The sequence below is a fragment of the Sphaerodactylus townsendi genome, linkage group LG03, assembly GCF_021028975.2.
Source record: "Sphaerodactylus townsendi isolate TG3544 linkage group LG03, MPM_Stown_v2.3, whole genome shotgun sequence".
Taxonomy (NCBI): domain Eukaryota; kingdom Metazoa; phylum Chordata; class Lepidosauria; order Squamata; family Sphaerodactylidae; genus Sphaerodactylus; species Sphaerodactylus townsendi.
This window is the reverse complement of record NC_059427.1, coordinates 112,021,741-112,082,688: the sequence shown is the minus strand read 5'-3', so window position 1 is coordinate 112,082,688 and position 60,948 is coordinate 112,021,741. Positions and strand designations below refer to the sequence as shown.

General features: G+C 43.5%; 1 protein-coding gene and 1 long non-coding RNA gene across 7 annotated transcripts; one reads left to right on the top strand and one right to left on the bottom strand.

The window, feature by feature from the left end:
• Positions 1-2,330: 2,330 nt before the first annotated feature.
• NDEL1 (nudE neurodevelopment protein 1 like 1) lies at positions 2,331-41,316 on the bottom strand. Of its 5 annotated transcripts, XR_007243954.1 has the most exons (11): positions 41,180-41,316; positions 21,120-21,217; positions 18,663-18,816; positions 16,052-16,200; positions 13,982-14,118; positions 12,641-12,814; positions 11,004-11,095; positions 9,951-10,102; positions 7,725-7,854; positions 6,143-6,167; positions 2,331-3,599 (listed from the first exon to the last, which is right to left on the bottom strand). XR_007243954.1 is itself a non-coding variant. In XM_048489946.1 (10 exons), exons 2-9 carry the CDS (start codon positions 21,203-21,205, stop codon positions 7,758-7,760), a joined length of 1,041 nt encoding a protein of 346 aa, XP_048345903.1. In that variant the 5' UTR covers positions 21,206-21,217; positions 41,180-41,316; the 3' UTR covers positions 2,331-3,599; positions 7,725-7,757. The 5 variants fall into 5 exon arrangements, 4 of the variants coding, with proteins under 4 accessions (XP_048345903.1, XP_048345906.1, XP_048345904.1 ...); XM_048489946.1 differs by lacking the exon at positions 6,143-6,167; XM_048489949.1 differs by lacking the exon at positions 7,725-7,854.
• On the top strand, positions 41,251-59,778 carry LOC125429135. 2 transcript variants are annotated; one of them, XR_007243956.1, is made up of 3 exons: positions 41,251-41,360; positions 52,101-52,196; positions 58,825-59,778. It is a non-coding gene; the product is annotated as an uncharacterized LOC125429135 (long non-coding RNA). The 2 variants fall into 2 exon arrangements; XR_007243955.1 differs by lacking the exon at positions 58,825-59,778 and adding an exon at positions 52,824-52,969.
• The last annotated feature ends 1,170 nt before the right edge of the window (positions 59,779-60,948 follow it).

The window sequence follows — 60,948 nt, the reverse complement described above, 5'->3', positions numbered from 1 at the left end:
TTGTTCTTATGTTCTTATATTCTCTTGCAGTGGGGCAAAGTCATCCATTTCCCACCCTATTTCTGGTACCATTTAGCAAGTGAGATAGCTAATGTACAGAGGGAGCAGGGCTTTTGTATGACTAAAAGGGGATGCCCCCCTACAGCTCAGAAGAGTTGCAGGCGTGACCTAACCAGGCTGGATGACTTTGCCCCTCTGCAAGAGAAGATGCCTTCATGCTAAGTCCAATGCAGTGTTTGGATTTATGCCCTGCTATTATCAACTGTAAGGAGTCTCAAAGTTGCTTATAAACTCCTTCCCTTCCTCTCCCCAACACAGACACCTTGGCAGGTAAGTGGGGCTGAGAGAGTTCTCAGAGAACTGTGTCTAGCCCAAGGCCACTCAGCATGCTTCTTGTTTGGAGCAGGGAAACAAATCCAGTTCACCAGATAAGAGTCCGCTGCTTGTGTGGAGGATTGAGGAATCAAAACTGCTTCTCCAGATTAGAGACTACCCCACCTACCTCACAAGGTGTCATGCAGCCTGCATGTAAATTTGCAGAGCTGCTGTGGGGAGGGGAGTTGGGTCTCCCTATCCCCACAGGCAGCTGTATTTTGGGGGTTCTTTCTTTTAAAAACCAACATTTTTTTGAAACCTAAAAAAGCTAACACATTGGTTCTACTTTTTTGGCAGGGGAGGGGGAGGGGGAGGGGGGTTTGAAAACTTCCAAGTTTTTTAAAAGCCATACAAAAAAATCACCAAAAGAAATGCTACACACCCATAGTGCACAGCATCTAGTGGCTGGAACAGACAGCAATTTTGCTTGTGCTACTTTTGCAAGTCTGGATAGACTCACTCTCCTACTTCCTCACAAGCTACAGATCTCAGCAGTCAGGGACCTGCAAGGTCTTGCTCTCCCTTACAGAAAGCCACTCTACTACTTCAGTGTGGGCAAAATACTAGCTTCCTGTCACTCAGCTCAATTTCATTAGGGTTTCACAACCTGAAGGCAGACTTGCTCAGCTAGTGGGACTCAGATTTAGGTGAAGGACTCAAAATACCAGAGTCTTTCTTGAAGTGACCAGGAGGCCCTAGCTGGTCCTCCTGGCATACCCAAGCAACAACAGTATGCCACAATTACAGCATAGCCACATTTTTGAAGACAAGGGTGTTTTCTCAACCCCCAGGAAACAAAGGCTCCTCTATGACCTCCCTATGTCAGGGAGCTCAACAGAATACAAGAACAATAACAGAACATCTTCATCATGTCCCTCTGGTCAAAGAGACCTTCGTTCTGCAACCTGATAGTGAGGGCACAGCAACCATTGGAGATCTTCCCAATGGACTATGATATTTGTCAACGGGTCCTATGTTTTGGGATGGGCTCTGCCCCTTTGCATGGATGACACCACACAGCTAGTCAGAAAAGGTCTCCAATCAGTTTTGGCTGGCCTGTTCAATCTACCAAGCTACTTGGATGGTTTTCCACTGGCAGACTTGAGCAAAGAAAACAGTACACCTACTGCAGGTATATTAGGGGTTCACCATTACCTCCAGTTGGAATGTATCAGAATGAACTCTTCTGGGTGCCAGGTACTGACTATTCATAGGTTCCCTGTTCCCTCACAGAACACCCACATGTTAGACACAGTTGGTTACAGCCCTCCCAAAACTACCTAAGAGGTAACAGTCTGCATATCTCTGAATTTCTGTTGACTGCATTCTTACCCAACAAGGGAAAGACAGCATCATTGTTAAACTGAACCAGATACATCAGCGCGTGCATTTCCTTGGCTTAGGGCAGTCTTCTCCAATCTCAGAGATTACTGCATTTTTTTGCTAGAGTGCCCAGTACATATGCAACCCTGTTTACCAAGGTATCCATCGCATACATAGGTATGATACTGGGCTTCATGTTTGGTATTCCATACAAAGATACCTTCCTCCGCTGATGGAGAACAACACAACACTTATGTAAAGACTTCTTCTCATCGGTGGATTGGAAGATATCCTTCCCCACCCTAGTTGGTGGAGGAGGAATTGGAAAGGAACTCCCTAAGTCTCAAGGGACACAATTGTTTTTCTTCACTTTTTCAGCCATATAGTATCTCTAGTTACAGATTTTAGGGGGTGGGGGTAGTTTTCTAACAGCTTTGATCACCATCTGGTCGTGGAGTGGTTGGGGGGGAGTATGTACAACTTCCCTTCATAAATGTGACAAGTTTACAGCATTAGATAAACACATATCAAGAGCAATCCTGAAAAAAGCTCCTTCCTCATCCTCAAGTTGAAACTGTATCCATTGGTGCAAACCACATTCATTCAGAGCACAAAATAACAGCAGACACATGTTTTGTGCAAAAGCCACTGTGTCCACATTAAAAGATCTTTATTTTTGGACCATCTCTCTTGTTGAACCACAGGATGGCAGTCACCACAGAAACCTGATACACTGTCCTAGGGAAAACATGCCTCAGAGATTCTGAATAAATAAAGCTACAAAGCCCAAGTTATGTACAAACATCTTAGGCAAAGATATTATGTTTACAAACCTATATACAGTAAAACAAATGTAAACAGTCAATGCAGCAAAGGATGCACAGGAAAAGGGCAGACAAAATCCAAAACAGTGAGTGGTACATTTGCCCCCTCCCCCTTCCCCCAAGCCTGCCTTGGCTTTGACTTCCTCCTCCTTCCCTTGCTCACAAGCAACTCACACAAACCAGACCAAGCCTATGCTGGTTTCTGGAAATAAAACAGGCAACACCAGCTGAATGGGATGAAGCTGACAGAAAAAGAATGGTAAAACTGGGATAAGAATTATCCATTTGAAAAACCAGCAGCTTTAGTGGCAAAATATATAATTGCACACCTATGTTTCTCATGCTCCACATCTAGCTATTTTCCTTGGCCCACATCTCAGAGCCTTAGCACGGGTGCTGGGTCAGTTCCCAGGACCCCTCACCTACATCACTTGCATTGGGAGTGTGGAAGGGCCATTCTGTAAATACAAGTTCACACTGAAACCCGTGTGTACCAGTTGGACACAGAAGTCCAGGCCTTCTCCAACTGCTTTTTAACACGAATAGATTTATTCTGGGAAAGAGAAAGCAGCACAGAGGATCTTTGTATGCTTAAATGTGAAGTTTGGAGAAAGCAGTGTGAAAAGGTGGGGGAGAGGCGTTGCTAAGGGACAAGTCAGCATCAATGCAGACCCATGTGAGCAAACTCACAAAATTGGGGGGCGGCGGCAGACAGAACAAGGTGATTTGGGCAAGTGTGACTCCAGCATCGTGTGAGACATCAGCGGTGACCACGTCAAAGAATGTCCACGATGGAAACAGAAGAAAATAGACTGTATTGACGTAAGGAGTGCTGTATGTGTGCTGGGATCTTTTCCAGGCAGCTTCAGAGTGATGAAACATCCATTCAACTCCAGCAGGGGGCACTAATGGAAAAGTATTGCAAGCAGCTCTTTCCTTGTTCCTTCCAGAAGGAATTTCAAGTCACAATGTGGCCTTGCAATTGTTCATACACTCAGTGGGAGCATGCCCGGTGCCGATGAGGGTCTGGAACCTCCTAGACCTGGTGGCGGGCCCTGGTCAAAGCCATTGACTGCCCTGTTGAAAACAAGAAGCAAACAGACAAAGATTGCACCCTCAGTTACATTTCAGCATTGGGTACAAAAGTGAACACATCTCCTAAGGCAGTGATGGCGAACCTTTTCGAGACCAAGTGCCCAAACTGCAACCCCAAACCCACTTATTTATCGCAAAGTGCCAACATGACAATTTAACCTGAATTACTGAAGGTGCTCTTAGTATGGAAAAAACACGGTTGGCTCCAAGACATACACATTACTTGGGACTAAGCTTGGTGGTAGTTGGTGGCTTTGCTTTGAAGCAACTGTGCAACGCTTCCAACGGGTGAATCATGACCCTAGGAGGGTTTACTCAGAAGCAGGCCCCATTGCCAGCAACCAAGCTTACTCCCAGGTTTAGTTCTTCACCTGAAAATCAGTAGAGTTTAACAGCGATTAACAGGGTTACCTACACTTCTTCCCCAAAACTAGGTCTTAGGTTTAATGCTAATAACCTCCCTGAAATAATTACACTATTATCACATGATGAACTCTGTGCACGCATGCCCACAGAGTGCCATAGGTTCACCACTACTGTTCTAAGGGCTACCCACTCATGCAATACTGCAGTTCCGTCTGCCACAGTAAAAGCTAAAGACAGAGATATCACTGGGATGTTGTGTGGTTTCTGGGCTGTACAGAGATATCAATTGACACAGCCAAGATGGGAGAATCCAAAAATTATTGATATGTCTGGAATCTATATGGCAAAGAGATGTGGCAGATCTTTTCCCAATCCCATCCTCTTTGAAGAGTTCAAACCAGCAGGACAGCAGTAAGCTTAGAAAGCTTTGCCCTTGGGCTCAATGGAACAGAATTGTCTCCTGATCCAGAGTTTGCCCAAACAAAGGAGTCTGCAACAGACATGTTGCCCCATTAAGATGTCTGTAGCCTTACCATATAATGCAGCATTGTGATAACTTGTTGTTGTCCTGTGGAAGTTGCCATGTAATGATCTACCCTCTACCCTGCACTCTCACACAACCCCATGGGCACACATCAAACTTATCTCTGTTCCCATAATCTTGACTCAGATCCCCATTTAGTACAGATTCAAAAGTAACCGATGTAGTAACTGCTACAGTCCCCCACTGCCAGGCTGCACAGGAAAGGAAAACCCTCTACCCTTCCCCCACTACATCTTACAACAAAAGCCAAGACAGATCATTAGGATTAAACAGATCACGAAGAGAGATTTTTCTTACTGTGCAAAATGACCCATGGATAATACCAGTGGGGTTGAGGAGGTTTATACAATGTAGGCATTTTCAAAGTCATAAGTAAGGAAAACAGTGATTCACGGCTTCCAGATTAGGTGAATGTGCTTTTGATACTTCCAGTCTTTTTTCCAATTCCTGAGGAATGTTTTTTTTAAGGCAAGAGTGAAAAAGGACAGAACTGGGTAACAGTGGGAAAACATGTTGGGATTCATGAAGTAGAATCATGTGCCGAGAACCAGCTCGTATCCTGGCATTTTGTTTTGTACTATCCAAGAGTGCCAGGCCTATTTTTGAAAAGAGGAGTCAGATGTCAGATTGAGCACAGGAATTTGGGTTCAGGCATTTGCAGCAAGATCAATGTCATGCTCTCAGTTATTACAGGGCCTTAAATTCTGTGATTTTTCCAGGTATCTTAATGTGGGTTAAATCTGCAAGTATCACAACATTGAAAGGAGTCTTTCAACAGTGCTTTATTTTTTTTTTTCTAGTATGTGTTTAGTTTCTAGCTAAGCTTAATTCTTTCAGTCAGAAACCAAAAGTACCCTCCAGTGAAATCCAAGTTATCAACACGTTCTGCCACTCACATGCCTGGTCATATGTTGGCTACAGGCTATTCCTGTTTACACTGCTGACAGAAGATGTACCACAGTTATGAATATTAACTTACAAAGGAACTGGACAGAGTAGAATCAATATGGTGATCTGTCTTGGCCAGTAGTTATGACTCTGACTTCCAAGTCACCAACTCTAGTAGATGCTTTGGCAGCAGGGGGTTTCTGGATTAAGCTAAAAGTGAGCCAGAAACCAGACCAGCCTGAGGCAATCAAGCCTGCTCACTCCTATTAAACCCCTTTAGAAACTGCAGGGCTAGCCACACAAGGGATTACTAGGTAACAGCCAGGAGCTGAATTACACATCTTTTGGTTGCTCAGTTTCCTCTGTAATTGGCCAGGGCAGGTGAACCATTAAAGTCTCCTATCTGCAATGCATGAGGGATGACAAATCTCTCTTAGGACCCCCTGTGGCATCACAGGTCAAGCTGCTCTTTTCGCCTCACTCCAAAAGCAGAATCACCCATCTTCTTCCAGTTGTGTGCCACTCATTCTATTCATAAGGCATGCAAGGAGGACAGTCCAACAGAGAAGAAGCACTGCTCCAGGTGTGACCATGTGTCATATAAAGTCAACATGGCAAAAATTAACTTGAAGTACAGCACAAGATTAGTTTCTCAGCGCCATGCCCTCCAAAGTCAACGCATGTCAACAAGCACTGACCAAACATCATGCCAAACAGATGCAGTTACCCATGACATTTGTAGGGAATCTGACCTAGCCAAACAGAAGAATGGAAACAATTCAAGTAAATGCACCACTAACAATAGAAGCATATTCAGAAGCCACAAAACTCAGAGCCACCAGTGAATTTTGGGAGGCTATTTAAGAACCGGTTCTTAAGCCTACAGGGAAAATCTCCCAAATTCTAGTGAACATAATACATAGCACTGCAACAGCAAGGTTTGGCTTACCCAAAGTGAATCCTGTTTGCTTTCTACCATATTTTGGGAACTTATTAAAAAAGTGTTTTATTTCCTCTTTCACTAATGGCACATAGAATTGTGCCTACATATAAACATGAATGTAGATGCATTCACATTCTGATGAAGGGAGATTTGACTCTCATAAGCTTACATCCCAAAGATCTTGTGGTCTCTTGAATTACATCAAGCTTCTCGCTATCAAAGGCGAAAACAGCCGCGCCGGCGGCATTTCGACTGTCCGCGCATGGACGCAAGTCCTGGGAACAGTTTTCAGGCAGCTGGCGCCACAGAGCCGCTTGGCGCTCGCCGACTTCGGTATCCTCGGGCGCTTCAGCACGCCGCCGAGGCCTGGGGACACGCGCCCCCTGGCCCTCGCGTGCCTGCGCTCCAGCGGCGTAGGGTAGGGGGGCGAAGTCCCCAGGGCCTCGGCGACGCGCTTGCCAGAGGCCCGACAAGGTAAGTGCCGGGTGGGGGAGGCGGAGTGAAGCCGCTGCCGTTCGCTCGCAGTGCAGCAGCTTCACGGCGCTGCTTTCTCTTCCAAAGAGCTGGGAAGCGCTCTGGGGAAACGCTGGCTTCAGGCCGGGAGGGCGGCGCGGCTGCGTTGCAGCTGCGCCCCCCGTGCGAATGGCGGTCTGGAGACGGCGTTTTTACAGTCTCCAGGTCGCCATTCATTGCCCGTGCGGAAACAGCCTACTTGCTGTTCTACTGCCAACCAACAAAGCTACCCTCTGAAGCTTTATATATTACTGGAAACAAAGCTAGTGGAGTCCTTGGAATGTTTAAAGGGGACAGATATTTAGAAGTAGTTGAATACAAAATTATCAGAATTTAAGAAAGGAGGGGACCAATGATAAGCTAATACAAAGCAGACCAAACAATTTTCCATGGGCTGAATTGTGCTCTGTAGATGCTGTTGTTTCTTGTGCTTTCTGGCTTGATTTAAACTACAGTGAAAATAATTAAATCACCCACTGAGCTGGGCAAGTCGATCTAAAGAGCTCAGAGACGACTTCACACAAAGTAATTTCTTGCTTATCAATATACCAGACATGATATTTTCTACCTTGAAGAAAATCACCTTCATGATCAAAGCTCTCTTTCAGATCTCCATCTCTACTGATATTCTCCTAGCATTAACAACTACAAATGCTGACAGTCTCATGTACATGTATTCTGTATACGTAATGTTGGACAGCTTTTCAGATGTCTCTCAGAAAAACGGTACTCTTCCCACCACACTGATCTGGTGGGCCACCTGGTTCTCCCACAGCCTGGACAGCAAAATTGTGCAGACAAAGCAATAAGCACATCAGCAGCAAAGCCAGCAGTACAGCAATGAGCAAGTTACCTCAGTCAGTCCCACCACCCAACCACAGGTTTTTCATAAGGCAGCAGCAGCAGACAGGGTCGGGTCCACAAGCATACGTGGCTGATTCAGGATCCAGCGACAAGTGGGGGCAGGGAGAAGAGTACAGGGGCTAGAGAGAGAAAAAAAGAGGGGAATAGGAAAAGAAAGGGCATGCCTGAACTCACTTTCTGTGCCACAACAAACTATAGCTCAGCCCCAGCCAGCATTATTAGAACGGGAGAAATGGCAGCCAAAACACAGTAAGCCAATGGATGCCCAACTCTATGGAAATAGTGCATAGTTTGGTAGAACGGGGGAAAGGAGAGAAAAAGCAGCAGCAAAGGAAGAGGACTCTTATACAAGAGCCACAGAGTGCAAGGGTCAAGAGCAGAAACGACTGGGGAAAGTGTCCACTGATGTTACCTGCACACTTCTGGGCTGTTTGGATACCTCTAATCCTTGCTGCCCAAGGATCTGTGTGCCTGTGTTTATGGCACACGCTGTTCTCCTGATAACTCTAGTTTACCTTTAGACAATATTTTAAAAATATATCAGGTCACACTGTTAAATAACACAGAGATCACCTAACCTAACCAGTACTTAAAAAGGAAGGACTACAAATGTCCAACAATACTGTTCAATATTCATTTTACTCTGTGCGTATTGCTAGAGAGCACAATACAGAGGTCTCATCTACATTAAATGGGATAGAAGCTGGCATCCAGGGACAGCAAAATGAACACTGAGGATTAAACAGAAGGAAGTCTAATGGTTGCAGAAATACAGGCCAAGTGCACTGTACTGGTTAAGGAAATGCTTTGCAAAAGGAAAGTGCCTGGGGGAGAAATTTCAAGGAGAAGTTTGGATGGTGTAAAGAGAGGTGAAAGAAAACTGGGCCAATGTAAGATGAGCTTAGACACAATGGAGAACAGAGAGGGTAACACAACATGCACACAAGCCTTGAATGTTTCTTGGGAGTCAAGAACACCTTACACAACACAAAGCAGCCAAGGATGTAGATGGAACAAGAATCTGACTAATCAAAAATGACCCTTCCCTTGCTGCAATCTGCTTATTGTTCACAGCATGGCTCAAAATAGCAAGTGTGAGTCTTAAGAAGCTTGTCACAGGATTTGAGATCATGAACTACAAGCAGCAGTTCAGTCGATATTTCACTGCTGTAGTGCCAGACTGCACATCAAACACCCAGTACAATCGCCACATGGGACTGTAGGTCTGCAAGCCATTTCCTATCCATTTGTGAATCTTGTAGACATAGGCTTGGTCAGCAAGCTACACAGAAAACACTATTCAACCAGGCACAAAGCTAGTTAGCAGAGCTTTGACACAAAGTTACCTGGAGGACACAAGACTTATTTGCGCTACACAAGATAAATTTCTGGTTCTGGTGGGTTTTCCAGGCTGTGTGGCCATGGTCTGGTGGATCTTGTTCCTAACATTTCGCTTGCATCTGTGGCTGGCATCTTCAGAGGTGTATCACAGAGGGAAGTTTGTGATACACGGCCACACAGACCGGAAAACCCACCAGAACCAGTTGAATCCGGCCGTAAAAGCCTTTGAAGATACATTTCATTTGCCTGTGTCTGCTTTCACTAGTTTCAGCTAGTTTCACTAGCTTTCACTAGGGGCAAAGTGCAGGAAAGACAAGGAGCATGGTTCCACTCCATTTACAAAACCCTTACATATCCAGAAAAGAGCATCTGCAATCTCCCAGCCTATTCCATGGGATGTTCAAGGAGGAGAAAAATGGATACTTGGCAGGTTTGACCAATGACAGCTGAAGAACATGCCTGTCTCTCACTCAAAAGGTCACTCCCACTTTTATCCTGAGATGGGAGATGGGGAATTAAAGCATGAAACGCTGCAGTCCAGGCCTAGCAATTATGACTGCACTATGTACTGTTGGAGGCATGTGACCATATATGCTATCAATACTTTCCCTAGTTTAGGAAGACACTGGAGACCACAAAAGGACTCAGTGCTATTTGTTTTCGTTTCCTACACCAGCTCAGGTTGCCATCCTCAGAGATACAAGTTTTATATTTCCTGACTTAGCAGAACATGGCAGGAAGAAAGCCTCCATAAACAACGTGGAGTCTGCATACACAAGCAAGATGTCTTTGGTCAAAGATGGAAAGTTTCTGCCTGTTAGAGTGCAATTCTGCAATCCATCTCTTAGAAGTTCCAAGGTCAAACAAAACTTACGCTTTGTCGTAGAACGTTGTATGCCCTGAATGACAGAACTTCATGCCATTGCTGTTGATCATGCTGCTGTTTATATTCCCTGAAACATAAGATTTCCGTGATGCTTGGTCTTTTGCAAAGTTTCTGCAAGCAGCTAGTTTGGATTCCAAGGCCTGAGAAAAGAGTAAAAGACATACCTATTAATTGGCCTTCATGTAGAATAAAGAATCAGCATTAGAAGAATCAACATGATAAAAAGCTTGAGCAAAGTATCAGGCAGGCCATCAATCACATTACATTCTTAACAAGAATTGCCAGGTTTCATGGTAGGCCATAGAGTGAAAGCTACGTTTTTCAAAAGATCAGACTATGTAATACAGAACTTTCAGAAATTGAAGCCAATGCTTCTCATTATCCCTCAAAACTTTCAGAATACTAGCTGCAGCTGCGTTTTGTAACCTTTCAGCAAACTGCTTGAAAAAACTGGGAGCAGCTAGTAAAACATCAGGTAAAAGAAAAGTCCTGTTGGATCAGACCAAAACTCTATTTAGACCAGCATACGAGTTCTCAGTCACCAACCAGATGCCTCCAGGATCCCACAAGCAGAAAATGAATGCAAAAGCAACCCTCCCCCATCAGTTTGCAGTACGACTAACAAAGCAGAACAGAATGATTTTCTATTGCATCTGGTAGTGCTTGATGTTCTCTTGATTTTATGCCTAATAAAGGTTTTGGAATTGGAATTGGAACAAAGCAGAACATCCATGCTTCACCCAGCCTCCTTCATACATACGGGAGACAACTGTTCCAATAACCAAGTTTATACAGATTGATTGTAATTCCCGCAAATATTTTCTGATACAAAAAGTTGCCTATTCCCTTTCATTTCTCCTGCTATTTCATGTTACACTTATACTACTAAAACATACCACCTGTTGCTGGCTTTCATCTGATAGAACTGTAAACATTTGGCTTTCAGCTCATACTAAAGATATCCAATCGTGTGATAGCATATAGGGAGCATGTGAGACCATATTTCAACATATCCAAACCTGAACTCTGTATGGTTCTTACCCCCACTTTTCTTAGGAGATCACCCACAATGTTGAGTGCAGATATCCTGGCAGATGGAGTGAGAGGACTGGTACCGAATCCGTTGGGAATAGCTGCAAAACAAAATCAGGTTTTTAGTATTTTATGCTTCTTATTATTTAACCCATTGCAATATTCTTATATTTTTCTTTTTTCTGTTATTATGCCAGTAAAGGCTTACTGTACTGAGAAGCAGGGAGAAGTCATATTGGGCTAGAATTAGTGACCCATCCATGTGGATTCTGATAGTTGCATATCTTCCCCACTTGCCCCCACCTCCCCCTCCCTCAGCAGTCCTTTGTGATCCCAGGAAAGTTTAATACCAGAGTGGCAGCACCAATGAGAACAAATAGCCATGTGGATTGGGAGGCTGCAGTAAGGAGAGAAAAGGGGGCAAAGCCATCTATTGCTTCCCCCTCTGTTAAAGGAACTCTGCTAACAGAAGAAGCAGGAAGGGCAATTTTGATCTCTTTTCTCTGCAGCCTTCGAACCAATGAGACTATTTGGCCACACATGTGACCATGTGTATGCAAGAGTTACATTATAAAACAACTCTACCAGTTGAAACATTGCCTGTAAAAAAGATTACTTTCTCAGAATGAAAACAGCTGAGGCTGGATTAGTGGTAAATGGCTGGTATGACTGGAGTCACCTGTGGGTTAATGAGGAAAGTCAGTGAAGGCAAGGGCAGGTGGGGGAGGAGGAGGAGGCCCTGGTTCTTTTTCTCAGTGTGCTGAGAGGCTTGGTTTGTTATGAATTATTTGCTCCCTCCTGATTATCTAAGAGGACTTTCTTTCTACTGTTCCAGAATTTTAAAAAATCTGTTTGGAGGAGTCAGTAGTCTGCTTGTTATGTGATCTATAGAGTTACTGAAAGGCCAGAACGACAGCCTAGACTGATACACCATGTGAATAAACTTCCTAGGTGTCAGAAAGGACTGATGGGAGCAGTGATGAAAATCTGTGATCCTTGCACTGGATCAAATCTATAGATTTTTTTACATATGTAAATACCCCAGAGTTCATTGGGAATTCCATTCAGAAAAGTAGAATGGAGACTACTCCCACTCTGAGACTCCACATGCCCCAAGGAAATGGCTGTCATATGAAGTATATAGCGTAGTTGTCCTCCAACTGAATTTGCAAGATGGCAGCAATGCACTTCTGAGAATGGAAGCAGATCCAGCTTCTCTTCATAATAATGAGCCATCTCATCACCTCCCAGATAAAAACCATTGGGGCATCTGCAAGAACATACCTATATATGCCAAAAATAAGGCTGTGCTAAGCTGCCTTCCAACATCAGCATCAGACCATGTGCGAGTGTACATAACCCAACACCATCAGTTCCCTGAATGTTTATCTCTTAACCCAGATATTACATGGGGTAAATTTTTGAAACAAGAGTAACAGAGACAAAATGGAAGCAAGACACACAATGCACAAAACAGCAGTAATCCTTACACCTCAGAAGTTGCCTCCAAGTCTTTGGGCCAATATTTCAGAAGTACTAAAGCTGAAGTTATGCAAGAGCTTTTTAACTGCTATACACCTGGGGTCTAAACAGGGGTATATAAACTCCTTCACAACCTTTACAGCACACATGTTTGTTTAGTCTACCTTTGGGTGAAGGAAAACTGTTCTCACAGCCTTTCCCAACAGGTGTTGCTGGCAGAGATAGAGAGGCCTGGACAGCTGAATCCATCTTCTCACAGTCTAAAGTTGGAGAACTTGGGGCTGATTTCCGAGTTACTTCCTGCTGCCTTTCCCTCACTGCCAGTTCTTGCCTTAAATCTGTAGGGTTTGAAGAAAATTTTGCAGACTTATCCCTTATTGAATACAGCAATATCAACAAGATATTCTACAGAGGAATCATTGAGTCTGTCATCTGCACCTCTATAACTGTGTGGTTTGGTTCTGCAACCCAACAAGATCGACACAGACTTCAGAGAATAATCAGAACTGCAGAAAAAACAATTGCTGCTAACCTGCCTTCCATTGAGGACCTGTATACTGCACGGGTCAAAAAAAGGGCTGTGAAAATATTTACTGACCCCTCGCATCCTGGACATAAACTGTTTCAACTCTTACCCTCTAAACGTCGCTACAGAGCACTGCACACCAAGACAACTAGACATAAGAACAGTTTTTTCCCAAATGCCATCACTCTGTTAAACAAATAATTCCCTCGATAATGTTAAACTATTTATTATATACTTATTATATAATTACTGCACTACTTTTTTCATCATTCCTATTACCCATCTCCTCCCACTTATGACTGTATGACTATAGCCTGTGCTGACATTTTATTTTATTTTATTTTATGATTTTACATTTTATGTTTTCATTACTACTGATTGTTTCCTGATTGCTTACTAGACCTATATGACAATCATTAAGTGCTGTACCTTATGATTCTTGACAAATGTATTTTTCTTTTATGTACACTGAGAGCATATGCACCGGAGACAAATTCCTTGTGTGTCCAATCATACTTGGCCAATAAAGATTCTATTCTATTCTATTCTATTCTATTCTATTCTATTCTATTCTATTCTATTCTATTCTATTCTAAGCCAGAGTACCTGGATACTATCTCCAATTCTTCCCAGAACACGGGCCAAATCAAATCATAGAGTAATATGAAACTCACACAGGCAGAAGCTGTGTGCCTCAATGTCAAACCCTGAAGGGCTTCATTTGATTTAGAGGTTCAAGTCACCAATAAGTAATCATACGTGTGTCTATACAGAACAGAGACAATAGTAACAGTATTTGATGGTACACCAGTTTGTTTCAAGGGGTGCCGTCTCCTCCAGGCTTCCCTGCTTGAAGAACAGCGATGCATCTGGACATTAGCTGCAAAACTAAAGTCAAGAGTGCCAACAAAACTGGATGAGGTTAATACTAAATTCAATTTTTCTCAAACTAGATAAGCAGCTATAAATCACACAGTACCTCTTGCTTCATCCTTCAGTCTTTGTACAGAAACTAGCAAAGATTCCTTGTCATCCAGCTCACTTTCCAAAAAAGCATTTCTCTCGATAGCCTGATTCAGCCTTTGTTCAAAGTCTTCCAAGGACACGATTGTAGCCCTAGAGATAAACATCCAGAAGATATAAATCTTCAGTATGCATTTAGGAGTGGGGAAAGCAGCACAGTGAGTACTTGACAATGAAATGGTATGTTTGGGAATATACCACAGAATAAGCCAATCCAACAAGCAAATTTAAAATCTAGGGACCAAAAGAAAATGAAACAGCTGAACTCTGCACCATGATGAAGTCACACAGGGCCAAAGCTGAACATGCAGTTAAATCTCTTGGCCAAATCCACAATTATCTCTAAGTATATAGCCAGACATAGTTCTCAAGGTCTCAAATCAAACATACATATTTTTGTACATATTTGGCAAGTATGCCCTAAGTATGCCCTAGAAGCAGGACTTTCTAGTTTGAGACACTCCTGTCTAGAAAAATATGCCAAAGCAGGCTAATTAATTTAATCTCATATTACCATTTTCCTGTGGGCTCTACAAGAACAAAAACTGTCAACTATTTTCCTGCAGCACATTCTGTAGGATAGTCCCCAGCCCAGGGGAAAAATCAGCCCAACATTGGCCACAGACAGTACCACAAATTCAAAAGGAGGCAAATGTGCTTGCTGAGGAGCGCAAACTGGAACCGAGCCAAAGGGGAAATGATATTTTTATGTTATTATTTATTGCTTTTGTAAAATATTTTTATACTGCCTTTCCGCCCAATTCACGGGCCCAAAGGCAGCAAACATTTCAGTCATTAAACAGTACTTAAAGTACAAATATACATATTAAGTCCACACCCACTGGTGCAAACAACTTTAGAGACAGGCAAGTCTTCCAAGGGAAGGGGCTTTAAAGTTTCAGTGCCATGACCAAGAAGTTGCCACCGCATTAGCCTCAAATGGTGGAGCACCAGAAGCAGCTATCTTGAAGACAGTGGCAGTGATCATGCTGGCTCCAAGCCATACAGGGCTTTAACAGTCAATATCAGCACCCTGAACTGGACACAGAAGCAAGATGGGGACCAGTGTAGATAGAAAGGGACTGGAGTGATATGGTCCCTATAACCTATCACAGTCAATATTCTGGCCACAGCATTCTCTGCCAACTTGTAGCTATCAAAAAGTATTATTTATTTCTCTAAGTGGATTTCTATCCCACCCTTCAAATACATCCTAGGGTGGGTTAGACAGTCTAAAACTACATCCAATATTACAATAAAATCAACATTGCAATAAAATAAAGCATCACAATAAAAATATCATATAACAATTTAAAAACTCTTTAAAACATACCTAAAAACAATTTCTCAGTACCCAAAAACCCACTCTCTCCCTCCCCTGGTACAGGTAGAGGGCCAGTTCCAAGAAAGCCAATGGTCTAAGGGTAGATGGCATCAATCAGTCAAATGCCCATGCAAAAATGGTCTTAACCAGGCACCAAAAGGGTATAATATCAGTGCCTGTCTGATCTCTAATGGGAGGGCATTCCATAAAGTGGGAGCTATTGCAGGGAAAGTCCTCCACACAGCCCCCACCCCCACACTTCAGTGGGGGAAGGTACCACCAGTAGGGCCGTTCCCTGCCCCCTGTGACCTTAGCACCCGGGGCAGTGTATATGGCAGAAGTCACTCCCACAAACTGTCTGGTCTCAGGCTGTTTTCAAGGGCAGAACCATAAAGAGTGCACTTCAATAGTCTAATCTGGCTGTTACTCAGGCCTGAACTACAGTGGCGAGATCTTTCCTTCCAAGGAAGAACCACACTTTCTTTAACATGGATTGAGTTTGTAGAAACAGCAACAAAATTTGTTTATATTTCCTGCTGAACAGTGAGGTAGCAAAGTGAATACCAAGTTGATGTTTGTAGCATACAGAGTGACTTCAAAGCTGCCAGAAACACCAGCTGAGTAGCAAGGCAGCATCTATGGAAGCATCTGCCTCAGGCAGAAAACAGATTTTCCAGCTACCATCAACATTAAGACCATTACCTTTTGGCACGCTCAAGGTCATCATTGGCTTGCTCTAGTTCTCTCACATATTTATGCAACTGGTCTTTAATTGTCCGTGTCTGACTAAGGTCATCTTCCAACAAAGACACTTGCTTGTAGCTCTGTGAATACTGATGCTCAAGCTTCTCCTGAAAGAACAACAATGAATTAAAACAGTCCCTATGAAACCAACTCAAAAATTTAAAGATATTCCTGCCTTCCCTTAGACCATAGGTGTCAAACTCAGGCCCTCCAGATTTTCCTGGACTACAATTCCCAGCAGCCCCTGCTAGCATGGCCAATTGCGCTGCTGGAATGGGCTGATGGGAATTGTAGTCCATGAACACCTGCAGGGCCTGAGTTTGACACCTATGCCTTAGACCATTTCATCCAAATGAGCAGTCATACATGCAGATACATTTAGTGGCTAGTTAAACAAAAAGACAGGCAAAATAGAACCCAATATGACTCATTTTTTTAAGGCAGCAGACTGCTTCTCTGCTACATTTGTGAACTGCAAACTAAAACACCTTTGAGTAAATACAAAAAAACCCCCTCAATTAAGTGAAATGTATCCTAAGGTCTAGGCCAGGGGTCTGCAACCTGGCCATGCTGGCAGGGGCTGGGGGGAATTGTAGTCCATGAACATCTGGAGAGCCGCAGGTTGCAGACCCCTGGACTAGGCTTAAGTGATTACCATCCAAGTCTACCTCTCATATAACTTTCAGATTACTTGGGTACCATCATCTGGTTATCAGCTGCCAATGGTAGCTGTTGTTTTCTTAAGTAGCCCAAGAACCAAAGGCTCTCTTTTATAAATAGATATATATACACACATATATACAAAATGTAAAATCTCCAGTTATATAGCTCTCTAAGGAAAGAAAGAGTATGTTAACTGCCAGCAAAATACAGTATATTCCAGTATTAGCAAACCTTCACTAAAATATCAGTTGCCAAATAGTAACCGTACAAGTCTTATGAGAGGCCAGTTATGTTGGTGCTTTCCACGCTGCCTCCATTCCACAACATGGGATAACAGATGAAAGGGCCTGGGAATGAGCCAAAGAAGATCCACCACACTCTGTGAGCGGACTGAAAAGGAACTGCTGTCAGGAGTGCAGCTGACAGAGGATGATGTATAGAACAAGGTGGTCCTTCAGATATGCACCATGACTTGAATATGGAAGCAAGTCAGAAATCAGTATAACTACTTCAAATTGATATTTTATGCCCAAAATAGTGTAAGATAATGAGCATTCTGCACTAATTGAAGCTTCCATGTTGTCTTTAAGCATAGCCCGATATCCAGTGCCCTGCATGTCTCAGTGATAAAAGCATGGATAAAGGTAGTTAGGTCAGCTGAGTCTAAGATGAAAGACAGTCTCCAAATCAAATTAATAGAACATAAGAACATAAGAACATAAGAACTAGCCTGCTGGATCAGACCAGAGTCCATCTAGTCCAGCATTCTGCTACTCGCAGTGGCCCACCAGGTGCCTTTGGGAGCTCACATGCAGGAGGTGAAAGCAATGGCTCATAGCTGCTGCTGCTCCTCGAGCACCTGGTCTGCTTCTAAGGCATTTGCAATCTGTGAGATCAAGGAGGATCAGAGATTGGTAGCTATAGAGTGACTTCTCCTCCATAAATCTGTCCAAGCCCCTTTTAAAGCTATCCAGGTTAGTGGCCATCACCACCTCCTGTGGCAGCATATTCCATACACCAATCACACGTTGCGTGAAGAAGTGTTTCCTTTTATTAGTCCTAATTCTTCCCCCCAGAATTTTCAATGAATGCCCCCTGGTTCTAGTATTGTGAGAAAGAGAGAAAAAGTTCCCTCTGTCTACATTCTCTACAGCATTCATAATTTTATAGACTTCAATCATATCCCCCCTCAGACGTCTCCTCTCCAAACTAAAGAGTCCCAAACGCTGCAGCCTCTCCTCATAAGGAAGGTGCTCCAATCCTTCAATCATCCTCGTTGCCCTTCTCTGCACTTTTTCTATCTCTTCGATATCCTTTTTGAGATGTGGCGACCGGAACTGAACACAGTACTCCAAGTGCGGTCGCACCACTGCTTTATATAAGGGCAAGACAATCCTTGCAGTTTTATTATCAACTCCTTTCCTAATTATCCCCAGCATAGAGTTTGCCTTTTTCACAGCTGCCATGCATTGAGTTGACATTCCCATGGAACTATCCACTAAGACGCCCAAATCCCTTTCCTGGTCTGTGACTGATAGCACTGATTCCTGTAGCATGTATGTGAAGTTTGGATTTTTTGCCCCTATGTGCATCACTTTACATTTTGCTACAGAAGAAAGCACTCCTGGCAACAACTCCATTTTCACTCCAGTAAGGCTCTTAACAACTATTGGACTCTAACTGATTAGCTAATGCAGGACTTGACTAATTTTCTTTGGCTTGAAAGCCAGCCCAAAAACTTACCAAATTTTTCAGAAAAAAAGCTCATACTGATATGGGGATTCGAGATTTTTCAAGAATCACAAATGTTTTGGTACTAATGTAGCCAAATCTATTTTTTCCCAAAAAATGTTTTTGTTTTGTGCATACCCCTACTCTACATATCTTCTCTCACCAGCACCATTACCTTTAATGTTTCCACTTCCTGCTTAAGTCTTTGGTTGTCTGCTTGCAAGTCCCGGTTCCTCTGTTCCGCTTGCAATAGCTGGGCTTCCAATTCTGCTTCCAATTCTCTGCTGCCCTCCTGGAATTCAGCCAACTCTTCACGTGCCTCCTGGAAACTGTATGAGGGATGTTACTGCAGAGCAGCTGAATTCCTATCTTGTAATCCTAATACACAACCATTCTCCCACCCCACCATTCTTCTGTCTGAAAGCATTTATTGCTACATCAATGAAATGCAGATTATCATGAGAATTTAGTATTCTCCCCTGTAAAAGCATGCTGATATGATTGCTGTACATTATCTTACAGACATCTCCTGGAAAAGGCCAATATAGCATTTTTTCCAGGCATGTATGACCATACAGTCTCCTGAACCTCCTAGATGGTTTTGATACAATTTATCAGAATAACCTACTTAGTCACCAAATAGCGCTGAGAGATTAAACCACTACACTACAGTAGTTCAATTCCTATCAGACAGCCTGCCTAACATGGTGCTGGGGAGACAGCTGTTCTATTCTGCACTAAAGGTTCCTCAAGGCTCTACTTTGAGGAACATTAATGTATCCCTAACATCCCTGCCATTAATATATCCCTAATATTGCTGAGATTGGTTTTCTAGAGATTTGGGTTGAGATGTTACTTAACTTTTTTACTGGGAATCTTTGCATGAAATAGCCCACATTATCAAAAGGAACTTGTCATGTGTTGGAAGGGACCTTTGCAGTAAGAATGACCAAGTCCATATGATAAAATGAACAAACTGTTAAACTTGTACGTGACCTGGTTACTCCAATTCATGAAATTCTATCTGAATCTCCTTGATTACTGCGCCATGACCATTTTTTTAGCTACTTATTTTAAAACTTACACTTTGCCAGGATGGCTCCGGGGAGCCCCTAAGCTATTTAAGATATTATAATATAACAGTTAAATTGGTCCCACATAAAGACCTAAGTAAAATTGTAATTTCATCTGCCATTTCATCTGCCTTCCCCCCCAAATATGTTCCACGTCCCCCCCCCCCCGCCCCCCGTTGTCTAATCCAGACCAGGCTACATCAAAGGGTGTGTGTGTTTGGAGCACATCGAGGAGTGGGGGGAAGGAAATGGTGGATGAAGTTACAATTCTGTTTAGGTCTTTATGTGAAACAAGGTAAAATGTAGCATAAGAGACCATTCCTCAAAAGGAAAGTCAACATTCTATGGAGTACCCTCAAGGTGTTGAGCACCTAAAGTTAGTCTTTGGATCTCAGTATCTTACATAATTTATAACTTCAGAGATGTTTATCAATGCACAACTCTCCCAATTTTTATACAAGTATTAACAATAACCACACAGGTCTACTATTCCGATTTTAGCGAAGAGCATGGTAATATCTATATATTTTCCTTCCAAAAGAACAGCAGCTCCAGGGGGAAAGACTAGATCTGAACCAAGAAAGCAATTATATACCTTTACCCTAATTCAATATTCCCCCCCCTCCCCGTAGTTGCTATTAACGTTTTGGGGAAAAAACAACCCAAGAGGATTTGTTCGCAAATGTCCCATCTATACATATGTTTGGCCCTCAGGAGGAACAATAGCTGTCTTCGAACATTCATACCTGGCAATATGTTAACAACTTTGATATGAGCGCAGCGAGTATTTATTTAAGGGTCCTAAAATATATTAAGCTGCTAAAAAACCACACTGCCTTTACAATTAATACTATTAACCTTTTTTTTTTTTGCTTTTTAAACAGCATTGCCTTGGCAAAGTGCAGCACAAAATCTATACAAAAGGAAACACTACAAGTCAGGACAATGAAGCTACTATCTGGTCTGGAAGGGGGTTTGCTTTCTGGTGACACATAACAGCTGCCTTGTCTTTCACTTCACACTGGGAATATTCTGCATACAAGCAGCGGACTGAATTAATTTGGATCATACACTTAATGGACTACACTCACAGAATAAAAAGGAGGAGGGGGCGAGATGGCAATTTAATCATTGACAAGCCACATTGAGTCAGAAAGTCCTATAATTCATAAGCTAGGAATTACTTTATAATAAAAACTTCAGTTTAACCAAAACTTTGAAGAGGCACTCCAAAGCAAACGAGACACAGTATTAGTTCATCAGCGAGGCATGAGACTGAATCTGCCAACGCTAGCAAGCAGCAGCATTCTTGAGACGATAAAGGGGCCCATTCTTTATAAAACTAGATTTCTAACAGTGCAAGGACAGTCTTGGACAAAGCCCTGGTTCCTGCATCCCACAGCATGGTGGTCACAGCTATCCTAGAGACTAGCTCTGAACTGCAGAATTCTTGCTTCTGGAACAGGCTTTTAAAGATTATCGCAAAAAAGCAATTCCAATATATTAACGCCTATCAAAGATAACGTCAAATATATTACCACAAAACTAAGCTGCTATACCTTTGCTTGTACTTCAAAGAAAGTTCCTTCCAGTATGCAGTTTCTTCCTCTGGACATGAAAAATCAGGCATTTCTCCACAATCCATGATCAAGGAAACCTGCAAAATACATCACAAAATAAGTAAGGACACAAAGCTTAACAGAATGTTCAAAACTTGCTCTTGTGCTAGTCAAATCACACAGTAGCTTTTCTAAGTTAAACATAGTATAAGGCAAGTTGATATATTCCTCAACTTCTGTTCCCATCACCAGAAGAGCTGATGTATACTTTCTAATTGACAATGAAAAAGCTGCAAGACAAAGATTTCAGTCCTAATTTAGAACAAGGTCTCAAAAATCTTCAGAAGATGCTTCATCTTATTTGAGGCTTTAAGTCAGGGGTGTCAAACTCATTTGATATGAGGGACGAATATTATATGTGACTTGGTTGGGCTGGGCCGGGGGGGTTGTCTTGGTTGGCAAGCCCCAACAGACTCAGCAGCTAAGATGAGATCAGCACTGGGAGGGTGGCCACAGCTGGCAAGGCCCCACATTGGCCCTGCCGTAGGTTGTGTCCCAGAATGGCACTGTAGGAGGTTGCTGGCACTGGGGGGCATGGGCTGGCTACTGTAACTAGGAAGCCTGCAGCAACCTACCCAGCCCAGAATGGTACTGGGGGAGGTAGTCGGCATGGGGGCAGGGAGGGGGTGAGTGCCATAGCTGGAAAACCCACAGCAACCTCACCACCCCAGAGGTGGTAGCCTAGACTGGTAAGCCCAAAGTAGGCTTCAGGCCAGATCAGGAATGCGGGGAGGATGTTTGCCTCAACTGGCTCACAGGCCTGACAAGCCTGCTCAAGGGGCATCACCTGGCCCAGGGTCACATTTGACATCTTTGCTGTCAGTGTTTTGAAAAGCCAGTCTTAACGCCAGAATACACAGAAGAGTTAACGATGGCAAGGCAGTTCTGGCTAAGGGATATGCAAACTGATGATCAACATCTTCAGTATGGAAGATTTCCAGCCACAGGGTGGAATGTGTGAATGTGTATCTAAATATGTGAAGCACCCAAAAGATGATAATTAGGGAAGGTCAAATTCTAGTCCTATTTTAGACCAGCAATAGTTTGTTTTTACTCTACAAAACAAAAAGATTGAATGTCCAGTTTCTTTAGTTCCACGTTTTGAAATGGGTAAATAGAAAGTAACTCAGGAGTGACCAATTACTCTCCAAGTAATCAAAAGTACCTGTCTGCCCCTTCTCCAGTGCTGCTGTAATCATTTTCTTATGCTTTCTTTTAAAGCTACTCTTTCATGTACGCACAAAAACATCCATCAGCAATGGATGGGGAAACAACTGTACTAGCACACTTTTCCATCCTCCTGCCCCATGCATAGACATCCTTGCTGCGGACAGGAAAGAAACATGCCAACAATTCATTCTCCTTGTAATATAAGCTTCTATTTGCCTCTTACTGGGAAAACAGAATAAACTTTCCCCCCTAAAATTTGGCATGGTGGCTTGCTTCTTAGAAAACAGCAGAAAAAGGTTTTTCCCACCCAATAATGGCACATGAGCTCTGAAATACCATATTTTTCTGTACAAGCCATCATTTGTGAGTGGCTCCATCCACTGAGTCACAGTTTTGTGATCCAAGGCTTGTGAGGAGGGGGAGAATTCAGAAGTTCTCAGAATTAAGTCTTTCTTTCCTCTGTTTTTTTTTAAAAAACATTTTCTAACAACTTTAGAATGGGTTGAATGTAGCAGGATGATTCAAGTCCATTATTTGTATAGAAGCACCTAGATAAAAGGATGCCTGTTAACAAGGAATAGTTATAATGTAGTTACATTAACCCACAAAACAAGAAACAACATGCTTGCTGAAAAAAAAAACAAATCCTCTGGATTTCTCCCTCTGAGGCTTGGCGCCAATCAATATTTCTCCTCCTACAGGCAAAATTCTAAAGCAGGGGTAGGGAACCTTTAACACTCAAAGAGCCATTTGGACCCGTTTTCCATGGGAAAAGAAAACACTTGGAGCCGCAAATAATTTTTGACATTTAAAATAAAGATAACACTGTATATATTGGGTTTTTTTACCTTTTACTCCGCTCATTCTGAGAAGCGCATGGATGCGTCTGCCCTGCTGCCTGCAGGGCGGGCAAGGATGGGGCCAGCAGCTCGGCCTCACCGGCTGCCAGGAAAGCGCCCGCCCCGCTCCAATGAGGCAGGCGAGAGGGGAAGCCCGCAGCGCAGCCCAGCCGGCCGCGGGCAGTTAGTGCGCCCGCCCTGCTACCTGCAGGCTCGTTGAGCCGCAGTGCAAGGGCAGAAGAGCCGCATGCGGCTCTCGAGCCGCAGGTTCCCTACCCCTGTTCTAAAGGGATGCCCAAGAGTCCAGAGTTGAGCCCTCACCACAAAAATCCAGCCACATCAAGCAATTAGCATTAGCATGTGAATTAGTTTCAGGGCTATTTCCATACAAGCTGCTTTTAATTTCCTAACTGGAATGCACTTTTCCACCCAATGTCACACATAGGCAGGAATCTGGAATTGCCCACATCTGGAATTGAAGAACAAAAATGCACTTGTCCACTGCCCGCATGTGAGCAAATGCTAATTTTAGCCAACGATTACTGCTAGATGTTGACGACTATCAATGGCCACTTTCCCTTCAGGCAACCCACACCTCTGACCCACATTTCTGAAGTGAGCATTCAGATCACATACCCAGCAAATACTAGTCTATTGCATTTGATTCAGTGTTGAAAATGTCAAAGCAAAAGAAACAAAATGTAAATATGACCTTCATAATTTCTTATGTTCTGCCATTTTCCTGCCCCACCCGTCACCAAAATTTTGTGTGTGGGTGTGTTTCATTAAGTCAGTTGCAAAGATTATTTGTTGTCTCTGTTGTCTCAAGTGGGAGGTTCTGGAGGTTTTTTTTAACAGGTATTTCCTTTGGTGGGGTGTGTGTGTATGTGTTTTCTCACCTCTATTCCAGGGTTTTTTCATTGAGTTTCTTTCTCGTGGTTTCAGGGTCTTGCAGGGGGAGGGGGAAGAGACACACTTTCAGGGTTTTTTTGCATTGATTCTTCCTCCCCTGCCCTTTATTTTCTGGTGCTTGCTTCTTTGTTATGTTGAGCTATTGTTGTAGGCTGGGCGGGGGGGGGGGGGGTCTGTTCATTGTTGCTCTGTTGAGTTGGTGGAGCTATATTGCTGTACACATTTCATTTGAGTCATTTTGATATAGTAGTTCCGATTTAAACAGAGGCTAGTTTTAATAAGGACATGTTAGGAAGTGATTTAAAAAACCTCCAAATTTAACTTAGGTGTAGGACTTCAGTTTCTCCCTAATTAGCCTTGTGCCAAGTGTTAAGAAGAGTCAAGGATCTTGTTTGCCAAATAATTAATTAGCCTACAGTTAACCTTTTCAGTGTGGCTCTTAGCGTTAAAACAATTGAAGCCAGGTGGCCTTAGAAACTTAGTCCATCAGTTCAGACTGTAGCTTGACTTTGTAAACAAGCTCTTCTTAATTTCCTTATCTGGAATTGAAGAACTTGCAGTAGAGGAGACAAGACAAATTTTTAGCAGAGTTGCTTTTCAAAAAGTTCTAACATTCCATCTCCAGGACAGTTGCAAGTTAACCTTAGACAGGTTCTGTAACAGGAAGTCACTAGGCAGTTGCTCTTTAAACACATTTTTAAAAACACATTTTGAAGCAAGGTTAGGTGCCTTTTTACAAAACAAAATCTTAGTTTTCTTGGGGGAGGGCTCTTCAAACATTTTCAGGGTCAGTTAAGTTGCACTGCAGTACAGAGTGACAGGAAGGGAGTGCAGCAGGGCCCTGGGGGAAAGTTGAAGAAGAAGACTAGAGGGGTGGAGGGAAGGGGGAGGACTGCTGCTTTCCCGCCACCTGTGCAGAGAATTGCTCCTGAGCTGCTTTCTACTGTCCTGACCTCTGGCTGAAGTGGTGCTATGAAGAAGCCCTGCAAGGAACTCTTTGTTGAGGCAGCTGCTGGAGCAGCACTGCCTGCACAGCTCACTGCACATGCTGGTACTGGACAGGGGTCTGCTGCTCAGGCTGCCCCTCCTCCAACTGTTGTTGAGCCATCCCAGCAGCAGTAGGAGGAGCTGCCTCACCTGTCTTTTGAGGTGAGCTTTGGGAACAAGCTGTTGTGGTTCTGGAACTCACCCCAGGGACCAAAAGGATGATGGTGGAGCTAGTTGAAGGACTGTGTGTACCATCTCCTTTGGTCCCTCCAGAGCCAGTAGGCCTTTTGCAGGGAGCCAGGAGAAGCCAGAGGTGAAGCAAGAAGAAGAAATGGAGAGGCATCCCAAGGGGCTGTGATCTCAACACTTTCCCCTTTGGCCATCTTTTCTGGTGCCCTCTAGATACAGTGTGTCTGCCCCGAGCTCCTCACAGGAGGTGGCCCTGGGTGCACCCATAGTTGCTGGGGGCCCTGAGAGTGCCCATAGCTGTTGGGGTGTGGGTGCCCCCTCACATCCTCAGTCTGGAAGCAATTCCAGATGATGGCAGATCCATTTTGGGCACAGTGTCACTTTGTAGGGCCCAGATTAGTCAAGGAAAAGACATTCCTCATCTCTTGGCTTCCAGATTCTGTAACCATCTCATGAAGCATAACCAGAAAGAGGGGCTGGTGAAGTGGCCAAGAAGTTTCAGTCAGCCAAGAGGTTAGTTGACAAGCAACCTCACTTCATGCTCCCCTGCTGCAAGTAGTGCATAGTTTTCAGCAGGAAAGGGACAGCAAGCATCTTTGATAGAAATGGTGGTGAGGGCAGCTCTAGGGTGTCAAGAGGTGAGAAGTAGGCAGCAAAGAGAAGGGTTGCTCATCTCATCGGTGAAATGATCGCTATTGATGGGTGGCCATTCAGAACTGTAGAAAATGTTGGTTTCCGCAGGCTGCTCAAAGATGCCTATCTATAGTACATGCCCCCTTCTTGCACCACAGGAGCACAAAACCCTTGTACAGGGCTGCCAGGGACATGAGGGCCCAATTGTCCCATATGTGCAGGAGATTCATGCACTTCACAACTGACTTCTGGACCTGCCCTTAGGTACACTATGCCTACCTCTCGTTAACAGTACACTGTTGGTAACCTGATGATGTTGGAGGGGTGGGGGAGAGACCTTGTGGTTAGGATGCCTTGAGTCTGGGTTCTGTAGAGAATCACTGGCTGGACACTGCAACTTGTGCCTTCTCATATCTCCTCTAGAAATGCCAGCATCTTACAGGTCCCTTCTCACACAGTGTGAATGACACCCATCTACTGCATGAGCAGACACTGACAGGTGTGGAGTACCCCGTTTGGAGATGTCAGCAGCTGCTGGAACTCTTAGAGGAAAAAAATCAATAAAGGCAGCAGGTCATAAAAGAGACCCAGTGTGGGAATATTTTCTCTGCCTATGGGTAATGCAAATCCTGCAACAAAGAAATGCAGGACCTGTTGGCTCAAATGAATCTGGAGATAATTGTGAAATTATTCCGAGGGGAACTTTTTACGTGTTTCTACTATAACTGTACAATTCATCTGAAAATTTTTCTAAAAATGAAAGCTTCATCTGGTAAATATTAAGATCATACGCATGGGAATTGGCTTTATGTAGAAAACCATCATTTAAATCTAGTCTTATTGACTAGCGATTTAAATTGTGATTTAAATCAAATCCACCCTGTGAGGGAGTGCATTGTGGAGCCCTATGAATTGTAGTCCCAAAATATGCAGAACTTACTGGGCTGTTAAAGAATTGGGGTGGCTGGACCTCTCCTGTGGCCCAGAGGCTCCCCTCTGGACCTCTGATGAGTGTGAAGTCAGCATGTTCTTTCCCCATCTGGGTGACATTGTTAGCCCATGCCACTCAACTCTGCACCAAAGATTCAACCTCTAAAGCTGCACAGAATTTCTTTCCTCTCACTTTCAGAGACTTTTCTTTCTTGGGAAATTTAAAGTATCTTTGTTGCAAGTGTGCCTCAGTTTTGTTGGGCACCTGCACATTTGATTGGTTTGTGGCTTTGTCTGAGCTGACAAAAGTGCCGCTGTTCTTATTTTCTTGTGTTTTGTTTCTGTGTTTTCTTTTTTACATTGGCTCTGCTAAACTTCACAGTGCATTGGTTTGTGGTTCTGCTGGATTGTGTTCTGGTATGGTTCTTGGGGTGGGAGGCACTGATTTGTGTTTGGTCACAGGCATGCCTCTTGGCTTTTCCATTGGAAAACCTACAATGTTTTCCCAAAAATAAGCCCTAGCATGATTTTTCAGTATTGTTGGAGGATGTATGAAATATAAGCACTACTCCAAAAATAAGCCCTAATTACATATTCCCCGCCATACACCCCTGCCAGGCCAGGCACGAGTGCCTCAGACACCCAGCCTACACACAGGCTCACTGACTCTCTGTGTTACAAAATCTTTTAGCAGGCATGGTCCTGCCTTTGGGCTATCTTTTACGTTATGGCGAGCATTTTTAAAATTATGATTTTTAACTGTAACTGTTTTAATATGTTGTTGCCGCCCTGAGCCCTTCTGGAATGGGCAGGATATAAAAATAAAAATGAATTTAATTTTTTTAACAGCATACCCATGAGCCTTTGCTAAATATGCAAATTATTAATTTCAGGTATTCTGCAAGGACAAAACTTTAACAAACAAAAGGATTCATCAACTACACACTGGAAATTTTTACTCGCAAGCATACCAGATCACATATGTATACATCTTCTCTTTACTAAGAGACACTGGGACAAAGATTACTCCAGAGCCATACTTCAGCATTTTCACAGACCCAGGATACAGCAAAAGTACAATTTTTTTCTTTATATAACCACCCTTGGTAATAATTGGTGTTGCATTCTTAAGCCCATTTTTTAAAAAATGTTCTGGGCCTTCCCATTCAGTGTTTACACACCAGTGTTTACACACTACAAAATTTCCATATTCTTTGCAACATACCTGACAGGGTTAGATATGAAGAATCCTCAACAGGCAGCTCTCCATGGTACTGATCCAAATGGGCCCCCACAATACACTTAAGTGAAATTCCCAACAAGAACTCACAACTGCAACATGGCGCCTCTATGGCAGACTCAGGCACATCGGAATGTGCCATTTGGCCCCAGAGATCATGACATAAACTCTGGCATATCAGTTGCTCAATTAAAAACCCAAACAAAATTCTTTTTTCCCCAGACAGTGTTCACATCAACAAACCTGTTCAGGACGTTTCTTCTCTATTGAAAACAGTTTCAGAAGGTAGCCATCTTAGTCTGCATTAGAAGAGTAAAATCCAAGTCTGGCTTGAATCATGGGGACTCATTTTAGGAAAAAGCTATTCCTTGCAGTCCATTTTGTTCTGAGACACTAATTCTAGCCAATCATGAAAATTTCAAAGCCAGAGTAATAAGCCCATCTACGTCAGATAGCTAAGTGAGAAGCAACTGGAAGATCCATCTATAAAGCTGCCTTATACTCACTTGTCCATTAAGTTCAATAGTGTTACACTAACAGGCTGCCTTTCTCCGAGGACTTTCCCAACATATGCTACCTGGTATTTTTAAAAAGAGATATCATGCATTCACACCACAGCTGCTTGGTTCCATCTGGGAAGATCTCTCCCCCAGAATCACCAGGTAGTTGCCAAAGAACAGTTTCAAAGGGTCATGTGGAAGACATTCTGAAATCACCTGATTTTAAAATACAAAGGATTTAACAATATCACTAACAAAAGTGAAGAGGGACCAAGCCTATTTTTTTTCTAGCAATTCCAAACTTAAACTGGAATGACACACTTAGAAGCTAGAGTATTAATATATGGCTATGGTGATATCAGGTTTGGAAAGGCTTAAATAGGAAAGTATTGTGGCCCCTATAAAGATTGGAGCAAAAGCAAGCTGAAAATGCAAGTCAGAGATACCCGCTTTTTGAACCTGCAGGCACATCTGGAATTGTGATATGGCATGGTAGGTGCAGCAACAAAATAGTCACTATAAAATGGAGGCCACAGGAGGCAAAGCCAGACACAAAATGATTGCCACGGATCCTTGTGCTGTGGTGGCAGTGGATACCAAAGCAACATTTTTTTAAAATCTGCACAGCCAACCAAATCTCCAGTAATCAACCATAAGCTTCACATGGCTTAACCCCTACCTGGCCCACTCCCTAAAAATAGTTGGCAGGCAGCAGGAAAGGTACTGTCAAGGACTGTAGTGCCCCTAGGCACCATGTCAGGGATGTCTTAAGTCAGTCCTCAAATGATAATAAGTCCTTGAATAACTGGACATCCAGATTAGAATTAGAATACCAATCTTAACTACAACATCTTATGACCAATGGCCATTTCTTCAAAATATCACTGCATACAAAATGCTACCTTCCTGCACACTAGCATACTGCAGTCATGAATCAAATTTAAAAGAACATCTGAAGTAAACTAGTTGCCAGAAAGTCTCTTAGCAGCTCAGCCCATTCAAATCAGAGGCTCTGTGTACTTTGTCAGGTTTTGAAGCCCAAGACCAAAGTAGAATCTCCTCCATTAGTGGAATCAAAGTGCCTCAAAAGTATTTTTCTAACTGCTTGTTCTGTGAGAATATGCTGCAATTATGGCTGAAGAATCTGATCATCAACTCAAAGAATCACTACATAGAGCAGAACAACAAAACACACAAGCCCTGCCTTTTACAGACAGATAGATATGGATATATGGTTTAGATAGCAGGAATTTAGGTAGCAGGAATTTATAAATCCGTATAGAAAAATGAAGCCAAAACATTGTACTCAGGAAATAAACTGTACTCTGAAACCAAGACTTTCTTCAAGGCAGTTCTACATTTATCTTTGCTCATCCCTGTTGCCTTTCCTCTAAAACTGCAATGAAGGCAACCCAAAAGATAGCTTCAAGAGTCTTCCCAATATTGGCTTGCTTTCCTACCTATAATCAAAGAAAACCACAAGTATTAATTTATGGAACTAAAATAATGATGCACCTCTAGTACATGGCATAAGAAACTACATCCCCCCCCGCCCCCCCCCACCAACAGATTGCTATTCTCCATGTTCACTGCAACTAAGCCATCCCATGAAAGTGCTTGAAGATGTTCTCAGGGTAGTATGCAAACTAGGCAGGCAACAACTGCAAAGGAATAATTCAAATGTAACACATAGTTCTCCAGGTATTTTTTTTTTTTACCCATCATGGAGAAAGTGAAACGAAGGAAAAATTGGGACAAGTTGTAAGAATCATCATTGACAGTGTCAGTGATATATTCATCATGAATTGAACAGTAGCAACAAATTGAGTGATCATAGTAGGTGGTACTCTGGAAGACTCATAAAGGATTTCCAGTTGCTCACTTCTAGAAGCCCCAAAGCTGGTTTCATCACACTCTATGGTTTGCTGCATTAATAGTTTGTATCAGTCAGGTTCTTGAACACCCTCGGAAAGTATAGTTAATATTTCTGCACCAGTAATAAACTCTAGCAAAAGTCAACAAGCAATTACAATTTGGGGCAAGATCAGTTCACACAATCTGAAAAGGGGAACAGTTTGACATAGTTCATCTGGTACTTTAGGAAAAATAGATGCAGAACATCTTAAATAAAGTGCATGATACAGAAAGTACAAATAATTAATAACTTATCCTTCCCTGGGCTAATGGTTTTCATAAAAGTCAGAAAAAGCACAGTGGTCCATAACATTTCTGTAGGTTTCCCAGCTGCATCCACAGAAGTACATACAAGCAGTATTGAGGATTTCTCATCTGTGATTCTATACAGCAAGTTGAAGTATGAATTGTGAACTATGACAATCCTTGAACAAGCATAAGTGTATGGCTACAGCCAGCCAACCAGTTATGATCCCCTTCTGGCAGACTTAAGGCAGACAGCAACCAAAGACTTGCTCAGAGATGGAAACTCATCTTTGGATGTCTTGCATCCTGAACCTCACCTAGTATTTACTTTAATGCCCTTTAGGTGTCAGGGCAAACATTTTCCTTTTCCTAGACTGAGAAGTTTATTCTTTATGGCTGTTTTTTATGGACTGCTTCTAGCCCAAGGACTGTTTTAGAGATATTATTTTAAGTTTCTCAATATATTTATGATATTTCTATGCCCCTGGCTTGTTTTAATCATAATTCTTACATTGTTGATTTGATTACTTCATTGCTGTTCTGATAATTTGAAATTTTACTTTGTGACCTACCTCAAGCAGGAGAGTCTTAGACTTCTTCAAATCATGTAAATCTGATCTCACATGATTTCTTTTTTCTTTTTAACAAAGAAAGGTCAATGCTATGGAATCTCGTTTGCATGGTAAAGAAGAAAAAAAACCCAAGTAATGAGAAGCACAGTTGCCTCCAGGAATCTAGGTGGGGCAATGTTCTCCAATTAACAGAAATTAACTGGTTTCTTTCCACCTGACATTAAGTTACTATACCCAATGTCAACATATTCAGCAGTGCAAAACCAAGTCATTGTTCCTGTCTCTAAGAAGCAGAAGTCAAAGCCACCTGGCTTAGTGACCTCTACTCCTTTATAAACCGCCTTTCAAAATGGAAATATGGAAGAAAGCATCTGCTTCACAATAATAACTTGGAAAGTTGTTTTATGCTTATTTTTACATCTCAGCACCAGAGACAGCATATCTAGGGGAAGGGGGAGATGGCATATTTTGCAAAGGAAAGGTGGGGTGAAAACTTGACTAAATGCCAGCAGTGGTCAAAATGCATAGAGGCCAAAGACTCTTGGAGAAGTTTCTCTCCAACAGAGAAATAAAGATCACCACACCAATGTCAGGTGCCAGTCTAGGCTAGATATGTTAGTAGGATTCAAAGTTATAAATCTATTTCCTGACAAAACTGAAAAAAGCAACAAAAACAAAAAGACCACCAGTAATTGTTTTATTTATAGCAGTCGAGTCATCCCTCCTCAGAACAGATGTATTTTCCTTTTACAGTTTTCTACAAGCACTGGAACAGAAACTTGCTCCTGTGGCAGAACAAAACATAACATCCTGACAGGGATTTGAATTTCAATATTTGTGGACCAAATTTATATCCAAAAGATAGCTTATCAATATTTTCAGATATATTCAGGTTTGCAGGTAATATACAGGTTTTTCAGAATACTGGTAATTGGGTTTCTAACCATTGCAGAAATATTCAAGATCAGCATTTTAAGGCTTCTAGGCCTCCCTTTCTTCAATTTTACAAGATTTCTAGGCAATGGGAAGAGGAGGAAGGTATCTCTCCTAGGAAATGGGATCAGACATTAGGGGGGGATCACCAGAAATGTCTGCCCAATTATGATGATTCCCTTACAACCTTCTATGGATCTCTGAGCATGGGCAAAGATGGCAAAAAGCAGGCATGCAGTTCAACTCCATTTCAGGGAAGTGATGTAATTCTGCATGTGTGTCTGCTTGGATTCCTTAATTTGACAGTGGTTCTGTTAGGTCTGATATATTAATTCTGGCACCGGTTGTTCTGCTGATCTTTCAATAGTGTCCCTTTCTTAAGTAGGGTTGAGTTGGATTCTCTGGCTTGACAATGGTTATATTGGGCTAGCCACATTAGCTCATGGGTCTAAAAAGATTTTCTGGTTTGATGGTAATTCTGGTAGGCTTGGTGGTTCTGCTTCAATTTGGAGGGTTTTGACCGGTGGCTGCTTTTATGTGTATTTTATATCACAGGAACAATGGAAACAAGTAGGATGACTAGAATAATCTTGCTCAGGGGCCCACAGAATTAATTGTCTTGAATCAATTTGCTGGAAGCTTGGGGTGGATAGTTATGGATAGGTAGAACTATGTTTCCTGCAATTTTGCTGCCATTTGACTGAAAAACAGATATTCTAGCTGTCCACAAAAATGTCCCCATAGAGAATAATGAAACCAAAACTTTTCAGAATTGCAGAAATAAACACTCAAATTGGAACTCTGAAATGGTATTGGGGCCCAAATACCAGTATAGATACCATTCTCAAAACACAGAAAATTCCATTTTTTTCAAAGTACGCATCCTGAGACCCACATCAAGTTTTCACCACTAAAACCCTCAGGTGTGTTCAGGACATTCTTTCTACAAGACTAAGGAAATATAATAGCACATATTACTGGCAAAAATCTACCCACTGACACAACTTTCCCTGACTGAACAAAAAATAAGATGGGAGGGAGCCTTCAAAGCATACAAACACAGTAAGCAGTTAACATAACATTTGCTCAAAACCAAATAATTTACAAAGTTTCCACACTTTGCTCATACTTGTTCTATTAGCGCTGAACGGATGATTACTAGCTAAATTATCAGCTCAGACAGCGAATGTTCAAGTTCATTTTTGGGGTTATAAATTCTCCATGCAGTGAAAGCTGTCTAGCTCTCATGTGAGAAACTATTAATCTGAAAACCATGCCCTCACCACAAAAGTCTGAGATGTCAGATATAAGAGATGGATCTGGCATAGCATTTCCATGCAAAACAGGACTTCCAACACAGGCCATGACCTTCTGTGCTCCCCTCTCCCACAGCAGTTCATACTATTGTTCCTGAAGGAGAGGGACCTGCCCCCAAATAGTACATGGGGGAGGGGATTTCAGGCTGCTGCAAAAGAAGAAGAGCAAAGAAAGTTTTCTTTTTTAAAAAGGATGAGAGATCACTTGTATGAATACTGCAAATCCTCTAAATATTTTTAAACTCTTATTTTACAGAGTAAGAAACCACTATTTCAGAAAGGAACAACTGATCATCAGAAACATGTGTCAGTATTGCAGTTAGCTTACATCAGTTCCTGGTGAATCATAGGTTTTTAGCGAAGGGCTGGATGTTAGCACTTCCTGAGACTCACTGCTTAAACTTCTCAGATATAATCATGGATTCTGCACAACACTATAGGCAAAGGAGAGATTACAGAGTGAAAAATCTCGGTTTCTAAAAAAAAGAAAAGAAAGAAGCTGTCATGAGTATGATACAGTGATTAGAATGCTGGATGTCGGACAGGGAGAACCCGGTTCATAATCCTCGCCCCCAATCTGTCAGGAAACTCACTGAGTGATTTGGGTCCATCACACCCTCTCCGCCTAATCTACCTCAAAGGGTTTCTGTGAGAGTTAAAATGGATGAAAGGGCATCATATATGCCACTCTGAGTTTCTTGGAGGAAAGGCTGCATAATATTGTAATAAAAATAAATTTAACTCACTAGTCATCCTATCACTGATATCTGTGGCCCCAGCATGAGAAAAGAAAAAAGCAATAGTTCTGGGTTCCAGGAGAACAAATTGTAAACTGAAAGTCATGGTACAAGGTTGTGCCCAATGAACAGTATCTGGGAAATGACTGAGCAAGTCACTCTTGCTCAGAGTGGCGTAGGAGGTTAAGAGCTCGTGTATCTAATCTGGAGGAACCGGGTTTGATTCCCAGCTCTGCCGCCTGAGCTGTGGAGGTGTATCTGGGGAATTCAGATTAGCCTGTGCACTCCCACACATGCCAGCTGGGTGACCTTGGGCTAGTCACAGCTTCTCAAGCTCTCTCAGCCCCACCTACCTCACAGGGTGTTTGTTGTGAGGGGGGAAGGGCAAGGAGATTGTCAGCCCCTTTGAGTCTCCTGCAGGAGAGAAAGGGGGGATATAAATCCAAACTCTTCTTCTTGATTATCTCACCTATATCAACAGAAACCACTGTAGCTCTCTCACAAGGATGAGTAGGACATGTAAAGAAAATCTGCCTAGCCATTTTATCCATCAGAAAGTTATTTAACATTCCTCTGGCACAACTGCCGCCCGCCTCTCTGCTTGGATGGGGCTGCCCATCAGGAAGCCCTTCTCTAGAAACTGACCCCAAGTTCAAGAACTCCCTAGGACAGGATAAACAAAGTTAACAGAAGTCAGCCCATAAACACTGTTATTCTTCAGTACAGCTCACTAACCTACATTCAGAAACTCATATGCAAGAAAAATCAAAACACAACCACTCTGCATATATTATATCTGGTGTACTCAGAAAAAGAAATGAGTAACAACAGACCTGCATCCTGTGTAAGCTTCAGTTCATCAACTTACTCTCTATATGTCGTTACCTCATGGAAAATTACATGGACCCAGAAATAAATAGGAAGGCATGCATTTCATCAGTGATGCAAGCTTAGGCAGACAGAGATGACATGTCCTCAGAGCTACTGCAGACTCTCCACCACTTCCCATCAGAAGTGAGTCAGTTGTTTTCTCTCCTTTGCTACAAATATTCCCAAGCTAAACACCTATTTAATGAAACTCTGATGTTTATAATAAGAGTTCTGCACTTCAGAAGGTGCCCTAAATTCATGCTGAAAGCTAACCTGCACTTTTACACAGAATTCCCAACTATTTCTAAATGAAGAGTCACTGGAGGCTGCAACCAAGAGTGGAGAAAAGGCTGAAAGTAAGGTAAGATTAATTATTTCCTGCTGGGGTTTTTCCTTCAAAGCCAGCTCACCGTCTCATTGCTCCCCCAACCCAGGAAAAACTATATGTCCCCCTACCACAAAAAAAAGCCTGATAGTAAGCTTGGCAAAATAAGTTACCAGCAGGGAAAGAGTTAGCCCCTATTATCACAAGCCCTCTTTTCTTCTTTGCTTCTCACTGCAAAGTTCAGCAGCATCTTTCATTGAAAAAAAAAGTTAGGGACGATTAGACAAACTGACACATAACTTACAGATACAACGTGATGCAGCCTTGAGTCACGTAGATGTGATCCATTTAACAAGCAACACTTAATTGCTCAATTTGAAGGATATGTGCTAAAGGCAAATAAGAAGGGGGGGGGGGGGAGATACTTTAAGAAATACACCCAGCATACAGCCCTATATGCTTTCAGAGCAAATCCATGGCTTAAAAACATATCAAACGAAACAGCGCTTCAAGATGAGGTGTAACAAGAACAAATAATCCTGACAATTAAAACCTCTGTCTGATCATCTTCAAATAATACAAAAACATCACATGAAGAGTTAGAGGAATAATTTGTTCAACTATATATTCTCAGTGCACTCATCTTCCAATGCTACTAGCAGAAGTTATATACTTTGAGTAAGAAGCTAGAGCTTGGGGTTTGTGTACTACAAATGTTTGTGATGAAAACAGTAATCTTACAGCAACTTGGTATTTCCAGCAGAACATGCAACATCTATACCAGTCCCTGCCACTTCCATGCACTGGCTAATAGGAAAATATTTTCAGGGACTTGTGGGAATTTAGTGCACTGACATCATTAGTATATTTTTGTTTCCTAGCAACCACCTGACAGCAAATGTCTCATAGGCTTTTTCCTTCACCCAAACATAGCTGGAAGCTAAAAAGGTTGGACGGAAAAAAGCAACATGGCAAAGGAGTTATTGTCATACAGATATTATTGATTCAGCAGCATCAACATATGTGGCAAATTTTCAGAACACAAAACAAAAAAGAAGGAAAATCAGTGCCTCAAGAAGTTATCTAGAGATTGACATAGAGGAGCCTGCAAGAGGCAAACACCCTAATCCGGGGGAGTGGGGGAGGCGTGAATGGGTCAATGGAGCTGGCACAAGCTCTCACTGGCACGTTTGCCCATTCCACCAACACATTTGCAAAATGCACAGGCAGAGTGGACAAACTGGGAGGTGGGCAGGTGCCGCAGACTGCAGCAGCATTTGATGAGGGGGATAGTGCGCAGGAAGCTGAAAGGGAAAATCAAGAGAGTCAAAAATGTCCAAGGTGCTTGGAGGTTATTTAAAAACACAGTCTTAAAAGCTCAGCTGGAATGTGTTCCAGAGGGTTAGGAAAAGGCAGCTTCAGTCCAAAAGAAAGCCACCATGGTTAACAAGGGAGGTTGAGGTAATTATTAGGAAAAAAAAGATGTCTTTTAGAAAATGGAAGTCCAACTTAACTGATGAAGAATACCAGAGAGAACATGTCGGTGGCAAAAGTTATAGCCAGTTAGCTGTGGCGGAGGCAAAAAAGGATTATGAGGAACGCATGGCTGCGAACATCAAGACTAGCAACAAACAGTTCTTCAAGTCCATCAAAAGCAGGAAGCCAGCTAGGGAAGCGGTAGGTCCGTTAGACGATGAAGGAACAAAAAGTGTGCTAAAAGGTGACAGGGAGATTGCAGAGAAGCTGAATGAATTCTTTGCATCTGTCTTCTTCACTCCAAGAGGAGGTGGAGGAAAATTCCTGCACCTGAACCAAGCTTCTTAGGAGGTGAATCCGAGGAATCCAGCGAAGCTAGTGGTAGACAAGGAAGAAGTTCTGGCAGCCATTGATAAACTAAATGCTACCAAACTCCCCTGGCCCAGCTGTATCCATCCAAGAGTCTTTTAAAGAGCTCTAGCATGAAATTGCTGGATGTTCTCTACATTAATATAAACTTTATCCCTGAAATCAGGCTCCATCCCTGAAGACTGGAAGATGGCCACCATCACACCAATCTTTAAGAAAGGGTCTAGGGGGGACCTCCGGAAATTACAGGCCAGTCAGTTTGATATCTGTTCCTGGTAAATTAGTGGTAACCTATCATTAAAGATAAAATTATTAAACATGTAGAAAAGCAAGATCTGCTGAGGAAGAGTCAGCATGGCTTTTGTAGAGGCAAGTCCCATCTTGCATAAACTTACTAGAGTTCTTTGAGGGTGTAAACAGATATGTGGATAAGGGGGAACCAGTGGACATTGTCTACTTGGATTTCCAAAAGGCTTTTGACAAAGTTCCTCACCAGAGACTAAGTTGAGAAAACTCAGCAATGAAGGAATAAGAGGGGAAGTCCTCCCATGGATTAAAAACTGGTTGAGGAACAGGAAACAAAGAGTGGGGTGTAAATGGGAAGTTCTCACACAGTGGTGTCCCACAAGGATCCGTTTTGGGACCAAAGCCCTTTAACTTATTCATCACCATGACCTGGACAGCAGGGGTGGGTAGTGTGGTGGCCAAGTTTGCAGGATGATACTAAATTATGTAGGGGTGTAGAGGAACTGGAAGGACAAGTTGCGAAGAGCTCCAAGCGGACCTTGATAAATTAGGTGAGTGGGCTAAGAAATGGCAAATGTAGTTCAATGTAGCTTAAATGTAAAAGTGATGCACATAGGGCAAGCAAAAAATCCAAACTTCACATAATACTTACAGGGGTCAGTGCCATCATCAGTCACAGACCAGGAAAGGGATTTACGCCTTAGCTGATAGTTCCATGGGAATGCTCAACTCACTGCATGGCAGCTGTGAAAAAGGCAAACTCTATGCTGGGGATAATTAGGAAAGGAATTGAGAATAAAACTGCAAAGATTGTCATGCTCTTTATATAAATACTGCGGTGCCACTGCAGACTTTAAGCACTGTGCCCAGTTCTGGTCGCCACATCTCAAAAAGGATATCGAAGAGATAGAAAAAAGTGCAGAGAAAGGCAACGAGGATGATTGAAGGACTGGAGCACTCCTTCCCTTATGAGGAGAGGCTGCAGCGCTTGGGACTCCTTTTTTTAGTTTGGAGAGGAGACGCTCCGAGGGGGGATATGATTGAAGTCTATAAAATTATGCATGGGGTAGAGTACGTTGATAGAGAGAAATTTTTCTCTCTTTCTCACAATATTAGAACTAGGGGGCATTCATTGAAAATGCTGGGGGGAAGAATTAGGACTAATAAAAGGAAACACTTCTTCACGCAACGTGTGATTGGTGTTTGGAATATGCTGCCACAGGAGGTGGTGATGGCCACTAACCTGGATAGCTTTAAAAAGGGCTTGGACAGATTTATGGAGGAGAAGTCGATCTCTGGCTACCAATCTTGATCCTCCTTGATCTCAGATTGCTAATGCCTTAGCAGACCAGGTGCTCAGGAGCAGCAGCAGCAGAAGGCCATTGCTTTCACATCCTGCATGTGAGCTCCCAAAGGCACCTGGTGGGCCACTGCGAGTAGCAGAATGCTGGACTAGATGGACTCTGGTCTGATCCAGCAGGCTAGTTCTTATGTTCTTATGTTCTTATGATCAGGGAGGGCGGCAGCCATTCCAAGCTGCACTGGTGTCCAGTATGATGCCAGTGCAACCTGGGGCATTCTTGGTGGTGGAGCCCACATTAGTTGGCTTCTACCCAGGCTTTGCCCCAAGGAATGTGGGTTTGCCGCTAGGTGGCATAACTCCATTTAACTCAATGGAGGTCTTTCTGGTATATATGTGTGTGTGTGGGGGGGTTAGTTTTTCCTGCCTCCCCACATTGCTGGAAAGCATTCTGATAGGGGTGGGGCAGCATGGCAGAAGCACCATCCCGGGCCACCTCCGGTTTTGGATGAGGCTGAAAAGAAATATGAAGGCAAGAGCAACAAGGGAGAATATACATTCAATTCAGTTCCATGTTCTGAAGTTTAGTTCCAGTAAGTACTAGGGTATGCCTCTGTAGAGATTTTTTTTGCTTAAAAAAGTTTATGAATATAGACATTATGATTTGACAACAAATATTTCCCAAATTCTTTGCAATTGTGATACATCATATCTTTTCTTTAAATTTGATTAAGAGAAAGATTTTATTAGAATTCAGAATCCACTTGTCAACATTAGGACAACAGTTATCTTATAGATTTATCTTATAATGATGGACTCCACTTTGAATACCTTTTATGTTAGATGATTCTCTAATTAACATCACTAGCAGCGCCAAAGAAATATTAAATAATAATGCTGACAAAAGGCATCCTTGTTTGACACCTCTTTTTATCTCAACTGGTTGAGATGATGTGTTGTTTATGCTTAAATTAACTGTACTCTGAATATATAATTTTGGCCCAATCTAAAATTTTCACTATTCTGTCAAGAGATTTTAAAAAGTAAATGGAGTGGATGATACGTACAATAAAATGAGAGGAACAAAAATACACATTGCCTCTTATCTTCCTGCCCACTAGCACTTCATGCAGTCTCTTGCCACTGTCCCAGCACTGGAAGTGAGTCAGGCTGGGGAAAGAAGTGTATGAAATAATGGTGTGTGCCAAGAGAAAGAAAGCAACATTCAGTTTCCCTCAGACATTTGTACTTTCAAAAAAAAAGTTAGATCCACCTTTTATTACATGAATGAAACAAAAACAAGAACATCAATGGCCTTGAAGGGGCCAAGTTCAATACCTCATTATAACGACTCAATTATATCCATTTTGATGTTCTAGGGTTGCTGCACTACATTCAAGTCCATATGCTTACACCATGGAGGCAAGTGACTCAGAAAGAGGCCACTACACCAGAATGCCTGGAACAGCCACCCATAAAGGGGCTCCACTAGTGAAAAGAATCAAAGAATGGTTAAAAATGCACTTATCTGTAACAGGCCTCACTGGAGGTGGGGAAGGTCTCTAATATCTGGGAGCGTGAGAAAGGCTGCTTGAAGTAGCCGGCAAACCCTTACCTTGGGTAGCTACAGGGCAGCTAGAAGCAAGTTGATACCGATTGGGATTGATGATCCGATTCGATAGGTTGAGAGTTCGAGATATAACGGAAGAGCTAAACAGGATGCCCCATCCGAAGCTCTACGCAGGCACAAAGAGCAACTCGTTCGTGCAACTCGCGAGGAGAGGAGGCTGCGGTGACGCAGGGGCCGGACGGGCGGGCGGACTGGAAGGAGTGGCAGATAGGCCCAGGGCAAGGCCGGGGGACAGCGGACTAGGCACTAAGGCTATAAAAACACAGCTAGCGACGGAAGAAAAGAGTCCGCCGGCGGCGCTGAAGCTCTCCCGGGAACAAGTCACGGAGACCGGCCTTCTCCCGCTCCAGCCGCCGGAACAGAAGGGTAACGAACGCCCCTCACTCACTGGTTCCCTCAGAGAAGGACAGGGGCAACCCGCCCCGCCCTGGCCGGTCCTTGCCTGGTCAGTGAGTGACACCACTTGAACCAGTCACAGACGAGAATTGCAACGCTTCCTGCAAATAGGGGGCCGGCATGGGCGGGACATGCCCCGTTGTCAGTCCGCAACCAATCAGCACAAGTGAAGCGGCAGAGCTCGCACCGGGAAGGGGGGGGTGGGGATACGGTCGGTTCCAACAACATCTCAGTTTCAATTTAGGCTCCCAAATATCCGAGCGCGCTTACCCGCTGGGCCCACACTGGTTGTACCGGCTCTCGCTCCCTTACAGCTCTTTGTGGCCGCCGCCGCCGCCGCCGCAACTTCTGCTCCTACTGCCACCAATGCCTTCTCATCCCCTCAGCCGCTGACTCGTCTCCGAACCCTGCCTCATCCGGGAACCAACGGCCAGGAAACGTCATAGAAGGGGTGAGGCCCACGAGGGGAATGAGTACAACCTCTTGTAAAGGCGGGGCTAGATGTGTTGTCGGCAAGATGATTTCTGGGCGAGGTATGTAGAATAGGCCACGCCCACGTCTTCCGAGGCGCTGCGGGGAAACCGGCGGTTAGTTGGCAGTCTCCAGTGTTTCTCCTTTTGAGAGACTCTGAGTCATTCCGCACGGCATATTTATGTGGTGTGGCAATCATTATAAAAAGAGGGAAAGAATTCATTTATAACAATTGCAACTCGCTATAAATATGCTGTGCGGAATGGTTCACAATAACCTTCGTTAAGAGTTCGCAGTTAGATATAATAGGAAGAAAATCAATATGGACTTTAAGTATTTTTTTTATCTGCAAAGCTTGAGCTTTCATTGGAAATTAACTTCACCCGATTATTGAAGACAATTCTGATTTCAAATTTGGACTTTCAGTACAAGTGAGGTTGTAATACGGGATAGTTGTGCATTCACTCTGCTTCAGGGCCGTTTTTGTCACAACAATGGTGTGAGATAGGTTAGGGCGTTAGGTCAAGAATCTAGGTATCCACACTTTTTAACAGCATTCTTTAACTTCTACACCTGAAATAAGGAACGAATTGTGAAATAATTTTTTTAAGTTTTTACAGGCATCAGAACATTAGCTGTTCTTTACTAAAATAAACTCATGATCTATTAAAGTTGCTTTTTGTAGTTATGCTGCATATCTTTTTCTGAAATAAATAAGGAACCATTTATTAAAATGAAGAATATGCAGCAAGCCCAACTATCAAACAATTATTACTACATCAACTTTATTAACTACTAGCAGTAAAACATGTTGAACAAAGAAATACAACTGGTGCTAGAAAACTTGGTGGATTAAGCGTGCCCGCTGAGGAGGGTAGCCCTTCCCACCTTTTTTCGCCCTTAGCCCAGCCTCACCAGAAACCATAAGGGGCTCCTTTTGCTCCCCCCAGGCTGTTCTTCTCCCATCCCACAGGATTCCAGCCCCTCCTTCACCTTCCATTGTTTCCGCACCCTTTCCACATCCCAACACTGAGGCTGTCCAGTGCCATGGGGGCTGGAACTGCCTCCTTCTCCTCCTTCCTGTGGTCCCCCAACCACCACCATCACACATCAGGCTGCCACTCAGCTCTTCCCAGCCCAACACACTTCTCTGACCTGTGGCCTTCTTTCCTGGTCCACCCCTGCGGCCTGCTTCCTTCCAGCCTGGCCAGTGTGCCAGCCATTGCCTGCTGTCCAGGCACCTGCAGCAGGTAAGAGGCTTCCTGGTCATTGGGTGAGCGAGGGAGATGGGAGGGGGTTGCCTAGTTCAGCATTGTCTCCTCATTTTGCCTGACTGCCACAGTGGTTCTTCAGGATCCTGGTGATTCTGTCAGGAGGGAGAAGGAGGAGGGGCCACTGCCCATCAGCTTATCCACCAAGTCCCAAGGCTGCTATGCATTGGAACTGCCCAAGCCTTCTCTGCTTTTCAATTGGCTGGGAGTGTGTTGTTGCTATCCAGCTCTTGACTTAATTATGCATAGAGATTTAATTTTTCATGCCTTTTAGAAATATTCACAATAAACAGGTTGCTTTTTTTGTAATATACTTTGAATTTGTGAGGAAAGACCTGTTTTTATAACCCAATCTAAATGTGTATGTATTTATTTATTTATTTATTTATTTATTATTTTATTAAATTTCTATACTGCCCTTTCCCGAAGGGCTCAGGGCGGTGTCCATCATTCATATAAACAATTAAAATCCATTTCACCCCCAATCCCAGTTAAAACCATATACAAATTATAAAATTCAAAGTTGAGATGGCGATTAAAATTGTTTCCCCTTCCCCATTCCTACCCCCCACAGGAGGCCAGTTTTTTCCACAGAAGTGAGATGTTATCCCGGCTGGCCAAATGCCTGGCGGAACAGGTCCATTTTACAGGCCCTGCGGAAACTCTGTATGTCCCGCAGGGCCCTGATCTCACTTGGGGAGCCTGTTCCACCAGGTGGTGGGGCCAGGGCCGTAGTGTGCCCTGGCCCTTGTGGGAGGCCAGCCGATCACTTTGGGGCCAGGGATCACAAGAAGGTCCCAGCCACGGCTCGAGGAGCAGAGGGGCTCTAGCAGGGCTTATATAGGGAGAGACGGTCCCATAGGTATGCTGGTCCAAGGCCACGAATAGCTTTAAAGGTCAAAACCAGAACCTTAAACATGACCCGGTACTCGATCGGCAGCCAGTGTAGTTGGTACAGGACCGGAGTAATCCGGTCCCTAATAGATGTTCCCGCCAGCAACCTGGCTGCCGCATTTTGCACAATCTTCAATTTCCGGATCATGGCTAAAGGTAAGCCTGTGTAGAGCGAGTTACAGTAGTCTAACCTAGAGGTGACCGTGGCATGGATCACTTGACAATAAGCCCCACTTAGTTCAATAGCTACAAACCTAAACATGCTTATTAGAATGTTTATTAGTTCCACTGTTTCTAACTGATTTTTCAAAGGTATTGTGCATAGGCGTAGCTGCAACGGGGACATGTGGGGACATTTGCCCCAGGCATCCCCTGTTGTATCACATGGGGGAGGAGGGGTGTGGCTGGGTCTGGGCGCGACATGCGTGTGTGGACTGGTAAGAGGCCTGCGCCTGTCAGCCAGCCTGATGGGCCGTGGATGTGCTCTCCGTATCTCTGGAGAGTACACCCACGGCCCACTAGGCTGGCAGACGTTGCACCCAGACCCAGCCACGCCCCTCCTCCTTCCTTCCCCTCATCAGGCCCAGCCACCGGCTAAGGTAAGCAGGGCAGGCAGGGGGCGGGGAGCCCATGGGGAGGCAGAAAATTCAAAGTGCCCCGGGGTCCATTTTCCATAGCTATGCCATTGTGTCCTCATAGGCAGCAATCAGTACTAAAGATCTTACAGCCATTGGGGCTCTGGCCCCCTTCTGGTAATTGTATCTTCAGAGGAAAGTAGCACATCAGGGTTTCTCACCTTTTGGCCTTCAGGAGGTCTGCAAGTGTGAGGATGAGTCCTTTCAGTCCCATCTCTCTAACATGAATATGGAGCCCTCTCCATTTTACAACGGCAGGAACTCTCCAACTCAGGGAATAGTGATGGAATCAGCTTTCTCCTTCATTTGAAAGGTAGGATGCTGCTTATGTTCACCTAGCTTCCAAGTCACAGCACCAGCCAGAAAATAAGGGAGGGGCTGTGGTTCAGTGGTAGAGCATCTGCTTCATCCCAGGTTCAACCTGCAGTATCTCCAGCTAAAAGGATCAAGTAGTAGGTTATGTAAAAGACCTGAGTCTCTTGAAAGCTGCTCCCTGTGTGAGTCAGCAATACTTACATCTGTGGTGGCGAACCTATGGCCCTCCAGATGTTCATGGACTACAATTCCCATCAGCCCCTGCCAGCATGGCCATAGGTTCACCACCACTGACTTACATTGATGGAAGTAACATATGTTCCTACTGGTTGGTCATTGGGCAACAGTAGGTCAACCCTAGGAACTCTGATGAGTTGGAGTCACAGTCTTAATGCACAGTTATTTCTGGTATAAAGTTTAAATACTTTTCCCTTTATTTCCCAAAGCAAAGGATTTTGGTATAAAGATACGCCGTTCTGCATTCCAGGACAATAGAAGCCAGTTGTGATTTTCAATTAAATACCGGAAATTCAGGTTTTGTATGACGCCGGTCTTTTTCTTTTGCTGTGAGCTGCTCTGCAGGTTTTTCTAGGCCCCTTCCCGTGCTTGTTCTCCCAGCCTCAGTCTAGAAATTATTAACTAATCAGACAGTCTCTGGCTGACTCTGATCAAAGTCTCTTTCAATGAAGAGGTCAGATTGATGAGGATTTGGGGCATGGCCATTTGAGTTCTGCCCCTAAAGCATCGGCAAACCTTATATGCTGCAGTCAGAGATTTAAAATATTTGCTCTTAACTTTGCTTTTAAAAACATAAGAGTGTCTCATTGTTTTGAGGATATAAGAAAATGGAGACATCCACTGAAGATGGTCACCTCAGCTGTCTGGGCTGTGTCATGTGGTGGCAAGAAACTAGGGTAGGGCTTAGGGGGGCTCCACCAAGTTTTAAAAATCAAAATGTGATTCTTTTGGTTTCCAAACCTTAGAACGAAGGTATTATGTGAAAGACACTGCTGCAAGCACAGCGGAAACTGATGTGGTTTTCACTGAACCTTTTGAGAGAATCAAGCTCATCCACAGGAAATGTAGAAGAGGAAGTCAGAACACCAGAGAAAGAAGATGTATTTGTTAAAGTGTATTCCCCGGGAAGGGAGCAAACAATTCACAGCTGCCTCATAGACCATCTTCTTTGTTTCTGAATTTCCTTTTTTTTTTTTTTTTTGGAGATCTTCCTGAGAGGAATTTCTGTGCATGTCAGAAACAGGCACAGCAAATAATGAACAGGCTGAGGGGATGCGCTCAGCCATGCACCACTGCTTTCTTTTCCACACTTTCTATTTTCAGAACTCTAGATGTGAGGTGCCTCAAAAGTCCCACTGCTTCTCCTTTCCTATCATTGACAAGATCCATCCTTTCTTCTCTTTTTTTGCCAATAAATGGGCCATGTTTAACAGCTGCAGCATTTATTTCTTTGTCTTCCCTTCGCTTTTTAAAAAATCTTTGCCTCTTGCCTTAAACTATGTCACAATGACACTTGAGGAGGCTTCGTTCACACTGAGTGTGTCAAGACTGGTTGTTAAGTCATCTGAGGCTGTGCTCCATAGAAACTAGCAATTTTGCTACACTAGCAATTGAAGGGAGTACATGTATTCACTTGCTTAGAAGCGGCAACACCTGACAGAAGTAAAAAAAAGAAACCAATATTTTAGGGACAAGGACTAGGTAATTAGCAAATGTTTCCTGTAGCAGTGAGTTAGGATATCTGAGCAATATTCACTTTTTAAGGAGAGATGGGGGTGAGAGCTAGGGGGATTACAAAGATAATGGCTTACCTTTTTGCTACATACTTCTGTGAAGAAAAAGTGTGTGCTTATAGCTTTATTAACATTTAGCATCTTCCAATCGCCAATGTGTAGCCACCTAATATGTAGGATCCATTTTAAGAACAGGGGAAAACACAACTAGCATCTTAGTTTAAAGGTCTCCTCATCCCCAGATCTGTGTTCCTTTTCCTCCTTTCTGCCCTGCTTTCTCTGCTCCCACTATAAATACCATCCGCATATTCCCTTGGCTATCTTTGTGCTTATTGCTCTGGTTTCCTTAACAACCCTCCCCCCCACCCATCTTTTTACAACTACTGGAGTTTAAGATAGCTGGGATGAGATTTAGAATGGAGGGAAATAGTGCAAGAAGAATCCACTAGACTCCCGGTATTTTCTTTCTTGAAAAATCAGGCACACAGGACCCAAATTCAGACTAGGAGTAGGGCATCAGGGTGGGGAGGGTATGCCTTTTCTATATTGTTTCCTGAGCTAAAAGTCCCTGTGGGGCTACTATTTGTCTCACTGGGTAAACATACAGATATTTATAGGTGTCCCCTGTGTTTATTCCATTGGGTCAAATAACTTCCTTGGGCTATTATTTTAGATGACGTGAGGTACACGTAGAAAAGTGTAAGCCTCTCTCCCTTGCACCACTGTCCTGATCTGATTCATGATCCCTGTATGCCTGATTTCTCATAGAAAATGTTGGGGATTCTATTATCAGCATGGTGTGTCTTTAAGCCCTGAAATGTCCTCTTTCCCGGTTCCATGGTCCCAATCCAAATCACACACACCCAACAATGGATTTTAGGGCCCAATTACATGGAATCATCACATGTAATTTGACCCTGTTTAAATATAATATTGTACAAGAGGCATATAGCTGTAGAACGGATTCTAGGCCAAAGTCCCTGAGGAATGAATAGACCAAAACGACACACCTCTCCACAGAAACTGTATTCTGTCCACTTCCCCCTTCTTAGCTGCTGCACCTGACACATGGCGACATCCCTTGCAAACGTGTCTTTGTCCAGTGCTGACGGGGCTTTCACAGAATTCACAAAGAGACAGTGTTGGGGCCCCTGTTTCCAAACTTGCCTTCTAGAGGCTGCCTGTCTGGTTAACACTGATTTAAAGTCGATGTTTGTTTTGAGCTGTTTTATTTTCTTTTGCTTGTGCCCTGTTGTAATCTGCAGCCGTTCCCATGCATTCTCAACAGGCTGTGAATCCTTGGGCTCACAAAGGCACAGTCACTTAGCATTAATTCTTTCCTGCACCAAGCAGCCAGTGCTCCCTTTCAGCCGCAATGGGGCTGTGCTTCCCAGGCAGAACCAAGTCATTCACTGAAAAGCAGACCAAAGAAAAGGGACATAATGGATTCTATTGAAGTAAGATCTATCTCATGGGGTGGGGTTGATGGGAATACAGAGGGGCCTGAGAGCAGAAACGAAGGAGTGTCTCATGAAACTTGGGGTCAGGAGTCTCACAGGACTCTCCCCCCACCGTGTCTCATTGGCACACATGCTTGGGGTGGGCATTGTAGAGGGAAAAGTTTGGGAAGGGGCAACCAGATGTCTTTCAGAGCTAACACTTCAATGGACACATTTTTTTCAACTGTACCTGTACTAGTACTGGACATTACTTGTTTTGCTACTGTATAGTGGCTATGGATGAGTATGGAAAGTTTATCTAATACTGAAGTTGTTTTTGAAACTGAATCATAGAGATTCGCTACAATATACTGGATCCTGAAATTCTAAACATGTTGGCATTTTAAAGTTGGAATGTTTGTGTGACTCCGAGTGCCTGTTTATGGCAACATTTGATTTTTAGGTTATATAGATTCAAATAATCATTATTATCTACTTGTTGTATGTGTTAATTTCAGGCACTATGGCTGTGCCATAGAACACGATGTGGAATATTGCACATGCATAGTTGTTCACATTCATAAAAATGCAGGTGTTTTAAGGTAACATTCATTCAAATAAAGCAAGAAGACATTGAAAACCTAGTTTCTTCTTTGATTGATTCATTAGTGATTCAACAAAATCGTGGAGTTCAGTAACTCTGCCAGACCTCTAGAGGAAATGCTGGATTTATCTTCAATTATTCAAGAACTAGCAGTAAAGCCTGTTGTATGAACAAATACAGCGGGTTCTAGAAAACTATTGGTGGGCTAACGGCACTCACCGGAGGGGGGGGTGCCTTCTGCCATTCGTCTTCCCTTGACACCACATTACTGCAATGAGAAGGTTATCAGAGTGTGCTGCTTGTTCCCAGAGAGTTCTGAACTGTGGTCTCTGATCTTAACAAAAAGACACATTAAGAAGCTGGGTGTGAATTCAAAGCCTTAAGAAATGTTTTTAAAGTGAGGCAAATATTGATGATCTTCTGTATTGGGGATTGGGTGCTGTAAGGGTATGGTAGTAATAGCTCTAGTCAAGGGTTACTTTCAGAGGGGAAAGATGACATCCGCCCTGATGAGATTAGTAGAGTCTGGCAGGAGACCCATTGTTCTGTAGCTTGAATCCCATTAAGGGTGTAGGGAGGAATTATGAGGTTAGTGTTTAAGTCAGGCCTCCTTAAAAGTTAGTTGTCTTCTGCCTGGACAACATTTTATCTTCTGGAGCCATGTCAAACCAAATCTTTGCTACCCACACACACAGAGGGGTGTTACCATTCTCATTGCCTCCTAGGATCATGAGGGTAGTCTGACCACTAACAGATGTAAAACAAGATTCCATCAAATGAGACATTACACTCCCAAGCAACCACAGCAAAGTAGAATAAAACATCAAATCTAAAGCAGGATGGAATGATAAACAAAACCTCATTGATTAAATAAGTTTTGTTAAGTTTTGAAGTCTGTAATTAATGTATAATTTTGCCACTACAGACATAAGACAATTAGGATGGCAGACACTGTTTGTGGCAATGCACTTTTTAAAAACTATGACATCATTTTCTAAAATATATGAGTACTCATGTCACTACTTTTCAAAGGAAAACTTTTAGAATCAAAACCCAAGTCCCCAATTCAGAATTAGTATGTTCACAGATTGAAACCTATTTGAAGAAGCAAAACTCAGGTATCATTATTATTCTGATTTTTCACTTGGTTTTCAGGTTTTGAAATGTGCTGTAACTACTTGCATAAATATCCTCTTTGAAAAATTCAGATTTCTCATATTCATTGTAGCTCTACTTTATGCGGTGCTAATTTATTTCATCATATTTGGGAAATATGGTAGGCTAAAAATAAGACAATCATGAAATGTGCAAGGTGTATTTCTCTCAGAGTTGGCTTTAAAATAAATGCAAGCAAGATCCTGGTAAGTCTCACTTGTGTTTTATGTAGTTATTTTAACTACATGTGTGTATTTTATGCATTTTTACAAAAATATGTGTATATGTGCATCAGTTTTAAACCATCGTCCATTTGTGTGTTTTACTGGGATCTCTGTACATGAATGCATAGCGTAGCATAAGAAGCCACCATTAGGTTCGCTATTAGGTTCATTATCATATATTTCCAGTTCATGATTTCCAGGAAAAACTTGGAAAGCTGCAGCCTTCCCACTGCCACAGGCTCATGCCAGTTGGAGGTGTATGCATGTGCAATTGTGTGGGAGAGGAAGCCATTGTGCACCTCTGTGGGGCATTGGCATAAAGGAAATGCCCATGAAAGTTCATTATATCTGCCAGTGTGATCCCTGTTCCATCATATGATAAGAGTGGTTCTGGCTCCTAAGACCAAAGGAATGCGCAGGTTCATTGCTTGGGTTCCCAGGGACCTCTCTGTGACATACTCAAAGCCTTTCAAGCAATGGAAGGAAGGTCACTTTTCAGATGCAAATTAACTCAGAGGGATGATTGTGGGATTTTGCCAGAAAGATGAGCCTCCCTGTTGCTGGGTGACATTTTTTTTCTTTTCTAAAAAAAAAAAAAGAGCAATTACTCTTTGGAGGGATGAAACCAGAAATTCAGCCTAGCCTGACCATTCTCAGTCAGGCCAATAAAGTGAAGACTCTGTTACTATGAATCTGCAAGTGTAAATTGAATTAAAATAAAATAAATCCACATGCAAATCATGTCAGAAACAGCAATCACTGGTATGGTTCCAGAGCAGGCCCCAAGGTATTAGCCCAAGAGGCTGGGTGGCAAATATCAGTTTGGTGTCACAGCAGTGGGTATGGTGTGAAGTGATCAACACTAGGAACACACTAGGAATCAACACTATTTCTCTCCAGGGGAAAGTTTAAAAGACATTTCAAGAGAGGCCTTTGTGCTGTCCATATCTTCTGAAATGCTATGGGGTTCTCTGTTGAGTGTTCTGAATAACTACTTCCTCTGTGGGCCCATGGCACATTCCTTAGCAACATGTGCTGCTTTTTCTCTTTAGGGATATTATCTCCACTCATGTACGATGTGCTTCAGTGCAAAATCTAGTATAGGAGGAGGTTAGGTTGAGCAATACTGTGCTGCTGGCAGGTGCTAGTTAGGGTGTGGCCAGACAGACCAGAGTCCAGGTGGGCAGCAAGCGAGGTGTAGTCAAAACACTCCAGAGTTAAGGTAGGCAGCAGGCAAAGGCGTAGTCTAAAACAGTCCAGCATCAGGGCTGGCAGCAAGCAAAAGCGTCGTTGAGGCAGTCCAGAGACAGGGTAGGCAGTAAACAAAGGTGTGGTCAAGACAGTTCAGCATCAAAGCACAGGCTGGAGGCTAGGCAGGTGGCATTTACCAGGCAAAGCCAAGCCCGACAGGGTTTTTATAGGAGATTTTGGCTAATGAGGCTAGGATCCTGCAAGGATTCAGCCCTCATCAAATGCAGATGCTTCCATAGAGCCTTCTGCCATATCTAGCAGCAATGTGGGCACTTCTCCTTTTACTCTGTAACTGTAGCCTCTGCCTTTGCCTCCTTTGTGCAGTTGGCTTGTTACTTGGCTCTTCTGAGATTCCTGATGGCTCTCAGCTGCACAGCATCAGGCTCTGCCTTGACTTGGTAGGGAAGGGCTTGGAGCTGGCTCTGCTGTCTGCATTTCCTCTTCAGTGTCTTCAGGCTGTACTTGAGTCCTTAGTATCCAGGGACTGGCTCATGACAAATACCTTTACTTACTGCTGTCCAAGGTGAATCCTTAACCACTATGGCTTATTCCCCAGGGCAGGGCAGACTTTGTTACAGAACAGACTTACACTGTTAACAGTGCCATTCTAAGCAGAATTAGACATTTCTAAGCCTACTGATTTCAGAGGACTTAGAAGGACATAACTCTGATTAGGACTCTACTGCATATGATAAATCCTGTAGTTTCTTGGGAGGGAAACACTTGATAGAAATTTCTTTAGGTTTGTGGTGTAGATGTGTGTTCATAACATGTCACTCACCTTAGTAAGCAGCAGAAGAAGAATAAGAAGAATTTGGATTTATATCCCCCCCCTTTCTGTCCTGTAAGCAGACTCAAAGGGGCTGACAATCTCCTTTTCCTTCCCCCCACCCTCAACAAACACCCTGTGAGGTAGGTGGGGCTGAGAGAGCTCAGAAGAACTGTGACTAGCCCAAGGTCACCCAGCTGGCGTGTGTGGGAATGCACAGGCTAATCTGAATTCCCCAGATAACCCTCCACAGCTCAAGTGGCAGAGTGGGGAATCAAACCCGGTTTTCCAGATTAGAGTGCACCTGCTCTTAACCACTATGCCACTGCTGCTCCCAGAAGAGGAATGTATTGAAGAGTTGGGCCACAGTTGTGAATCTACCCACTTTCTCCTTCTGTTTTGTCTTTTCTAGTTGAAATACATCTGCATGGAGTAAGGATCTGAACGGTGCCCCATCCCCACAAAGCCACTGGGTGGTCTGTCAGGCTTTGGACATTTATTTGCTAAGGTAGGGAAAAAACAACCTCACAGGAGTGGAGGCAGCTATGAAACAAGAGCCAGTATAGGCAAGAGGAGAAAAGAAGGAGAGGCAACAGACTTGTCCCAATGAATCCGAAAAGAGCTGAGGCAAGCATGAAAGGCCTCCGAGGGGTGCATCTTGCTCAGACAAGTCCTCCGTGCCAGTAAAAATAATCCGATTTACTCCTGTGCTTTAAAGAGCTGAAGCTGCCAGGAAAATTCCTGTCAGGGATAAATTGGATACTGACTTAAGCACAAATTGCCTGCACTGGATATATAATTAGGGATAACACCTTCTAAATCTTTGGGAAATAAATTAGGTTTATTGGACATACTGGAGAAAATAACATGTATGCATAGATGCAGAAAGGCACTGGGAGTAGGAGGGGGGGGGGTGACAACCCTGAAATTCCAACTGCCAGTTCCTTCTGCCTCCTTGTTAACCCCATCAGCATCTTTTGTCAAGTGCTGCTGATTCATTATTCCAGATCAGGGAAGCAAGTTAACCTCCTTTGAGCCCCCACTGGGGAGAATGGCAGGGTATAAGTGAAGTACATAAGTCATGTCAAAACAGTTCAGTACTATATTCTCTTCCTTTTCCTCTTCTCTTTCACAGTCTCACCACAAGGAGACATCCCTGCCACTGTCATCTCCTCCAGCTAATGTTTCCCCTTACTTAAGTAATGCTTAGTCAGAAGATACTGCTGAGTCGTAAGTGTACCTAGGGAGTACCTCTTATATAGCTGTCCCGGACCTAAGAACTGAGAGGCCACCTTCAGAAGAAGAAGAAGAAGAGAAGAGTTTGGATTTATATCCCCCCTTTCTCTCCTGTAAGGAGACTCAAAGGGGCTTACAAACTCCTTACCCTTCCCCTCTCACAACAAATACCCTGTGAGGTAGGTGGGGCTGAGAGAGCTCAGAAGAACTGTGACTAGCCCAAGGTCACCCAGCTGGCATGTGTGGGAGTGCGCAGGCTAACCTGAATTCCCCAGATAAGCCTCCACAGCTCAGGCGGCAGAGCGGGGAATCAAACCCGGTTCCTCCAGATTAGAGGACACCTGCACTTAAACACTATGCCACTGTTGCTCCTCAAAACTCTAAAAAGACCACCTCAGGAATTTGCTAGGAAAAGTCTGTTGCCACCAGACCTGCTCTTAACCACTACGCAAGGATACCCAGCAAGATTTCATGGCAAAGTGGGGATTTGAATGGTGCGTGTTTGTGTATGTTGCTCCCCTTCTGTTCAAATTTCTGCTGCTCCCCTTCAGTTCATATTTTCAATTTACTGCATTGGAGAAACAGCAAATTTTGCTACCGTCTGTTCCCCAGGGGTAGGTGTTAGTGGTGAAGACTGTTTCTTAACCTCAAATTCTAGAGGGCGACTTGACTAGAGAATCAGAGAAATAAAGGGGTGAAGGCATCCTTTCTCTCCTGCTCTGACACTATCCCTTCGATTGCTACTCCCAGGCAAACACTTCCTTCCTGCCTGCTTTCCCACCTCCTTGGCTCTCTTTCTCTCTTCATCTTGCTTCCATGAGGGCAGGATATAGGTTTTGTATCTCCTTCCATCGTAGTTAGTTAGACTGTATTAGGAAACTATTTGCTCTATCTTATCCAATTTGAGTTGCTATAATAAATCAAGTGTATTAGTTTCAATAGATAAAAGGCTCTGAGTAATTTTGTTCCTGGCACACAAATGGGCTTTGCTGCACACAATGGCCTTTGAACACTCTGCTAAATTACCAGATTTTATATGAAAGAAAAAAATCTTAACAGTAGTCTCATGTTATGAATAGCAAGAAGTTTAAAGCAGCAAGCCAGATGGCTCTAATTTTTCTTTTGAGGCAGTCCAGATAATTAGACTACCCAGTTTGACCTAAGACAAGCTCTGTGACCCATAGCATAATAATCTAGCTTTTAGTGACTTGGATAGTATAGTAAACCTACAGATAGAACACTATATTTTATTGGGTGAGGGGGGTATAGATGAGGGTATGTTCAAAAATCCCTTCTCTTTTGAAGTTTGATGCAAGATAAATCTGATTTCTAGCTAGACTTGCACCCTCTAACCTCCACACTCACAAGCGGCCTGTTGCATCCACCACCAGATGGTTAGAGTTGGATTTCTGTCCAGACTGCCTGAGCAACGATAGGTCAGGCAAGTGCTAGCTTAGCTGTTCCTTGTCACAGGTCTTAGACATGCTGAAGGGATAAAGCATCAGCTATTTGAACGTTTACCAAGTCTGGTTGGTAAAGCAGACAGCTGGACCTACTTTACATTTCACCCTTTCCTTTGATCTGCACAGGCCAGTGGAGGTTGGGAATAAGGCAGCAGAACAGAATTAATGCCTATTTTCCCCATGTAACATATAAGGAACAACTGGTGGTGCTGCCCTGTGGCACCTGGGCTGGGCCTGGCAGGCCGCCGCCACCCCCCACAAGTCATCTGGAGCTTGCAGCTCGCAGTGACGGCCAGGACAGCCGGGGCCCCTCCTCGCAGGCCCAGCCTTTGCCCCTCCCAAGGCCACCTTGAGCCATGCTGCTTCTTCCTTCTGCCCCAAGTTGGCTTCCCATCCAGGGTGGCTCCAGTGGGGAAGTTGACCTCTGCTGCTGGAGCAGGAGGAAGTGTGGCCGGGCGGCCGGCGGGTGAGGGCTGGACCTGTGCGGCGGCAGCGGCCTCCTGGGCCCCTTTGCTCTGCATGAGGCTGGTTGGTGGCTTGGAGTGTGGGGGGGGGGGAGGAAGAGGAAGGACGTGGGGGCATGACTGAATGGCCTCCACCTGGGGACATGTGACCACACATATTCCCATGGGCGGTGCGCCCCTGGCTCCTGGATACCCCTTTAACTATGAAGGCCCAGGTTCCACACACAGCGTGTATAGCATTTTTCCATCTGTGCCCAGTGAAGCATTTGGCACCCTATCTTTTCCAACCCGATCTAGCCACAGTGATCCACACAATGATCAGACTAGACTACTGCAATTCACTCTACACAGGGCTAACCTGGGGCTTGCTCTGGAAACTCCAGCTGGTCCAGAATGCAGCAGTGGGGACCCTGTGGCAGGCACATATTCCACCAGGGCTTCGCCAGCTGCACTACCTCTGGGTGGATTACCAGATCTGATTCAAGTTCTTGTACTAACATACAAAGCCCTAAACTGTCTGGAATCTGCATACCTATGAGAACATCTCTCCAGGTATGTTCCCCAAATATCACTTCATTCAGCAAATAGTAATCTGCTGGTGGTCCCTGGCTAGTGGTCCCTGACTAGCCTCAACCAGGGCCAGGGTTTTTTTGCCTCTGGGCCCAGCCTGGTAGAATGCTCTCTGTAATGAGACCAGGGCCTGGCAGGACCTTATGCAATTCTACAGGCAGCTGCAGTATCTTCTGGCCTCCCTACTCCTTTTCCTGTCAAATCCACTTCTAACCCCTAAGTGAAATTGTCCATTTGGTCTAACTGCCAGCTGAGAGATAACTGTAAATATAAATTCTGTTGTATGTTTTAAAATGTTTTCATTGTTACATGAAATATTGTAAACTGCCTCAAGGCCAAAAGGGGAGGGGTGGCATATTAAATCTAATAAAATAAATAGATAAAACACATTGGCCTTGGGAGCATGTGAGGAACCAGTCTTCCATTGATCTGGAAGCAACTTACAAAACAGGGAATGATCCTTCTTATTTTAAATCCTTTAAAGTGAAGATACAAGGATTGAACCTGGGTCTTTGCGCAGGCCGAGCTTTTGCTCTATTACTCAGCCACATCTGCTCTGGCACTCAGATTAGCTACAGAGCCTTGCTAAGAGAATCTTCAGCTCTCATTCAGTCTCACCCTTCCTTCTAACTGGAGCTTCAGCTATTTGGTTTGTCGGGCTGCATCGGAAAGTCTTTACCCATCTCCACCTGTTTTTGAGATTTTCTTTTCAGATCCTGCACCCCCTTTTTATTGATGCACCAAGAAATTCTTTCATAAGAGACACAAAAAGTGACAAATTGGGGGTTATCTTCCTCATGATAACAACCAAAACTGCTCAGCTCCCGGAGACGGATCGATGTAATTGCAAAGCCACCAGTGCCATTTTAAGCACAACTGTGCCCACTGACTTCAATAGATTTAGAAGAGTGTTTAGGATGGCAGGGTAAATCCCTACCCCCAGCGGCTGATTACACAGTTGTCCTAAGCCTTTGGGAACTGGATAATTAAGCTGTTAACCTGCAGTCTTGGCCTGTGTGCTGTGAAGGCAGCTTTCAGCTACTGGCATCAGCAAGATATTAATTCCTCCTTTGTAGTTCTCACTGTGAGGGGCCTTGGGGACACACAATGCAGTGAATTGCACACTGAATAGGAAGTCATCATCAGTGTGACTATGCCAGCATTGCACTGGGTGTTGCAGGGATCCAGGTTAAGCATGAGCATGCTCCTTGCCTTGCAGCTGTTCTTTCGTAAACAAGGAACAGTGAAAACATCCCTGGGGAAAAAGTAGCTTGAGCTTTCAGGAACAGATGTTTGCATCAACAGTCTTTTGAGGCCTGTTACTGCTTGGAGACAGCCTGAGGTTCCCTTTTCTTGCCAACACCAAATGCCAGCTGACAGCAAGTTTCTGTGGGTGGTTAAAGGCAGATGCCTTGTGAGATAGGTGCACATTTCCCCAGCCACTCACCGCTGATGTTCCAGAATGTTTTGAATCCTTATACACACAGCCAGTGGCTCACCAGAGCTGATCCTTGATGCTGGCCCACAGAAAAATGGTCAAACTTTGGTCTGCTTTCTAGAATTTTGCTCACATTAAACTATTTCAGAAGATCCATTAGCTATTTCAGAAGAAGACTGTTTAGCAGATTCTCCCATCTTTCACTCAGCAGGAGATTAAAGCAGCGTGCAGCTTAACTGTGGGATGATCCAGGAGTTCTCAGCTCCCTTAAAAATCAATGCCGTCCAGACTGTGATCTTATTCTGTACTGCTTATGAAGCCATTTGGAACAACTTCCCAATTCATGGTTATGGCCTTGCTTTCAGGAACTTTTATAGCAACATTTGCTGCCATTCGAGTGGCTATCACAGAAACTGACCTCAGCATTTGTGCAAGAATCCCAGAATTTCAATTCACTGTTGTGGTTGAGGGCTGCTTTGCTATCATAAAGCCCTTCTTTACAAGATGACTGGAAAATATACACTGATTAGCTCCCCATTATGCTTACACAGCCCCTTTCTGCCTTACCTTTTGTGACAGTTCCTGAAGCTGCATCTGGCCACATTTTTATAAGAATTTAAGTAGTGGGTGACCAAACATAGGCAGCTCATGGTTTGCCTGCAACTGAATGTTAGCCAGTTGTTGGTGCCACCATATTAACTACCCTCTAATTACAAGTGATGTAGATGGTAATTAGAGACATTGAGGGGACTTCTTGCTGTGAAGTTTAATACCCTGACCCTGTTTGCCTGCCACAGGTGTTACTTTTTAGATTCAAACATTCCCATCTCCTTTCGTAAAAAGGATGGCATTTTAAAATTTAACTTAGGTTTTTTTTGGGGGGGGACGGGGGTTGCCACCAAATTGTTTTTGACTTATGGCTACCCAATGCATTAGTAACCTCTGCAAAGTCCTGTTACAAACAGCCTTGACTTCCTTTATTGAGTCACTCCATCTCATGTTAGGCTATCTGTAGAAGTATAATGTGACTTCTCTCTTTTCTCCACCTGTCCTACAAAAAAAGAGAGAAATGAGCTGACAGAAAACATGCGGATTGCACAATGTGTAATGAGACCTTTAATCTACGAACAGCCTGCTGTCCTTTCCCTATTTACTATTCGGTAGAACTAGCTAAGGAATAACTGAGTCCTTGCAGTGGATAGAATCACACTAGGCCTCGTTACACCTTGCCAAATGCAGAATGTTGTTGACCTGGGCTGGGGGGTCTTCTTGTGGGGGAATGAGAATTCATATCTGCACTGTTGCCATAGGAAATCAGCTTACCCAGTAACACTATTTATGTAGCCCAGTAGAACCAGGAAAAGAGAGAACTGGTGTCCTTCGCTTTTAAGGAAATTCTGAAAGATGCCGCTCTTGTCCCCCTAACAGCATTGTGGCAAGACAAACTACAGCTGCCAAAATTCCTTCTTCTTTTCAACCCTGCAAGATGCAGGAGCCAAGTCTCTGTTTGCATATGATTTACCCCTGTGTTATTACACTTATATGATAGTGAGTTCTCACAGGAAATGGGCCTCATACTTAACCCCATCACATCCTGTTGTAATTTCAGAACTTCACAGAGCCACTGGCAGCTGAATAGCCAGCTGTTCATTCTATGTCTTTGGCAGTAATAAGGTTTGGTACAGAAGGCCAGGTAGAGGGAACTGGGAATTGTAACCTCCTCTCTGCAGCAGTCCTGGAATCTTAGATAATGGAATCTGAGAGAAGGTCTCCTTACCACATCAAACAGACAATTTACTCCTTTTCTCTGCCCTTATTTCCTTTGAAGTGTAGCACAGGAGTCACTGGGCTGCTGGAGCATCACTTTAAAAAAGTCTTGCTAGGAGGACCTCTGGTGACAAAAGAAGGAATAGCAAATCTAACTATTTCTGTTCTCCACCCCACCCCCATTCTTCTGTCCCTCAGAATCTGTCCTTTTTCTGATTACCGTCATTGATAAACCACAGGTGACACCAAGCCTGAAGATGCAGACCTAGTGAAGATCTAGGCCTCACCGGTGAAGATCTAGGCCTCACCAGTGAATGGGCCATCTCAACTGATATCAGTCTTCCAACAATCACATAAGATGAATTGACTCAATTAAGGAAGGCACATGCCCTACGCTTTGCAAAGTCTGAGAAAGGCTATTAATGATAGAATGTTTTGGAGGTCATCAATTCGTGAGGTTGCTAACTTGCTACAGATTGGAAGCAATGTAATGGCATTTAACACACAAGAACCATGTCTCATTCCTCCCAATACGTTCATTCTCTTTTTCCAACTGCACAGGGTGTAAATTTTTGATGAGGAGGATGCAAATTCTAGTATGTGATCTCTGGCAAGCTCAAGAGCAATTTGGACAGAAACAAATGCATAGAATTCTCACCTGACAGTCCCATCTCTAATAGTATATTCAGAATTTGGGCCCCTCAGCCTGGTAGACTGTGAATTGGTAATTTAGCAGATTGCACAAGGACTATAGTGTGTACAGCAAGGCCCATCCAATCTCTCTGTGTGTTCCAAGAATAAAATTACTCATAGCCATTTCATCTATGCAAACAAATATACTTAATTTATTGTAGGTACTCCATTTCTGGATGGGATAGAGTAAATATAAGTTCCTAATCTAGTCTAACTAACTAGAATGGAGAGAAACACAGGGCCTGCATCCTGTCCTCATGGTTGCAAGATGGAGAAGAGAAGCACCTGTGAATGGAGGTGAGAGAAGAAACAGGAAGGAAGTTTCCCTGATAGTATCAGTCTACACATCAAAGGAATAGTGTCAGAGCAGTAGGGAAAGCATATTCAGTGCAAAAAAGCCAAATTGTGTGTAACGTATATGACAGAGGAACAAGACAGCACGTCACACACTGAAGACGGAGGATCAATATATTCAATAAATGTATTATTATATATTATTATAATTGTCCAGTTACTGAATCCAATGATTGTACATCCAGTTTTTTGAAAAATAAGTAAAATATTTTTTCAACAACAGAAGTTCATTTTTGAGATATATAATCCATATCTTGCTCTAGTCCAGTGTGTGTTTCTCCCCCCACCCCCAATACTGCTGAGACATCCATAGCTGCAGGCTGCTCTCAGGAAGTCATCCCTGCTGGCGTTTCTGTACACAGCATTTCTCCCAGTCGACAAGGCTGGTTCAGGGGCGTGAAAGCAGGTCTCACTCTATATACGCAGGAGTGTTGTTTGCCAGGCTCCGTCCTGTTACTTGTCTGATGATAGGATCTGACAAGCCCTTTGCTTGCAGTGAATGTCATCATGGCTGAAAGAGGGCTGGATGGCAGGTACAGGGAGGGAGCTCTGAGAATGTCTAATCTCTTCCACCAGGAAGCCTGCCTCATGGCCACAGGCAAAAGCTTTGCTTGTCTGCTTTATGAAGCAGAAAGACTGCTGTGACACTTGTGCTGCACTCAGCCCCAAAGGCTGGTCTTGCTGTGCTCTGTCTAGGGTTGCCAGCTGCAAGTTGGGAAATCCCCAGAGACTGGGAGTACAGCCTGGGGTGAAGAAGTGAGAGGGGCCTCAGCCAAGTACAGGGCCATAGAGTTCACCCTCCAGAGTAGTCATTTTCTCCAGAGGAACTGATCTCTGTTGTCTACAGGTCTGTTATAATTCCAGGGATCTCCAGGCCCCAGAAAGAGTTTGGCAACCCTAGCTCTGTCTTCTTCTTCCTCCCTCCCTCCTTGTAATAGGCAGATCTCCTTCTTTACAGAGCAATTGAGTGTTCACCTTCACTAAAGTAAAAATGAAAACACACAGAGGAGGACGGTTAGTTGAGAGAAGTCTTAGATTTTTCCCCTTGTCAAAAAGCACTAATTATGCATCAGTCCACCTGTACACACGTAAAGGAGTAATGGGGATGGTTTGGTTTGTTAAAGAAATGGAGCACACACATGAAAGAAAGTAAAGCTTCTGCTCTCTCATGGCTTATCTCACTGTCCTCAGACTAGATTAAAACACGTTGAGGCCCAATAACACTGCCAAAACTAGTACTTCAGTTTTTAAAAATGTGTATTGAGAACTCCCTCA

Excerpts from the sequence above, each read along its gene's own strand:
- NDEL1 (XM_048489946.1), bottom strand. The coding sequence starts at position 21,205 with ATGGATTGTGGAGAAATGCCTGATTTTTCATGTCCAGAGGAAGAAACT. Across the intron at positions 16,201-18,662 it reads AGGAAGTGGAAACATTAAAG|GAGAAGCTTGAGCATCAGTA; the intron begins GTAATGGTGCTG and ends TTGTTCTTTCAG. Across the intron at positions 10,103-11,003 it reads ATCTCCTAAGAAAAGTGGGG|GCCTTGGAATCCAAACTAGC; the intron begins GTAAGAACCATA and ends CTCTTTTCTCAG.